The sequence below is a fragment of the Leiobunum rupestre genome, chromosome 4, assembly GCF_980474605.1.
Source record: "Leiobunum rupestre chromosome 4, qqLeiRupe1.1.hap1, whole genome shotgun sequence".
NCBI lineage: Eukaryota > Metazoa > Arthropoda > Arachnida > Opiliones > Sclerosomatidae > Leiobunum > Leiobunum rupestre.
This window is the reverse complement of record NC_143387.1, coordinates 60,841,198-60,912,811: the sequence shown is the minus strand read 5'-3', so window position 1 is coordinate 60,912,811 and position 71,614 is coordinate 60,841,198. Positions and strand designations below refer to the sequence as shown.

Below are 71,614 nucleotides of genomic sequence, written 5' to 3'. Positions count from 1 at the left end.
ACATAAATGGGGTCTGCATTGCTGAAAATTAAGTTAAAAATGCCAGAGAACAATCACTTACCACATTTTACAGCTAAACTGAAAAGTTCACAGTCACTTAAACCTAGATAACTGCATACCTGGTCAAAAATTGAATGGCATCTTCCTTTGACCTGCACCAGAGATTATCATAAGATTTGTTTTCAATACCCAGCTTCAATAAATAACATACTTCAGAAACAAAGTACACAGTTTCTCCACTGAGTAAGACAACCGCAACATATTTTTGATGCGGTAATAACGGAATATTGCAATTAGAAAGAGCAGTTCTGTTAATGGTTCGCATGTTCGTGATGTTGCCATGAAATTGGCCAAGAAATTATCTAAAAAATGTACAATTATTATAATTTAGAAGATAAGAAATTGTTATCTCCTTAATGATAAAATTAAAATACAAAAATTACTAGCTTAGCAACACCTACTTTTAGCTTATGATAACATTTTCAAAGACAGTAAGTGGAAACTGCCTCAGATTATCAGATACTGTGTCTGAAGATATTGAGGGCGGGTAGGGGGGGGCGGAAAGGCTTATAAATAAAAAATTAAAATCCAGTAATAAGCCTTGGTGAAAGTCTTCCCGACCTAATTTTTGCTTTCTTCAAAAAAAACTGTTAAGATAAGTAGCTAATTTTATTTACCTTATACTTCATAAAACCATATTTCACAAAATTTCAACCTAAAAAACTAAAAACTACTTAACTAAAAGTTTTCAGAACTAAAAACACAGCTTCAAATTTACATTCCGATCATTTTTCACATTCCACTTTCACCAAAAGTAACATAGCAGAGAGTTCATAGTGGGTTCCATAAATGGCATAAACACATTTTTGTAAAAAAAAAAAAAAAGTGTGGTGTCAGCTTAGAACCTCCGATACCAATCAATCAAAACTAAAGTAGTTAATGTTGCTTTATTAAAAGTGTTCTTGTTTATGCAATGAACAAATACGAAAAACAGGTTATGGGCCCAGGCCGTTTATCATGTTTGTTTGAAGAAGAAATACAACATTAAAGTTAAGTGTTTAGTGAAGAAAAGCACTCCTGTGAAGACGCAGAGGCTTAAGACTGGCTTTGTTCGAACCTTGGAATAGGTAGGCATTGTTTCATTCTCTGAAAAAGACACGACGTAGTGAACTGGGACCAACGAGAGACAATAAGTCTGAAGAAGTGAATAAACGGAACTATAATTATGGGAGATGAATATAGGATTGAAAAGTTAAATTCTCAAAATTATCGCCACTGGTCAATGAGGGCGCAGGGACTTTTAGAAGCAAAGGGTTGTTGGGATGCCATTGACCCTGGTTTTGGTGTTGATTTGTCAGCAGTTCAGAAGTAATTAGACCACAAGGCCAAAGCTATATTTATTATGATCGTCAACGATGAAAGCTTAGATGACATCGCCGATTGCTCTCGAGCTAAGGACATATGGGCTACTCTTAAATCTATACATACCAGTTTCGACACATGGCACGGCTTACTTTTACTGAAGGATTTCGTTCTAACGCAGAAGATTAGATTATTTAACACGACGTAATGCGTTATATCACAAAGTCAAGAATGCTGGATTAGAGTTAGAAGAAACTACGTTGGCGGGTTTCGCAGTATTAGGACTTCCGAAGGAATATGAATTTGTGTCACGGAGTCTACGCTTAGTTGACAATGACTTAACAATGACGAAACTAAAATCTAAACTAGTTGAAGAAGAACGTAGATTGGAATTTGCGACAGCAAATGAAGACAACAACCAGAGTGAAAGTAATAAAGCGCTTGCTACTCAAAGTCATTACAAAGGAAATGGAAGGAGTCGTGGATTATCTGGCAATGATAGAGGATTTGGTCGCCAATATTCCACAAAACTGGAAGCATCAGGCGGACGTCGAAGAGATATTCGCGCAAAGACACTACCGAAAGAAGACAATCGCGATTACTCCGATAGACGTTGTTACAAATGTCTGGAATTTGGACATATTGCAAGTAGTTGTCCCTATCAAGGTCAAGACCACGATGCCGATATTGAAACGAAAACTACACATAAGTCTAAAAACAGCGCTTCCAAATTTCATAGAAGTGAAGCTAACACCGCTCGACTACATCACAAAGCGTTGAGGGCAACTCGAATGAAGAATCAGAATGATCACAGTACTGGCGTATGGGTGATGGATAGCGGCCCCACAGATCATATGACCTCTTGCCGTGACAAATTCGTTACATTTTACGACGAACTGACAACAGTGGTGGAGTTTTAGAAGCGACTGGACGAGGAGATGTTAGTTTAATTTTAACTAAAGATTGTGGCGGTTGGGAACTAACATTACTCAACACACTTTATGTTCCTGAACTTCGGGGGAATTTTCTGTCAGCGTCACAAATTACTTCCAAAGGAGTTAACGTACTGTTCCACGATGAGGAAGTTTCAATACAGACAGATGACGAAATAATAGCCACTGGGACGAAAGAAGGAAGTTTATATTATTTCTACGAAAACGTTGAAGATATACCGAAAACTATGGCTTCAAAAGCTATACCTTCTGCCAAAGCCTCCATCCATGGTGGAATAACAGAGACTGACGTTCTTTGGCATACTGCTGCTGTTAAGAAGTTAGCTGGTCAGACGACGCTTCGCATTGATCCAAATGACAGTCGTATTACCAGTAACTGCGAAGTTTGTATGACTGGGAAACTAAAAACAAAGCCGTCCCCGAAGAAAAGCCTGTCACGTGAAGCTGAGCCATTACGGTTAATTCACTCGGACGTCAGTAGTATGGTACCGTATTCCTGGATACGCGTGGGGGGCGTGGCTACCGCGACCCCAGCTGCGCGCGGGGTGAATGAAGTGGGGAATCGCGTTCCTGACCCCCTCCCTCGGGCGCGTGTCACGCGTGCACTCGTGCGTAACGAGCACAGGTGTTAATTAATTAGCCTAATTAGTCAATCAACTAGAGTAGGTAAGCAAGTGTTTTAAAAAGGGTGAATATTAATGAGCTTGGTATTGTTTAACTAGGTGGATTACCGTTAGGCGTCATTGACCTGTTATATGGATAGTATAGTAACATGTGTTTGGTAAGCGCGAAAAGGATCAATGAACAAGTGGAGGGGGGTAAAGTTTTTATTTACTAGTTATAAAGTTTGTACCTTTATAATTAACCGTTAGGGTTCATGACCTGGTTGCTATATGTTTAACAACTCATTTTTGGCGGGAATTTAACATGTGTTTAGGGTAAGGATCAACAAGTAGTTACACTTGTTTATTATATGTTTGAATATTAATTTTTGGCGGGAAAGTGTAAGCGTCGATCAACAAGTGGTGAAACTCTTTAGGTTTATTAATGTACACTTATGTTTGACATGAATATTAATATATGGCTAAAGTTTGTACCTTTATAATTAACCGTTAGGGGTAATTGACCTGGTTGCTATATTGTTAACAAATCATTTTTGGCGGGAATTTAACATGTGTTTATGATGATGTAAGCGCGAAAAGGATCAATGAACAAGTGGAGGGGGTAAAGTTTGCATGGTTTAATTACCTGTCAACGGTTAGGAAGCGTCTTTGGGATTATGGACCTGAACAAGTGATCTCTTTTAGTGGATGTTATATGGTTGAGCTTTTAGCATTTTGGCGGGAAAGTTATTTAACATGTTCTGAAGACGGTTAGCGCGGAAGTATTACCTGTCAAGACATCAATGTTAGGAAGCGTCTTAAGTAATCTTAAGAAGTAAATATTAATGAGTTTTATAAGCTGTGTTTTAACGTTAGGAAGCGCGGTAAAAATGATTCATATTTACGCTAACAACACATAACGGGGTAAAGTTTGTAGGCTGGTTTCGAGTGGTCTCTCTTTTAGCGGTTGTTAGTCATTTTTGGCTGGAAAATTCATGTGTTTTGGCCGCCATCTTTAATGATTCATATTCAAACGGGTTCTGTAGGGTGCATTGAAAAGGGTGGCCATCTTTGTTATTTTTAGGAAATTTGCCATATTTACTTTATATCATGTTCAAGCTTGTTTTTAAACAAGTTGTCCCTAAAGGATTTTTATATATATTAACATAAAACGTCGCATTAAAAGTCGGTAGATGGCTAGGGCCTAGCTGATCATTATTATGACATTGTAAATGCATCAAAAACTATATATTACCGTCACTTAACCTTTAATAAGGACGCAGGTGTAAAGTTTGTAGGTAGCCTGGCCATCGTGAATATTAAGCCTTAGGAAACTAAAATTTATGAAATGTAAACTGGGTATTCAAGGTTATTTTTGGGGTTAAAGTTTGTGAAGAAATTAGAGTTTAGTTTTTTATTGGATATTTCAAGTTTTTTAAAATATTCAATACGTTAATGACGGGGTAAAGATAGTATATCCTGTCGTCCGTTAGGAATCGTCTTTATGGTCATCTCACGTAAACATTTGTTCAAGGTCAATTGAAAAGGGTGAATTACATTAGCGTGGCCAAAAGACATTTCAATAACTCGCGTGTCGGCGTGTGTAACAAGTTTTCCCTATATGGTTCGATCAAAAAGCCGCGTCACATGATCATCTGATTTACGGTTATTGAAAGAGGTCTTCCATAAATTAAATTATTATAATCATGCAATGCTGCCATTTTTCGCCACTAGGTTGGTAACTATGGATTTGGGTACATGTTCCTAATACCTAAAACTGTTAGTCTAGGAAGAATGATAGGAAATTAAAAAAACCATTATTTTTAATATTGCCACTTGGGGACGCTAGGGGTCCAGTTGCGTTGGGGACATGTTAGATATTTTTTAAGTGTAGAAAAATTAATTACTTCTGAGGGTGGCGGCGTCGGCGTTTTAATAATTATCAAATACTTGTAAAAGTATATTAACAACGTCTTTGTAGACTTCTTAACAGTACATAACGGGGTAAATTGTCAAGCGTGGCCATCTTTGTTATTTTTAGGAAATGTATACGCCATATTTCCTTTAGATCACGTACAATGTTGTTTTTAAACAAGTTGTTCCCAACGGTTTTTTATATATATTAACCTAAAACGTCGCATTAAAAGTCGCTAGATGATTTGGGTATTAGCTGATTATTATTTTGACATTGTTTCGGCATCGTCATTTTAAGTTCAATGTTAAATTCGTTAACCTCGCAGTTTGAAACAAGTTGTCCTTATATTAAGAATAAGCTTGGTACGTCAGGTATTATTAACAACGTTTGCAGGTCTGGCCTTATAAATGTTTCACAGTATACAATGTCTTTACGCACATCGTATACATTTTCCTCAAAATATCAGTTTTACACATAAAATTTAATATTACCGCTTATAAATCCTAGTAAATAGAATGCATTTATACATTGACACTATACGAAATATTTACATCACAAGGTAGGTTCGCGCTCATGAAATTTAAATAATAGTAAACTTTGTAGGGTAAATCACTTGACTTTGTAATGGATATTTCAATAACCGTTCATAACCGTTCATAACCGACGGTTTGAATTAATACTGTGGTATCTTAGGTATAATTAACAACGTTTGCAGCTCTGAATTTTCGTCGCTAAAGGATATGTCCATAAAGATTGAGTATAAAAAGTTTAACACGCTGGTATCTATGGATTCGGGTTACCTAAAACCGTTACTTAAACAAGTCGCCCCTATATGAACTTTTAAACGTGTACATTGCATAAAACATTTACGACAACATATAACCTTTGCAGTCGAACATGTCTGCGATTCTTTATAATTTTGCGTTAGTTTATCAATAATATCGTGTATATAAATTATAGTATTAAGAACTATACTTGTATTGAGCCGTTATAAATGTCGTAAAAATCTTTAATATTGAAATTTAAATCTATCGTATACTACATGTATATTATTCCGTGTTACCAAGCGGCACGAGGAATGTTTACGTAGCGGTTTAATAGACTTTAACATGTACGGTCCGTTAATTTTAGTAAGTGGTAGCGAAAGTATGGGAGGAGCCACTACGTGAAAGAACGCTCATTCAATTTGTGAACCTTTAAAATGACTAATAATTTTATTAAATGAGTGTAAAGGTAAAATAGTGGTAATTATATCGTAGCAGACATGGGCTTATTGTGATATTAACAGACCCTATTTAGTTTTTAAAGTGGCATTAATTGTCGTTTTTCACCACTAGGGGTAAACTGAACTCTTATAAACGATCGTTGTTCGATTATTATTAAAGAGCATTATAGTTTCACCACCAGGGGTAAATTAAGAACTTAGTGGCAGCACACACTACCCTGATTGTAACGACTGCATTATTAATGTAAGCAATGTTTAAATACTTGACCAACGGATGTTCCTGTATGTTAGTTTAATGTTGATATTTCGGTTAATATTGCAGTAAAAAGCTAAGCCTAACAAATACGTTGTCGTCAAAACTCGGACCAAAAGCTATAACTTGTTACTGAAAACATTTATACTTTCTGTTATAATCTCCCGCGTATTGACTTAGTAATAATGGTTAAACGTATTTTATAGCGTCATATGAAATAATGGGCGGAAATAACTTACTGGCAGGTGTTTTCGGTAACGAGTTTAGGGTGAACCCTACGAAGCAAGAATTACATATTTCATTTTACAGTAAATTTTCTTGACGGCAGTGATAAGGAAAATAAGGAACTGTTGAAACGTATAAATATATTGAAACAACAGAGACGAAAACTTCAAGCGGAATATATCGCACAGATAATAAAAATTGAAAGTGGTTTTCCTACGATACGAAAGAAGCCTTCTTACGAGTCTTTAAAAATGTTTTCGGAACAAGAAAGATTATTAAGTTTTAAAAACTGGGTTAAATATGGAACCAAAGAGTTGGCCGCCTGGGGATTTTATTCGCTCAAGAACGACTCGAGTGTCAAATGTCCTTTTTGCGGACTAGTGGTTGAGGAATGGCAAGAGGGCAACATACCGTTAATAGTTCATGGCGATCAAATTCCATTGTGTCCATTCATTCGAGGATGCCAAGTTGGAAATGTAACAATATTACAAAAGTCGTAAACATAGTTTTAATTTCAAAGTGTAACGAAAAATATTATAATAAAGTATCAATTTTCCAATGTAAAAAAATATGTATCCGAGTTTTTTAATACCGCCTTTACATTATTTTCGCGTTTTACAGTGAACATTTTCTGTAAAAAATCATTGTTAGTTTACTTTAATTAAAAAGTACTTTATACGGCCCCCCTTAATATGTTATTAAAAAATAACAATGAATTCAATAGAAAGAACGTTTATTCACAATTTCTTTACAACGGTTTTAAATTAGGAATTTGATTAGTTTTACAATATTCTTGAAAATAAATCAGAGCATCCATTTGAATTTCAGTCGGCATTTTGAATTCGGCGGGAAAAACCACGTTAGTTTTTGCTACCATTGTTAACTCGTTTGATTCCATTGTTTCATCGCGCTTTTTACATCCAAGTTCGTTAAGATAATCGATAATTTTATCATCTGACATTTCCTCTTGCTCGGTATAGTGGAGAGATTCACTCGCCTCACAATCACACGCCAGATCCGATTCTTCTTTTATTTTATTACAAGATAAATGAGTCATTAAATGTTGTTTGAAACCTCTCACGGACTGGTATCGTTCCTCACATATCCAGCATTTCTTTGGTACCCTAAGCGTAGACATCTTTCTCTTTCCCATAGCGGCTGGCTTATGAAAACAACAACGCATCTATGAAAATTATTTCACGACTTGTGACGTAGTTTATATCACATGATCTGTTGAAAAAAAAGTTGAAAGCTGAAGGAAGCCTACAGAATTGAAAAAACTGAAACTAAATCTCGAAATGGATTTTCCAATGGAGTCACGAAATGCTTTTGGAAATACTGGGTACTTAAAGGTGACGAATTAGGTACTTTCATAGCGACGGCGATAGTAAAATATCCATTTTTATTTCAAAGTGTGATCCCGAGTTTGGTAATTGCTAGGATGCTTGGATAACGCCGCCATCTTTTTCATTTTTAAACAAGTGGTCGAATGTTATATTTACACCTTCAGTTACGTTAGATTAATAAAATACACCACCTGTACATTATTCTTAAAACGTTACGAAAATTAAACCAAAATGGTTTGCAACGAAATAGAAACACCTGCTAGAGTTTCCTACGCGTCCCGCTAGGGGTTATAAAATGTCAGAGTAGTTACATTTACACCTTCAGTTACGTTAGATTAATAAAATTAACCACCTGTACATTATTCTTAAAATCCGTTACGAAAATTAAACCAAAATGGTTTGCAACGAAATAGAAACAGCTGCTAGAGTTTCCAACGCGTCCCGCTAGGGGTTATAAAATGTCAGAGTAGTTACATTTACACCTTCAGTTACGTTAGATTAATAAATTTAGGTAGTATATATATCCTTAAGTCGCCCGAATCTAGCAATCCTGACCCTAGTGAACCTTCCCGGAGTAACAAAAATGTAAGTTTCTATAGGTGTTTTTTTATTGTTACAAATACTTAGTTGTTTTTTTCAGGGAATCGTTTGTAGTCGTACACATTCTTTTTGCCATGATTTGGCCTAAAAATAAATAGAGAGAGAGAGAGAGAGAGAGAGAGAGAGAGAGAGAGAGAGAGAGAGAGAGAGAGAGAGAGAGAGAGAGAGAGAGAGAGAGAGAGAGAGAGAGTGTTTAGTGTTTTAAACAGGGCCTTTATTGGCGTCAAAAGTACAAAAGCAAAGTTACAAGGTCAATAAAAAACACGCGGAACAAAAACACACTACATGTGTAGGAAGTCTCACGTCATGGTCGGGTGGATAAAAATTACAAAAGTACAGTAGAAACGAGTACGGTAAAACAAAAGTACGTGGTACGTGCGAGTCATAACACAAAATTTAAATTAAGAAAAGGGGCGATGTTCCATTTTAGGAACATCGCAACGCGACAAGAAATTCACACCGTCGTTGGCCAGAGCGGCCGACGCTTTAGCCGAACGGTACCTAGCGAGTACCCGGGACTTAATCCTGTTTAAGAACCAGGCACGGAAAAAATTTAAATTTTGAGCGTTGAAATTGATCGATGATAGATTAAAATAGCGATCCTGAAGGGCGCACTTAAAAAGAATAAAGACAAGGTTACAGAAACAGTGGTTGCCAGGGGTACCCGCTAGGTAAAAGCAGTCTAGTGGGCTATGAGAATGGCCAGTATGATAACGGATCCAGACCAAAATGCCCTCGATAAACAGAGACACAACTGGACAGTCGTAATAGATGTGAGAGAAACTGCCGATAGCAGGACAAAAGGGACAGTGGGCTGTAGAGACGTCCGCGACAAAGTGCACCAGGCGCTGAGGACTGGCTAGGGCACCGTGCAGAGCCCGCCACTGAACCCCATTTTCAAGCCGTGTTGTAAACGGGGACAGCCGAGAAATGCGCCAGGAAGCAGTCGCTTCCGCGACAGAGATCGGAGCAACCTTGAAAGGTTGAACGGCGGGTTGTTCTCTGCGTACGAGGGCATGGTAGACTGAACGCGTTGACTGGTCGTCGCTTAAACAGAGACGCGTAATAGCGGTACCGGTGCGGGACTCAATCACGAAAGCGTGAGAGGTCAAAGTTCCAAAATTAAAAGTTCGAGAGATTCCGGTAGAGTTAAACACCCCTGGAAAGGACCGGATGATAGCCGCGCGTAGTTCGCGAAGGGCAATTATTTGAGTACGTGATGGTCGCGAGTCTCCGAACATATCGCGATCGGAAATCCAGGAATGGCTGGGTCCGTGAAGAAAGTCACCGATACAAACGTGGCCCGAAAGTACGAAAGCGCCGTGCGCAGCGTTGGCGAGTGGAGTACCGTCGACCGTCTTTATAAATGGAGAGTCGAAGAGTGGCAAGGTTCGTATTGTCGCGAGCGTAACTTCGGAGGTCGAGTAGATGACTCCCGAGGAAAACCAGCTGGCTAGAAGAGAGGCGTAGTAAGAGTCGGCGATTTGTAGTGGCGGATTATGAAGGAGAGAGTCTTCGAGCGACGTGAAAGTAGGGTTGCACGCACGAAGAACGGCGGAGGCGGTTGAGAGGGATAGCGCTTCGACGACGCGAAAAGCCTTGATCTTCGAAAGTACGTTGACGAGGCCGACGCCACCGGAACGAGAGAGAGAGAGAGATAGAGAGATAGAGAGATAGAGAGAGAGAGAGAGAGAGAGAGAGAGAGAGAGAGAGAGAGAGAGAGAGAGAGAGAGAGAGAGAGAGAGAGAGAGAGAGAGAGAGAGAGAGAGAGAGAGAGAGAGAGAGAGAGAGAGAGAGAGAGAGAGAGAGAGAGAGAGAGAGAGAGAGAGAGAGAGAGAGAGAGAGAGAGAGAGAGAGAGAGAGAGAGAGAGAGAGAGAGAGAGAGAGAGAGAGAGAGAGAGAGAGAGAGAGAGAGAGAGAGAGAGAGAGAGAGAGAGAGAGAGAGAGAGAGAGAGAGAGAGAGAGAGAGAGAGAGAGAGAGAGAGAGAGAGAGAGAGAGAGAGAGAGAGAGAGAGAGAGAGAGAGAGAGAGAGAGAGAGAGAGAGAGAGAGAGAGAGAGAGAGAGAGAGAGAGAGAGAGAGAGAGAGAGAGAGAGAGAGAGAGAGAGAGAGAGAGAGAGAGAGAGAGAGAGAGAGAGAGAGAGAGAGAGAGAGAGAGAGAGAGAGAGAGAGAGAGAGAGAGAGAGAGAGAGAGAGAGAGAGAGAGAGAGAGAGAGAGAGAGAGAGAGAGAGAGAGAGAGAGAGAGAGAGAGAGAGAGAGAGAGAGAGAGAGAGAGAGAGAGAGAGAGAGAGAGAGAGAGAGAGAGAGAGAGAGAGAGAGAGAGAGAGAGAGAGAGAGAGAGAGAGAGAGAGAGAGAGAGAGAGAGAGAGAGAGAGAGAGAGAGAGAGAGAGAGAGAGAGAGAGAGAGAGAGAGAGAGAGAGAGAGAGAGAGAGAGAGAGAGAGAGAGAGAGAGAGAGAGAGAGAGAGAGAGAGAGAGAGAGAGAGAGAGAGAGAGAGAGAGAGAGAGAGAGAGAGAGAGAGAGAGAGAGAGAGAGAGAGAGAGAGAGAGAGAGAGAGAGAGAGAGAGAGAGAGAGAGAGAGAGAGAGAGAGAGAGAGAGAGAGAGAGAGAGAGAGAGAGAGAGAGAGAGAGAGAGAGAGAGAGAGAGAGAGAGAGAGAGAGAGAGAGAGAGAGAGAGAGAGAGAGAGAGAGAGAGAGAGAGAGAGAGAGAGAGAGAGAGAGAGAGAGAGAGAGAGAGAGAGAGAGAGAGAGAGAGAGAGAGAGAGAGAGAGAGAGAGAGAGAGAGAGAGAGAGAGAGAGAGAGAGAGAGAGAGAGAGAGAGAGAGAGAGAGAGAGAGAGAGAGAGAGAGAGAGAGAGAGAGAGAGAGAGAGAGAGAGAGAGAGAGAGAGAGAGAGAGAGAGAGAGAGAGAGAGAGAGAGAGAGAGAGAGAGAGAGAGAGAGAGAGAGAGAGAGAGAGAGAGAGAGAGAGAGAGAGAGAGAGAGAGAGAGAGAGAGAGAGAGAGAGAGAGAGAGAGAGAGAGAGAGAGAGAGAGAGAGAGAGAGAGAGAGAGAGAGAGAGAGAGAGAGAGAGAGAGAGAGAGAGAGAGAGAGAGAGAGAGAGAGAGAGAGAGAGAGAGAGAGACAGAGAGAGAGAGAGAGAGATTGCATAATCTTGGGAGAATGTGAAGAATATAAATACGTTGGAATTATTTTTGGGTTTTTCAATTATTGTGATCGGACGTGGTCAGAAGAAAGAACTATATTTTTTAATAAAACTTTTATTAAAATAAAAAATAGGAACATTTTAATATTGAAAAGGCACATTTTGAAATTCATTTAAAAAGAATTATATTGTTCCGTTTAAATCTGTCAACTGAACAAAAAGGCAGCTTATTTTTAAAACTTAACTACTAAATTTTTTAGTTTTCTTATCTTTTTTCCTGTCTTGGGCCTCAGTAATACTTTTTGAATTTAAATATTTAATTCTAGTTCTCTATTTTAAATAACAAAAAAAACTCTCTTGGATATTTTTAAAATAATGGCATACGTTCATTAGTTTGGTTATTGAAAAAAATTTAAATCTTAATTTCCTTTCCAACTTTACCTTAAAACTATCACTTTTACAATTTCACTATTAATTTATAATAATATTAGGCCTAGGCCCTATGCTATAAGCTTATAAAAGTTCTGGGTTTAATGTCAGCTAATACTGGAAGTTTTAATAATTTAGAGAATATAATACTTACAGAAATTTATATAAAGTGCCAAAAACAAGTGTAAAATTGAAGGGAAAACGACTGCACGTATTTATTTTCTATACCGCATTTTTTCTGGTTTCTTTTATTAGGAATTAGACTGATTTCTCTAGTCTCTCCTCTCTTCGCGCTCTGCTACCCTCCCCGCGGCTTGTTTCTGGTTTCCTGTCAACCAGCGACGTCACTGAAGGTGGGCCGGTAGTTGCCAAGCCCCCCAACGTACCCGCTGAAGCGCTTCTCTACAGACCCCGTCGAAAGAGCTAACCTTATTATACGCAGTATTTTACCAACCTTGGAGCAAAACGGCGTGGCCGAAAGGGTTAATCAGACTTTACTAGACACCGCTAGATGCATGCTTTTAGAATCGGGAATACCAACTTGTTTTTGGGCCGATGCGGTTCATACTGCAGCGTACATTCGTAATCGCTGTCCCACTGTAGCGAACGAAAATAATACTCCGCTAGCTCTCTGGAAAAAGAAACCGATCGACCTTACCCACTTGCGGGCAGCCTTGGAAATAACGGTGGTCAGGTGGTCAAAGACCAGTTAATTAATTGCTCAGAGCAGTTTATTTATTCAAAATTTGGGGGGTCACTGGTCACCGTGTCCAGTTTATTAATTCGAAATAATACCAAAAAAACAGAAGGTGACAAGTTTAATAATTCCAAATAATAGGAGTTGACCTATTATTTCAAGGTTTATATCAAATTTGATTTCCCTATTCACTGGATTTCTATGTACAGCGACTCCGCTTACTACCGCCGCGGCCGCACGTCGATGTTTTATGTAGAGTCGAACTGTCTAACCCCCCTCTGGCCTCAAACCCTCAATCCTCTAGTCTCGCTTTCCCCAAGTACGGTAGGCTACGCGGTAACGGACCGGGGACTCTGGAGTTACGAGGCCTAGAGAAAGAGAGATATTACGGTAAATTACGAGGGTCTTCTAGGCCATGGACTAATTAATTAGTCCATGTCTAGGCTATGGTAGTAGTCTTAGGTGAGATAGTACTATATTGTACTATTCTTGTGGTACTCGTAAAATGAAGTTAACTATTTTGAATATGTGTTAAGTTAATGTTACCAACATAATCTAACTTCTAAACATGTAGTATAGGTTTTTTAGGCTTATAAATGACATTAGAACATTTTATATAAGACCAGTTTAATAATTCATAAGCTAGGGGGTCACTGGTCATAAGGGCCAGTTTAATAATTCAAATGCTAGGGGGTCACTGGTCATAAGGACCAGTTTAAAAAAAAACTTATTTCCAAGGCTGCTTGCGGGTATGGGGCTGTCAAGCTTGGGCGGTCAATAAGCACCGACATGGCAAGTTCGCGCCAAAAGGGATTAAGTGCATTTTCATCGGTTATGACGTTTTCGCTAAAGCTTTTCGCTTATGGAACCCGAAAACTGACGCCGTGTTCATTAGCCGAGATGTAACATTCGAAGAAAATATTTTTCCTATGAAAGTTCAACGTGATGAAGCACTGGCTTCGGTCAACTCTTTAGACGATACTATGTGGTGCACTTGGAACGTTGACCCGCTTCTAAACACCGTACCTGACGAAGCCAACGATGGCGCTTTTGTGAATGCCCTTGAAGACGATATCGTTGCAAACGAGGAGGGGAGTGAAGATGATGTCGCGGGCGTTCAACATCGAACAGTTCAAAGAAACGACCACCATGAAGAAGCGCAAGACGTGAGAAGAACACGGTCTGGAAGAGAAATACGACGACCCGGCTGGATGGAAGATTATATTATGGGCGATGGCGATCCACGCTGTAATCTGGCCACAATGGAAAACTCTAAGAAGTTGGACCCTCGAACAACTAGAGAAGCGATGACTTCACCAAATTCAAAAGAATGGAAAGAGGCGATGATCGAGGAGACCGGTAATTTATTACGAAACGAAACGTTTGAATTCGTCGAAAGACCAAAATATCGTAAAACTATCAGAGGTAAATGGGTTTACCGAACCAAATACGACGAAGATGGAAAGGTCGTGAAATACAGAGCGAGACTAGTTGCACTGGGGAATACTCAGAGACCAGGACTCGATTATGATCAAACGTACGCACCAGTTGTACAAATGAAAACTACTCGCATACTATTTGGTATTGCAACCGAAAGAAACTGGAAAATCCACCATATAGATATAACGGCGGCGTATTTGAAAGCGGATTTAGAGGAAGAAATCTACATGGAAGTTCCAAACAACTTTGTGGAACTAACGGAAGAACTACGTAAAACGTTCTCAAGTGTACCAACTGGTCACGAACTTGAAGAAAAAGAATTCGTTCTAAGACTACGTAAGAGTATTTACGGTTTACACCAATCCAGTAGACAGTGGAACAAACACTTAGATAAAGTTTTACAAGCTGAAGGATTCACGCGTTCTAGCGCGGATCCATGTGTATATTATAAACCAGGAAAAGAGATAATAGTTACCACGTATGTTGACGACGAAGTACTCTATGGAACAGAAGAAGAAATCAAACGGCTGAAAATCGCACTAAGAAGGCACCTAGAAGTGAAAGATCTTGGCGAAATTAAAAACATATTGTCCATGAGAGTGACGAAAAACGAAGACGGATATATGTTGGATCAAAATCTCTATACGACTGAACTTCTGACAGAAATGGGTATGCTTCATTGCAAGACCGCAGCTACACCACTTTGTCTTGGTACAAAGTATAAAAATTGCGAAGGCGCGCAAGCATTAGACTAAGAAAAGGCAACACTCTACAGACACGTCGTTGGAAGTCTATTATATTTAGCAACCCATACAAGACCGGATTTGGCATTTGGCGCGACGTACATGAGTCAATTTAGTCAGAAGCCATCCAACGAACACTGGACTGGACTGAAACACCTATTACGTTATCTGAACGGAACCAAGAATAAAGCTTTACAATTTAGAAGAACTGGAACGAAAGCCGAACTCTTTACCGATGCAGATTGGGGTTCCGACATAACGGATAGGAAATCATTTAGCGGCTACGCAGTTAAACTTGGAGGAGCAGTTGTGAGCTGGACAAGCCGAAAGCAAAGATGTATTGCGTTAAGTACAGTAGAGGCTGAATTCGTGGCTCTTAGTGAAGCATCAAAAGAATGCTGTTGGTTGCAAAATTTATTAGAAGAGATAGGACAATCGGAATTTTTATCTACGCCAACAACTATAAACATCGACAATCAAGGAGCCATTAAGCTGGCCGAGAATCCTACAACGTCCGATAGATCTAAACACATTAATCTTAGATTGTTTCACGTGCGAGACCTAATTGAAGAGGAGAAAATCAAACTGACGTTCGTGAGAAGTGACTTAAATCTCGCTGATCAATTTACAAAGATCATACCGGGAAACAAGATGAATCTACACTTGAAGGAGTTAGGGATCGTTGAGTTAGGGATCGTTGACCTAGGAGGGGTGTCAGTAGTAGATTCTAAATTAGACTGAAATTAAGAACAATTTATTAATTTAGTATAGCGAGTATTTTGGTGTACTCGCGTGCCCTGTTGTACTTCATGTTTGTATTTTTATTTAGTCCGCGTGAAGTTGTAAATGCCGACTCACGTCATTAAAATGTCTTTATTTATTTAAACTCGTTGTATACATTTCTACCTACCTAAGTTCTAGGTTTTAGTAAAATACTAACAGCTAAACCCTCTTTTCTTTGTCCCTACTCCCTAACTCCAGAGCGCCAGTAGCTTATCATGCTTATGGGAAGTTCTTGACCGCTCTCCTGTGCAACGACTTGCCTACCGCCCATAGAAATCAGATAACAAACTAGAACGCTTAATCGAATGCTGGCAGACCACCGATTACATTCTTGGCTAAAACGACAGTAACACCATCTATACCGCGCGCACGAAGCTTATATTAACTAGTGATCAGGTCTACTATGTGAATAACGTAGGCACAGATGCAAATAACCATTTACAGATGTTGTTGATTCATTAGTGGTCTTTCCCACTTTCTTTAACGGTTACCGTTTTAGCTATAAGTACAAAGCAAGATGTGGTTTTCGGATTCATATTTTTCGAAAGGTAAATACAGCATTTCTTTGTTATTTTACGAGATGATAGAGTATCTTTTGAATAATTGTTGTAACTTATCTTTATTATTAAAAAAAATAGTTTACGGTATTTAGGGCTAGTTAGGCTTAGCCTTTGCTATCTAATTCTGTCACTCTTGTAAGCTAATGTTATGCAACTATATGTTACCTAGCTAGCTCATATCCAAAAGTTAAATTTTTCTTCTCTGTTTGTTTGGGAATTTTACCTTGGTCGCATAGGCCTAACTATTTATAATACTTAGTTTATAGTAGGTTTTCAGCTGGATTCTGTTAAAATTAGATGTACTTTTGTTTAGAGAAACTGTCTTTGCTAAAGGATTATATAAGGTATTAACCAAGTATATTCTTGCTGGCACTGAGGTCTATCTCTGGCCCTAAATGGGTTAGAGTGTGCAATAACTGGTGGCTTTAACGGGTTGTCGGGGTCTGGCTCTTGTAACCCATAAGGGCGGTGGCGCACTGGGAGATGTTAGCTCTGATCAAATGGTCCTATCTCCACCTCCGACTTCGGTCAGGTTTGGGCTGGATACTGAGCTTCAGCTCAGGCTAACGGAGAGGGTCCGTGCAAACTGGCCGCCTCGACGAATTGGGTAGCCTGCTGTGGGGTGGTGGTATGAGGGCACGGCGGTCCTGTTTCCCGGCCTTTTGGACTCACACCGGGATCTCCGGTGCCAGCTGTGCCGGGTTACTTGGGCTGCTGTGTGCTCGTCGTTCCCCTTTAGGAGCTCTCTCCAAAGGGTTTGACTCTTTACCTACGTAGGTAGGGTGTCGGCTGGAGTTGCTATAGCATCCACTCTTAATACCACTGCTGTGTGCGAAGTGGCGATTGGTCCACCCATTGCTGCACCTTCTGCTGGGTTGAGTGGCTTGCGTCAAAGGTGCGACCATCAGTAGTAGGGTACTACTACCCATGCTGGATTTGTCACCTGTCCGGGCTAGGTGGACGCTCGCGTAGGGCACTATGATGATAGGCCTCCGGTGGTATGGTCTCTGTTACTAGGTACACCGGGCTATAAATTCTGATACACTGGCTCTGAGGTCTACAATTAGCGTTGAAATAATACACAATGTATATACTAATTCAAAGTATTAAATATAATTTTTTATACGTTTGATTCGCTCGCGTTCTACATGTCGAACAGTCTCATCGGTGTCGTGTTTTCTTGTCAAAGCATTGATACTGATCTTGTGAATTTAATCCTTACGGCAGTAAATATGAACTTAAATTGAAGTGACCCATTATTTCGACTTTCCCATCATTTTATTTCACACAACCTTCACAATAGCTTCATTTTCAAGAAATTTATTGCATAAATAACAATTAAGAGTTAGCTGGATGGTAAATTTTAACGCGGTTACATGAAGAGCGTTTTAAGTCAACGAAGGCGCCAAATTGTAAGACCCGTTTCGGGTACAACTATAAAACCGCGAATACGACACAACGATATGTAAAATGTTCATAGAACATTTTTTGTAGGAAATAGCTGGGCCCTTATGTTCGTAATTGGGTTTGTAGCAGTACATACAATACTAACGTAGATATTCGCGATAAACAATTACTGTGCACCGGTTTCCCTCATAATCATTGCGGGTAAAACAACTATTTCTAACAGTAACCGGTGAAAAGATATGTTTTGTTTGAGTAATTACTCCTTAAATATTTAATTACGGAATTTTGAACCATTCTTCATTTTTTATTTAAAAAACTATCTTTCTATGTTTTGAAAGAAACGCGTTTTCTAGTACGTTCTTAGCGATTGGAAATTATGGTAAAAAGAAAACTATTTCTAACACTAACCTGTGAAAAGATATTTTCTTTTGTGTATTTACTCTTACATGATTTAATTACGCAATTGTGAGCCATTCTTCAATTACTTTAATTAAACTTAAGTCGCTTTAAAGTTGTAAAAAAAACCACGTTAGCGTCGAGCTAAAGTCGGCCATTTAATCTTAGGCGAAATAGAGTGTTAGTTCACCAGTGTGGCGCAGATGGCGTAACTTTCGTTGCCAGCCAAACGAAAAGCATGGGCCAAAGGCAGGGTTTTTTAAAAGTTCTAATCGGACCACGCGAAAAAATTTCAAAAATCGTTCTAGTTTGTTATCCGATTTCTATGCCACCGCCTGGCTGTCGCAGAACTGAGGACGCATCTGAAAGCTGGTGAAAAAGATTTATGTGTTCGTAATTGGAAAGTTATCAGTTGGGCTCTCTTGGAGAAACCTACTACTGCTCCCTCCTCTATTCCAAAAAACTAGATGTGATACAGGATGTGCATCCTGACCCCTTCCCCATTGTCAATAACTTATTCACTGTAAAAAATGTATATACTGGAATCCCTTTTTCATATCGTAACCGGGCTACTACCGTCGTTGGTCCCTCAACCGTTAGTGAGTCTGCCACTCTGCTCTTCCCCAATGGATGTGCCACACCCCTTAATCCATTGGCTGAACCCTTCCTTCCTCTACATGGCGGTCTTCCACCAACTGTCCCAAGGGCTCGTACTTCTACTGTGCCCTCCACAATTGTTGCAGCATTGCCAGTCACCACCTGCTCCTCAGTGCTCCTCTCTAATGCTAATGGACTCACCTCGCCCTACAAATTCAATGAACTCGCCACTTTTGCACAGTTGCACGCTCCAGTATGTATTGCCATCACCGAAACTCACTGGACTGACAACCATTTGTGAGCATGAAATATTCAATTACTCGTTATTCCGGTGTGACAGGGGGTACAGCCCCTATGGTGGTGTTGCTCTTTTGTTGTTAACTCCCTATCATCAAGGCTCATCACTTTTACGGATATTAACTTGCTGCAACTATTAAACTCCAGTTCTGAGGGCCTCGATATTTTAATGGTCTCAATTTCCCACACTGCCTCACCAGCTCTTATAACCCTGTTTGTTGTTGCTTATCCACAATATTTTAACCATGAGCTGCTGACCACTCTTATCTCTCGTGTTGTCCTCTATTGTACAAGACAGGGTTATCGCTTGGTCATTGTCGGCGACTTTAATTACCTCCGTATTGATTGGGTTTCCCAACTGCCGACCCCCTTGGCCTGTCAACCCACCAAAGCCTTTTTAGACTGCATTACCGACAACGGTCTTTACCAGCTTATTGATTTCCCCACTCGTAATGGTGGCCTCTACCAGGCAGATAATGTTCTCAACCTGATCCTGTCTTCCGAACAAAACCTTGTTTCCTCCCCAGAAATGCTTGCAGCCTTGGGGCGTAGTGACCATGCCACACGCTCGTTTATAATTAAACTACATGGCACTCGCCTCCCTTTTATTCCTCAACCTAACTTTTTCAAGGGGCGACTATGAAGCCTTTACCGAATACCTTTCTAGTGTTGACTGGTCACTGGCCCTTTCTGCTCCCAGCATTTCTGAAGCGTGGTCAGCAATGCTCCAGATACTTCACACCGGTATTGACCTCTATGTCCCATTGCGTAACCCGCCATCTCCCCCTAAACCCGCCTCACGTACTATTCGTAGTCGGGCATTCAAAAATGCCGCGTGGACTAAACTCATGTTAGCTAAAAAGCGATCTGTCCCCCTTCCAGCTCTGTCCTCGGTCCACGAACGCTATCGCCAGGCTAGAAACGCCCATACTAATCACTGCCGGAACGTTCGGCGTAAATTTGAGTAGACCTTGACTTCCAATATCAAGAATAACCCGAAGGCTTTTTGGTCGCACCTTAATAGGTTCCGTTCAACTAGAGTGGGTATCATCGAACTTAAGCGGCCTGATGGAGCTTTCACTACCACCACTGGAGAAGCTGCATCCCTCCTGAATGATTTCTTTGCTAATACTGTCAGCACCCCGGGCCCTGGTACCTTACCTGCATGCCGTATGACTACAGCTGAACTTCCACCCCTCCCTGCTTCTCAAGCGAGACTAACTCGATTCTCCTGTGAACTTCAAAAGTTACTAAGTCGCCTGGTCCGGATGGCCTTCGCCCTTTCTTAATAAAATCGCTTGTGGATGTTCTTACATTTCCCTTTTACCTAATAATTTCTCGCTCTTTCTCCCATTGCCAACTACCAACCTCCTGGAAGGAAGCGAACATCACGCCAATTCACAAGTCCGGCTCCCGTATCGACAGTACTAAATACCGTTCGATTAGCAACCTTAATCATACCCCCAAATTGAGTGAACGCCTTGTGTATGATCAGGTTGCTAACCACTTGGCTAAAACCAACTTCTTCTCTCGGCGCCAGCACAGTTTTCTGCCCAAGCGGTCATGTTTTACCAATCTCCTGGAGGCCACTAACTTGTGGTCTATGTGGCTCGATGAGGGTTATAGCGTTATCTTTTTAGACTTTTCAAAAGCCTTCGACTCGATTCCTCATGCGCGTCTCCTTGGATCCCTTCATGCTGCGGGAATTACTGATGATGCCCTGGCTTGGTTAGTGGATTACTTAAGTGGCCGGCGGCAACGGGTCGTCTTTAATGGGGTCTCATCTGCATGGCGTGATGTGGGTAAAGGGGTTCCCCAAGGGTCAGTCCTGGGTCCCCTACTCTTCAATGTCTTCATTAATTCTCTGCATGATGCAATTACCATTGCTCTCATGCTCCTTTTTGCGGACGACTCCAAATTCTACCATAAACTTCGGGACGTGTCCCACTGTCAGGAGCTCCAGGCTGATTTGGACAGGGCTTACCACTGGGCAAAATCACGTGGGTTTTGCCTTCAATGAGACTAAATGCTCTGTCCTCCACCTAGGGCATAAGAACCACCACTTTGTTTACCATATCAATGGCACACCCCTCAATACCACTCTGTCTGAACGGGACCTATTTATTCAAGTTGACCTCTCATTGAAATTTTCCATCCACACTAACAAGGTTGCCAAACGTGTCCGAGCTGTGACAGGGCTGGTCCACCGTAATTTGTGCTTCCGCTCTCCTGTGTTGGTCAAATCCCTTTACAACTCCCTAGCACTTCCCATTTTCGATTATTGTTCTCCAGTATGGTCTCCATACTTGGCGACTGACCAACATTCGCTCCAAAAAGCCCAGAACCAATTTACTAAATTGGCTAACAAAGTCTCGGCCCACTCCGGCCCCGCTCGAGCAAAGGCTCTAAATATTCAACCAGTCATGAGTCGACATAAACTCAACAATTTATGCTTACTTCACAATTCTTTTCATAAGAATCTGGTTCTGGGCTTTTCGGACTATAATTTTCCCTTGACTCCGGATCTCGAACCAGGCGTCACTCCCTCAAACTAGTCAAACCCCGGGCGAGAACCACTCGCCGCTTATATTTTTTCTCCCAGTCACAAGGAGACTACCCGAGGTGCAACTCACCGATTTTGTTCAAACTCGGGGGTTAAGTAGGCCTTAATGAATCATGAAAATTCCCAAAGGGAAAAGTTTCGACGGGCATTAGTTTTGCCATGGCAACCAAAAATGTTTTCGACAACACAATTTCGAAAATTCCTTACCGAAAATAACATGGGATTTTTGAAAAATTTAAAAATCTTGAAAAAATTAAAAATTTTGAAAATTCCAAAAAGAGTAAATATTGATCAAAATTGACGAAAAAAATTAAAATTGGTCAAGTTTTGATCAATTTTGTAAAACTAATGGAAATCACTTGTATGGATAAAAAACTCAAATTTGATGGCAAATCAATTGGTCTATTTATCAAATTACTAGAACAAGATAAATTTGATCAAATTTGATTCTAATGTGAAATATTGCTTAATTTTGATCAAATTTGATTCTAATGTGAAATATTGCTTAATTTTGATCAAATTTGATTCTAATGTGAAATATTGCTTAATTTTGATCAAATTTAATAAAAATTAATAAAATATGAAATATTTATCAAAATAATTTATAAATTTAATGAAATAGATAAATTTTAACAATGTCTGATCAAACAAGATAAATTTGACCAAATTTGACCAACATCATAAATATTAATTAATTTTCATAAAATTTAATAAAAATTTAAAAAAAATTTGAAATAATTAACAAAATTAAGGTATAGGTTTGATGAAATCGATATATTTGAATATTTTTTTAACAATATTGGTCAATTTGATCAACATAGGTAAAAAAACAAAGATGTCATGGAAATCTAATGAAACTCAAATTTTATAGCAATCATTTGGTGTAATTATAAAAGTAATAGATCAACATAAATTTGACCAAATTTGATCAACATTTTAAATATTGCTTAATTTTGATCAAATTCAATTAAAATTAATAAAATAAAACATATTTTAAAAAATAAGGCATACATTAGATGAAATTGATATATTTCAACAATTTCCGATGAAACAAGATCAAGTTGACCAAAGTTATAAATATTAATTTAGATCAAATTTTATAAAAATTAAAATAAGGCATAGGTTTGATGAAATCGATATATTTGAACAACGTCTGAACAATATTGGTCAATTTGATCAAAATGGGTAAAAATGGATTTAAAAAAAGGAATTTGTATTTAATGGGTAATGATTTTTATAATGGCTTAGATGATGTGGTACAGTTGTTACTGTTATGTCCTGGCTTAGTGTACCACAATATAAGAAGGAGAGAGAGTAACAACAAGGTTTAGATGCAACTTGAATGTCTTTTATTAGAACCAAGCGAATGAGTTTATATACAAATAAAATAGATCTCTTTTAGGTTTTGTTAAAACAAAGCATATATAAAAAACTAGATTAGCAAAACAAAACATAACACGCCCTTTTGTGAGTGTGATTTTTTTTATTAAATTTTCGTAAAACGAGGATATGCCGGTAAATACTTAGCGGACATAATCTTTAGCCCAAACCGGTGATTTACGGAGACGTTGAGAGCGCCGTAACTTTACGTCGCTTGATGCAAAGGATGGCTTCTGGCAGCTGCCGTTGGATGAAAAGTCGTCATATCTTACGACATTTGCAACACCATGGGGGAGATATCGCTTTCTGGTCTTACCATTTGGACTAAACAATGCGCCAGAGGAATTCCAAAAGGCCATGGATGACATATTCGAGAAGGAGCCAAGAATCAACCCCTATTTTGATGATATCGCCATTGGTTCCAAAGACGTGGCTGAGCATTGTACATTGCTGCGTAGGACTCTGTCCATTGCGAGAGAGGTCAATCTTAAATTCAACCCACAGAAGGTTCAGTTGGCCAAGACAAAATTGAAATATATTGGTCATGTCGTTTCCAAAGAAGGTCTAGAGCCAGATCCAGGGAAAATTGAAGCGGTCGTAAAGTATACCCAGCCAACGAGTAGAGAAGATCTGCGAAGATTTTTGGGTATGATAACATATCTCACCAAATTCACCCCAAACCTGTCGACGCTGACCCACTCTTTACGTCAACTGTTGAAGCAGTCGTCAGAATGGTGCTGGGACGCAAATGTCCAGAGCGATTTCAACGCAATCAAGGGCGCTTTGTCTGAAGTTCTTCAATCCTGGTCAACCAGTCCTGCTATCAGTGGATGCCAGTCAATATGGGCTAGGAGCCGTTCTGCTTCAAGATGATGGTCCAGTGGGCTATGGTTCAGCATCTTTATCGGAAACTCAGCAGAAATACGCCCAAATTGAAAAGGAGTTGCTGGCAGTAATATTTGGGCTACAACATTTCCATTATTACACGTATGGGGTGCCCGTTGAAGTCCAGACTGATCATAAACCGCTTTTGGGGTTAAGTCTGAAGCCGTATGATACGATTTCTCCGAGACTTCAGAGACTATTGTTGAAGTTAAATCGATATAATGTTCATTTGACGTATGTTCCAGGGAAGCAACTCCTCGTTGCTGACGCATTGTCCCGAGCCCAACTGATCGATAACCATTTTATGGAAGAGTCCATTCCAGTGCCAGTTCAGGTCTGTCTGTTGGTAACAGCGTCTAATACCAGATGGAACGAGTTGAAGACCTTGACAGATCGCAGCTTGGCACTTCAGGACGTAATTTTTCATGTCTCTAATGGATGGCCAGATGCTAAGACAAGTGCTCGGGTCAGAGCGAGGCCGTACTTTCACTGTCGAGATGAACTCTACTTGTCCTCGAATGGACTTCTTTGCAGAGGTCAGCGCTTGGTTGTTCCTGAAGAAGCTCGCCAAAACATTCTGGATGTCATTCATTCCGCTCACAGAGGGATCGTAGCAGGAAAGGCCAAAGCCAGGGAATACTTCTATTGGCCTACCATGAACCAGGACGTTGAGGATTCCGTCAGTCAATGCCAAATCTGTCAAGCGTATCAGAACAGTAATCAGCATGAGCCCCTATTGAGTCGTGAGCTGCCCAGTCGACCTTGGGAGAAAGTTGGTTGCGATTTCTTTGAGATCAGAGGGAGACACTATCTACTCGTCGTTGATTATTTTTCGAAATTTGTTGAGGTCCAGCTTCTGCACAGCACCACCGCTCCAGCAGTAATTATGGCCATGAAGACCATCTACGCACGATTTGGTATACCCGAAGAAGTCGTCAGCGATGGCGGTCCACCTTATGACTCTGTGGCTATGAAGGAATTTCACGCTCAATGGGGTATTCATCACAACATCACGTCTCCGTATTATCCCCGTTCCAATGGGCAAGTAGAGCGGTCCGTTCAAACGCTTAAGAAGAGTCTACTTAAAGCCGTAGAGGATGGTAAAGATTTGCACCTTGTGCTTCTAGATTACAGGATTACACCGACGCATGGCCTGGCCTCACCTGCCGAACTGTTAATGGGACGAAGACTCCGGTCTCTGTTGCCGTCACTTCCCGGAAAGTTGACTCCACATTACGATGTCACAGAAGCAACCAAGGAACTGGAAACCCGTCAGCTTAATCAGAGAACTCAGGGTGATCAGAAGTCCAAGCCGCTGAGTCAGCTCAACGAAGGCGACCGAGTATGGTTTCGAAAACGTCTAAATGAAGGTTGGAAGCAAGGAATCATCATCCGGGTTGGTCCGCAAAAGCGATCGTACGGAATACAGTCTACCGAAGGAACAATTTACACCCGGAATCGCTTTTACGTCCGCCCTGATCGTTCTGCTGTTGAAAACTACCATTCGGTTGATCGTACTACTGGTTCAGTCACCGGTCCAGAATCACCAACCGGTCTTGCGAAAGCTTCAAAGACACCTCCAGCACACGTTTCTGAACCAATCCACCACGCAGCTCCAGTTCCTGAGTTACGGCGCTCTCAACGTCTCCGTAAATCACCGGTTTGGGCTAAAGATTATGTCCGCTAAGTATTTACCGGAATATCCTCGTTTTACGAAAATTTAATAAAAAAAATCACACTCACAAAAGGGCGTGTTATGTTTTGTTTTGCTAATCTAGTTTTTTATATATGCTTTGTTTTAACAAAACCTAAAAGAGGTCTATTTTATTTGTATATAAACTCATTCGTTTGGTTCTAATAAAAGACATTCAAGTTGCATCTAAACCTTGTTGTTACTCTCTCTCCTTCTTATATTGTGGTACACTAAGCCAGGACATAACAGTTACTATATGCGATTGTTAGTATAGTATAAGTTTGTAATAAATAAAAACTTCATTACATTTGCATATATATATAGGTTTAAAATATTTTTATTTTTACAAAATTTACATGAGACGCTGATGTAAATTTTGTAAAAAGAAAAATATCAGACATTGTTAAAATTTATCTATTTCATTAAATTTATAAATTATTTTGATAAATATTTCATATTTTATTAATTTTTATTAAATTTGATCAAAATTAAGCAATATTTCACATTAGAATCAAATTTGGTCAAATTTATCTTGTTCTAGTAATTTGATAAATAGACCAATTGATTTGCCATCAAATTTGAGTTTTTTATCCATACAAGTGATTTCCATTAGTTTTACATGACAAGAGATAAGTGAGTGCGTCTACCGATAAGGGGCACCTGCGGGCGGGGGAAACGGGCCCCTATAGGGGCCCCCTTTTGCGGCAATATTCGGCGGGGTCAAAAGGTTAGCTGATTTACGAGGTCAATAGGTTATCTGCCCCTATGGACACGATGCAAACAATAAATAGGTGTGAAACGGACCCCCCTATAGGGCCCCCATTTTGCGTACATTTTCGGCGGGGTCAAAAGGTTAGGTCAATAGGTTAGATGATTTACGATAGGTTATCTGCCCCTATTCCGCAGGTGGTGTGGACTGACACGATGTTATGCAAACAGCCGGCCCGTCATAGTTAATAGCTGGAGGCACCCCATTTTAGGTCAAAAGGTTAGCTGATTTACGATGTTATAACCCATAAAACCCAAGGTGTTAACCCATTTTAGGTCAATAGGTTATCTGCCCCTATGGCGGTGACACGATGTTATGCAAACAGCCTACCCGTCATAGTGAATGTCGAGTTGGTTGGTTTTCGCCGACAAACACTTTCGGGCCCCCTAAGGGTAGCGTAAAATAGCGGGCGGTCATCGGTAAAAGTGTTTTGGGAAAAAAAGAGAAGAGTGTATACAAATTATAAGGTTTTATTAAGATATTTTTCGAGTACAGGCTGTATAATACGATTTACATTGAAAATACGTCTTTGGAAATGTATTTTATTTATATCATGGTAATTACGTCGATCTTCGTAGGGTATATACCAAAGTTCACTCAAAGGGTTGAAACGAACCATCTGAAATTAGCGTTTTTACGAGCATTTTCATTAAATGTTCTACCTCGAGGCGTTTGATGGTAAGAGTTACGTTGTCGCCGGGTCCCTCGGGGGTGGTTGTAGGTCCGCCGGAGATGTATTTTTCGGATGGCGGGATATCTTGGCCCTCCAAAGCGGCGGGTGACGGACAGTTGGGATAAAATTTGTCGTGTTCCGTTTGGGGTACGTCGCCGGTTTCCCAACTGCCTAACTGTCCGTGGCAGAGGTAGCATTCGACTATGCCGTCCGAGTCTACGGCGAAAAGTCCTGCGTGGGCCAAGTCTTCCTTGTTCACGTGTACGTTGTCCCATTGCTTGAACGTTTCTAGCCGACCGGTTACGGTGGTGAGATCCTCGTGACTAGCCATCCCGATTCTCTATGAGCTACGGAATAATATTTCTGGGTCTAAACCCCAAAATGACGTAATCTATAAAAATGACATAATTTAAAAATGACTCACTAAAGATGACGTAATCTACACCATGAAACGTAAAGATTACGTAGATGCGTTGTGGTTTTCATAAGCCAGCCGCTATGGGAAAGAGGAAGATGTCTCCGCTTAGGCTACCAAAGAAATGCGGGATATGCTCGGAAATATACCGGTCCGTGAGAGGTTTCAAACAACATTTAATGACACATTTATCGTGTAATACAATGAAAGAAGATTCGGATCTGGCGTGTGATTGTGATGCGAGTGAATCGCTCCATTACACGGAGGCCGAGGAAATGTCAGATGATAAAATTATCGATTATCTTAACGAACTTATTGTGGCATGTAAAAAGCGCGGTGCCACAATGGAATCAACCGAACCAACTACATCTAACCTGCCAGCCGAATTAAAAATGCCGACTGAAAAGGAAATGGCTGCTCTGATTTATTTTCAAGAATATTGTAAAACTAATCAAATTCATAATATTAAAACCGCTGTAAAGAAAATGTGAATAAACGTTTTTATATTGAATACATTGTTATTTTTAAAGGTGACCGTATAAAGTAAATTTTACATTGATAAATTGACACTTAATATTTTTAAAATACGTTTATAATATTTTTCTACCGTGGGCGAATGAATGGACACAATGAACTATTAATTACGTAATCTAAAAAAAAATGACGCGAGCAATGAGAAATAACGAGTCGGATTTATAAGATAATAAAAAATATTTATTTTATAAGATGATATATTACAAAAATTATTTTTCTTTTACGAGTCAAAAAAATATTATAGTGTGATACAAAAAAAAAATTAAAATGGACATCGTAATTGACTGTCTATTTCAGCGCGGTTCTGGGTAATCCAGTCGGCGAAAAGTAGACTTCGTTCCAAAGAACACGGTTGTCGGGTGTTTAGAGTTTGATGTCGGAATAGACATTTTACTGGCGGGGGCGTATCAAAAGTCGCAGCTCGGGGACAGTCAAAAGTTTCCAAATCGTATATGGCGGTCTCAGTATAATCGGCTAAAAATTTACACTTTACGTCTCCTTTTGTAAAAATCATATCCGCACTCGATACCGCTGATATAAGGCAGGCGGGTAGTTTATAATAGGGGAGATACCCCGCGGTCCAGCAAATACCGTGAAGGTTCCTAGACACCCAGCCGTTTTGTCTTTTAATGGCGTTCGGAAGTTGTTGTACTGGATAGGGTTGTTCGAAAGTCCAAGCTTGAACGGCGGGAGGGGTCGATACTGTTGATATAGCTAGTTCCTTCACGACAATGTCGGGGGGCTCTCCGCCGGAGCGCGAGGCGGATTTTCCTAGTAGAAAGTCAAATTCGACAACGGCCATTCTCGCCATGCCACCGACACGATACTGAGGGTTTAGTTATGAATAAAACGGGGTATAGTCGCGCGACGGGAATTTATACTCCGTTTATGATGACGTAACAGGTTGTTAAATTTTCTAGTGGCCATTATATCATTGTTGACGTCTCTTCGTGAAAAACTCTTAAAGAAGCTTTGGTGACTTCTACGTTTTGATCGGTGACGTATATAAATCACGCAATAATGTCCGCAAATGACGCTCGTTGTCGATTGAAGTCGCCGCTTGGTGGGCGTGATTTTTCTCGAATTTTGTTTTAAAAAAAGTTTAATGGCTGGCAAAATGGGCCGTAGCGCCAAAGAGTCAAAATACCAAGCCCGTTTTAATTTATCAAGGTAAATCGCGACCCAATGGCTGCCAGGTTCATCGTGGGGGTCCAGATTTACAACCAGTGACGCTGGAAAACTATTAATCTTATCGGGTAGACAATCGGAAGCGAATACGCCCATAAAATTGCGCGTACGTCTCAAAATGTTTAAAATCTCGGATCCGCGCATAATTACACGTTTTCAATAGAAACGTTACGATCTTTGTCTACGCTAAAGCTGGCTTGAAATTCGGCGAAAACTACGCAGCTTAACGTTTGCGGGACTGGTTTAGCGAACGAAAGCTCCAAACGCATCTGTCCCTGTCTGGAGGGGTTCCAATAATGACTCTCACCCGCGCTATGGTCGTTTGAAATGTCGAAGACGTAAAAAGCGTAGCCCCCGGCATAATCTCCCCGGGAAATATCGATCCCGGTGTTTCTATAATGAATTCCGCTACCCGTGAATAAAGTATGATAGGCTTGAATATATTGTCCCGCGTCGTAGTTTGGCGTAATAGGTTTCGAATCCACACCGTCAGAATCCACGTAAAGAGCTAAACTCGATAAATCTTGATGTTCGAAAGCGTACGGGTTTTTTGCCAGGGTTCCATTGTAGGCTTCGTGATCCACCAGCGCGACAATCAAGCGAACCGGGAGGGTACCCAAATATACGTTGGGAATAACGGTGTTTCGGATATTCGAGTTGATGGTGAATATTTTAGTTTCGGTGCGAGTAAAAGCGTACTTTGCTGCTGCTCGTGACAAGACGTTTTCGTGAGCGATAAGTATTTTGGGTGCAATTTGTACACGACGTACCAACAAGCTCGCGTCCGTAATGATAATTTTATAGTCAACCCCGGGCTTCGGCGTACCCATTAACGCAAAACTCGCTTTACTTCGCGATAGTTTAATACGTAAATCTACGCCATTAATTAAATATTTTTCGACATTGAGCGCGTCAAGAAACAGCGGACCAATTAAATCTATTTCTTTCGACTGATCCGTGAATCCTTTCCGCTGTTTAAAACCCTCGTTGGCAGTGACCGAATTCATTTCGCCGGGGGTATCCTTGTACCACAGCGCGCCTGTTAAATGGGACGCTTTGGCACCCTTGTCAAAATTTAACAAAGTTTCAATGTACGCCCGATAAGCGTACGAACAAGCTGACGGAGACAGTAAGGTTCCGTTAAGGTAAACTTCCGCGTGATTAAATAGCGTGTGCAAAAAATTGTTACACCCCCCTACAACATCCGACGGTAATAAACATTTGCCCGCGTCATCGGCGACGATTTTAGCTTTAACAAGTAGGTACGTAAGCGGTAAATCAATGTACTCGTGCCCGCTTCCAGGAATATTAAACTCGACGGTATCGCCTCGCAGCGACGAGATGGGTTTGAAGGTTGTCCATTTTCCTCCCTCAATTGACGTTTGGATAGGCGCGGTTTGAAAAATATCAAGTTCACTTTTTAACGCTTCGCAATGACCCATAATTTTAGGAGAAAATATCAACGACCTTTCTAGCTCGTTTCCTGCCTACTAATGATTTTTTTCCACCGCGTTTTGGTCTTTTCTTAATTGTTTTAGTTTTGCGTTTACGTTTCCCAGTCCCGTATTGTTGTTTGAGATCATCGTACTTTTCTGTAAGCCTCCGTTTGGTAGCTTCACGTATGGATGACCCCGTCGAGACATCAGCCAAAACTTGTTTTCCCGTGGAGAGGGCTTGGCCCCCCAAAAATTTCGCCCCCCGTAAAAGAAACGGTTTCGCTAGCTTGTACAAGCCGGAGAAGAAACTCCCAAACCCGCTTCCGAATTGCCCGTGCCCCCGCTGATAAGGCGATCCCACGTATACGTCGGGAATAGCGCCACCCGCCTGAGTGGCATAATATTGAGCGTACGGGCACGCTACGCAGCGTCTTTTTTCAAGAACGTGTCTTAAGGGCATCTTGGACGCAAATGAAGTTTTACTGTTAGATTGCCAAACTCAAAAGGAGCTGGTTTCCCATAAACATCGCGTAGATCTATTTGGATAGTATCAAAGTATTTCTTCTCAATGGGCACGTAATGCGGCGAAATGTATGTTTTCTCGATATGAGTACCAAATCGGGCTGATTCGTCAACCGCTATTATTCTTAACAATTTGACGAGCGACGAGCCCACCACTTGATCAGCGACGATATCGGAATAAACGAAGATTTGGGGCGGAATGTGGAAATTTAAGCGAGCCGGGTTCTCGCTTCTGCCCGCGATAGTTTTAGTTCTTTCAAATCCTAGCGTGTTGCTCAGTCCGTCACTCATAAATACGCCATAGGGGGTAATATTTTTTCCAACCAGCGCCACGTGTCCGTTCAGCGGATCGTGGGTAAGACACACATTAGCGGCGGTGCATAGCGCGGTGTCGTTTACTACTTTAAGTAAATGGTCTATACTCAAGTAATGCCCCGGAGGGATTTCTCGCATCGTCCCGACCATTTTAGGGTCAGCCTGTCCCCCATGTTGGGCGGGATTAACGCGGAAATAGACGTAATTGTCATAGGGCAACACGTTGTAAAACGAAAAGGGATACAATATTTCCACCAACGCAACTTCCCACCCCCCCTTTAATTCTATAGGTTCGGGTAATTTTATCGTGAAACAGGCTACCGTATTATTCGGAAATATCTCGAGATTTGAATTACTGGGTATCGTTAGGTAAAAGGCTTCGGACATCTTTAGCAGAAACCCAAGAATTGAATGTAGCCGGATACCCTAACCAAGAAACGAAATATTCGACTTTACCCTTTGAGCGTCGCTTCTTTAATACTTTGTCAATTGTATATTCTTCCGGTTTTATAACTCGTTGAATTTCTTTGAAATAAAAATATCCCGTGATGGGTTCGTCAGCCAAATCAACGAGCTTAAATTGAAGAGGTCTTTTAGTATTCTTGAAAACAACTTTAAATATTTCGGCGCTCCAATTTTGATCGCTGTATCCTTTTAAAAACGGTCTGGCAGTTCGGGTAATCCTTACGTAATCGCCGACTTTGATACGGCATTTTCGGGGCTTGAGGGCGGCTGGCTGGGACTGCCCTGGTTTGTAAATATTTCGATAAACTTGAAGAATATTTTTGTCGTTTACATCGAAGGGAGCCATTTTAATTGTCGTATGATAACTGGCGTTATACGAATGAATTAAATTGGGCAGCTCGTCGAGATAGCGTCGCGTGTTTTTATGAGTAAAAAAACGATACATGCGCTGTTTCAGGGTCCTATTAAAACGCTCTACCATCGCGGCTTTAACGTCGCTATTTTCGGAATGGTAATGTCTAATGCCCTCCTCTTTTAGGAGTTTTAAAACAGTCGAATTAACGTACTCCAACCCACGGTCGAACTGTATAGCGCGGGGCTTGCCCCGCTCTTTAAAAATTATTTTCAGGGCGCGGGCAACCTCAGCGCCGGTCTTACGTTTTAGGGGGACGGCAAATGCCACTCTCGAAAAGCAATCTATACAAGTAAGAATAAATGTGTATCCGGAATTGTCGCTCGCTAAAGACCGCATATCTGCCAAATCAGTCTGATAGAGGTCTAGTCTGTTTCCTACACGAATCTTTCGTCTTTGGAATTTTCGAATAACTGGTCTATGTAACGTATAGGCGTCGTGAGTTTGCAAAAACGTTTCAACATTCTCCCGAGATATTCCGAGCTCTTTGACAGAATCGTATAATTTTTCAACACCCCCGTAGCTAGCTGGATTACGAGAATCGAAATATATTTTTTCGAGTCTAGTCGTTACGTTTATCGGTAACTCTCCCATTTCAAAATTTTGGCACTCGGCGTTTTTTTTTTACGTAAACGGTTCTTAATAGTAGGCGACCAAAGTTTCGGTGACTGTCGAGGTGTCGCGAAAGAATTAGGCCCGACAGCTGACGGCAAAGTTTTCTTTCGTTTGGAGGAGGCGAGCGAAAGATGGGGGCCCGGGGGGGCGGAAGCTGTTAGGAACGAAGTAGACGGTAATGGGGTGGTGGTGGGGAAGGCTTGAGGGGTGATTTTCCGTAGTTTACCCACCAGGTTATTAAATTTTGACCAACTCTGGGGTCTCGGCGCGTGGGGACTTATTAGATAATATACTAAATCAACAATATCAGAATCCGTTTGTATTTCACCGTCTAATAAAATCTGCCCCTGGCTGTCCCACCGCAGTCGACCGCTGTCCGAAATCAAATGATTAAATATCTCTCGGGCGCTCGCTCTGTATCCTAGCGGGAACAGATTGACTAATGTTTCGTAACTGGGCGTATCGTTATTTTCAATCGGTTTATTTCGAGCGTGCTTTTTTAGTAGCATCTCTTCGTATATCTTCCACTTGGTCCTGTCATCGAGCGCTTCGCTTTTTAAAATATCCGCCATTTCCGTGTCAATATCCGGTTTGAGTTGTTGATGGGGTGGCGTAATCGGCGCTAAAGTCATTTTTTTCGAGTACCTTAACATTTTTTATGTTCAACCTGTTAGGGCTCCCACGAGCGACGACACAATAGGCAGAAGAAACGAGAAAAATCCGGCACCTTTTTGATTTAATAATATTCGTTTTTTAGTTTGCCAGCCCAATTTTTTCTGCGCAATTTTGCGTAACGTTTTACGGTGTATTTTTAATCGTAGTTTTTGCCGCGTGGTTAGACGTATATTCCCGATAAGAGTATTATACACGCAATCAGATATTGCTTCGATCAACTCTTTATTGGCGTTAATTAAAATATTACGTCTCTTAACGCCCTTTAATTTGCCGATCGATTCGAGCAGATGTTTTTGCGACCTGACTCGTCGAGACATTGTACATCGAATGAATTCGACTCGCTGGGGGGGTGTGTGGTAACTAACCACCCCTCGGAAAAGTATTATTTCGGAATGTATACCGAGACTTGCTCGCCGGGGAAAATATTAGTTCTGATCCGATGTGAATCGGGGCAATCTTTCTGAAGGTCGATCAATACGTAAGAGTTTGGTTCCTTAGTCGCGTCAGAAATCGCTTCGATAACAAAGTTGGAATTATCAGGGGCCATTTGGCGCGCCAAGCAATTAATCTGTGTTTTGTCCCGTACATTTTTCGTTAAAAGTATGTAGTGCGCATTGAGGGAAATTTCGCGACACCCGCGACCCTGATGAAATAAATTTTGACTTATGTAGATAAAGCTAACATTACGATGATGCGAGACTTTGGTGAACAATTGGGCAACTTCTCCCTTTTGGCCCGCCCCCATTAAATCGTCTAAAACCGCCAGTATCCGTTTCGAGCCGTCAAATAAGTCAGGATCGGGTAAACCCTTATGAAATATAACGTTATATTTTTTAAGTTTATCGTATCCTGGCTGATCCTCGCCGTAAAACCAGTGGATTTCTTCAATTTGAGGTTCAAACATTTGTTTTAAATGTTTAATCAGTTTTTCTACGAAATATGTCTTACCACTTTGGCTAGGCCCGCAAAGTATGATGTTACAACTGTGATAAAAAGGGTACATTATCACCGCGTAGCTGAAACCAGAATGAAATAAAATGGACATTTTGTTTTTATATATAATATTTTTTATTTTTGACAATAGCACAACACGTTTTCCCGTGACACACCCCCTTGCCACGTGGAAAGCAGCCGGCGCGCTAGAGACACACCCCCCTCGTGACCCCGACGCGCGCGGATAGCGGATCGAGAGAGAGAGAACGCGCGCGCCTCTCTCTCTCTCTCTCTCGAACGCCGAGACGGCGACTCGCGGAGACCGGCGCCTCTCGACCCGCGGCTCGCCCGCATAAGAGCGAAGGTTTTTTTAAGCGCGTATTTTATATCCGAATGGAACTGTTCGGTAATTCGATAAAACCCGAACTTTATCCATTACGGGCCGATACGCTTTTTCCAAGTCGACGCTAACGAGCGTATGATCCGGAAGTCGACGTATTTGTTTGGGCAGAGGCACGGCAAACGCCGCCGGTATTTCAGTTTCTTCGTCAGTCACTCCTAGCATAGTTTTTAAATTTTCGCCGTTAATGATATGCTGATTACCGACATTAATTCGAAATCCTTTCACTTTCGTAACGTTAAATTTTTCGCCCGTATCCGGATTTTTCACCCAAAACGAGTAATTTTTTGGCCCGCCATACGCGGCTTCGTAAATAAACGAATTCTTTCCATAACCGGATAACTCGCTGACCATATCGCCCAAATAATGGCCCGTAGTTATAAGGGGTTGTTTCGAGACGTACTGGAGGGCGTCAGTGTCCAAATATAACGCGTTCTCTCCGACTATTTCAAGATATTTTAATAAAACTAATCTCGCTTGACAGGTTGTATAAGCGGCTATTACGCAATTTGTATGTTTTAGAGGGATTTCCGCTTCCTTGATGGGGGCTGATTTCACTAGAAGAGTCGTATCGTTGACTGTCAAAACCGATTTTACGTTGATTTCCGGATTTGATAGCAGTTCAAAGAACACTTTGGGTTCGCGAACGATTTCAGTTTTGGTCACAATGGATCGCTGACCGAGTTTTCTGGAAAAAAAAAGTTTTAATATCTATCACGCTACCTAATATGATTTATAACCCCAATGGGGGGGTAATAAAATCCATACAGACCCCCACATGGAATTCAGCATTAATTTCGAGATGGCTCGAAGACCTTCGTTTTTGGAGACTTTGGTAGGGTCCAATTTGACCCCTTCATGACGTTCGAAAGCCGCAATGTATTCAGCCTGGGCTTCGGGGGTCTGACAATCTGACGGCCAGCCGCTCGCCTCCACCTTGGTTTTTAGGAAACAGTCAACGTAATCTCGAAAAATCCCACCGCTGTCCGTTGTAGGATCGTATTGCGTCACCGTGTATGACCAGGCCTCAATTTTTTTTGTAATTTTGTATCCGCGATTTACCGCCCATCTTAATTCGTCGATTACCCAAACGCCTTTAAGCATTCTTTCGTCGTCAGAATGCTCGCAGTCACCCTGATACCGTAAATCAGCACACGTCCGGCATAGGGTAAACGTTAACTTTTTGTTAACGGTCCGATACGGAAGAATAGGATGGAATAAATTGGTTGGCGGGAGCACGTTACATAACAATAATCCCTCAAAATCGTCAATGGCTGGAATATCGCTACCGAGCAGAATTGTCGGATGACCAACGGGGACTTTGCCACTATAAAAAGGAAAACACACTTAAATATTTGTTTTCGTTATATATATATATTTTTCGATATAATACCGTTTGTTTATAAAAGGGTACAGGCTGCAAATGTCCACGTAGAATATTTTATCGTCGGTCCCTTCAACGTTACAGTACGTTCGTAAGGCTGATACTCTGCCCCCGAAAAAAGCGGCTCGCGGGTCTAAACGTTCAGTTAAAGTTTCCGAAAAATTAGAATTTTTTAAAAATTCATTTATGGCTGGATTTTGTTGTTTTTCCAAAATCCAATCGCACCCCCATTGTTGAATGACGGTATAACCCATTTCTTTAAGTTTATTGGTTGTCCGCATCGTGTTGGAAAATCGTGTATTAAGGGTATCGCTCGCGTTAGCGTATAATGGCTGGTTCCTATTTACAGAGTCCCCGAAGCAAGTCCTACAACCGTGATACCTTTAATGAAAAAAAACCTGTTTATATTTTGTCTCTTCGAACTTTTTAAAATAATACTTACCAACAGCCCTGATATTGTAGAGCGTTTTTCTCACCGATTAGACCATCAATTTTAATTTTTCCAGCACGCGGTTCTCGACCATTCAGCGTTGATACGATGGTAACATTCCGGACATGCGCTTCCCAAGCCAGCCATTCTAAAGCCTCGGTGGATTGAGGCTCGGATAACCGATACAAATTAGCCGGTATTATGCCAATCGTTTCTGGCTCCAAAAATTTTTTCCTTAGCACGTAACTACACACTGACGCGATAGTCACACCCACGCTAAACGGATTAACTTCGCACAAGTCTTGAAATAGTTTCATAAACTTTAAACAACCCTTAGCTAATATGTGGGTATCTCTAGAACAATAGAGTTTTAACGTTTCGAGGTAATTAAATCCCGAACTCTTTTCGGATTCGAGAGCGTACCATTTGTTAAAACTTTCGCGGTCTTTCGCCGTGAAATATTGGGCCCCGTAAGCTTCCAAGGGGGGCAGCGAGTTCTCCGAGACGTAGTTTGTTTGTTCGGGTTTGTAAATGTCAAAATTATTATCAACTACGTTGAATAGAAAATGAGGGAAAAAATCTTTCGTATATTCGCGACCCAGCTCGAACGTATCCGCGAATTTCGACAGAGGAATGGGTATATAATTATACGAATCCGATAGAGTTAAATTGTGTAGTTTCAGTTGCAAGATGCGAGTTCCATTTATTATCGGATCGGGCTCAAACGAGTCGGCACTCTCCATTATAACTTGTAATAGGAGTTGCGTATCATAATTACTCGCATTATGTCCCAGCGCGGTCACTCTTCTTATCCGAGCCAGTGTTCTTAAATATTCGAAAAAGTTTCGCGCGGAATCTGAACCCAGAAATTGTCGTTGGCGAACGCCGCAAAATCTGCATGCTACGTCGGGGGTATCAACACACGCGACACAATAAGTTTCCGACACGCATAAAATGGGTTGATGAATATAACAGTTTTTCTTATCGGGGTGCCGTTTGGTTTGGACCGTTTCAAAATCGTAAAATATCCACATTTGCGTAGGCTGACCGTTGGAATCGAAACGGGGTAACGGGTGTCGCGGGTCTTTTATTACTTGGATGTAACATTGATGTCCAGAGGGGGAAAACTTACGACAAACGGTACAATACTGTTCGGTACAAGAATGCAGCTGGCCGTCGCGTTTAGTCAAATCGATTAGAATCGAACATTCCGTGCAATGAAATAAATTTTGACATAATGATAATTTATCGCCTGTTAATTTTATTTTATGATGAGCGTAGCAATCGACACCCGTAAACTTACGTAAACAGTCGGGACATTTTATTATATCTCCGGTACATTTTATGGCCCTGCAGCACGCGAAACAATAGTCTGAACACGCGTGGGTGCTATCTTGTCTGTACCCCTCGAGACACTTTGAACAAAACTTTTCTTTCCCGAATAAGGGAGCCAGCTTTTTAACTAGATTGAAATGCGCCCCCTCGTTTAAAAGTACAATACGTTTTCTGTCCATACCTCCCCTTACTCTAGAATCGTACACCAAGGTCGGCCAGCTGTTTTTAATTTGATAGATTAAAATATCGTATTCTTTGAGATACGTTCTAAATTTTCTAATCGATTCGGGCGACGCGCATTCTTTATTAGGTCGGACACCCGATTTGGAGCATAGGAGGAGCGCCTCGGCTCGCTGAGCCACATTGTTTTCTTTGGAATGCGACAAAGTTTCATAGACCGTTTTTAGTCTTTTGTTTTCGGGCTCGTTCTGATATTTACACAGCGCCACACCGACGCAAAGAGCTCTAGCGAGACAGATTGAGTCGCTGTTCGCAATACGGACAATTGATTGTCTATTTCTAGAAAACATGGCAAAGGTCTCTAGTCGTTTCCGTTTTGTACGGCCACCGCCTTGGGGGAGACGGACAATGGAAAAAGTTAAATTAACGGGTGCCAGGAAAAACGCTTCTTCCTCATCTGAATATATAGATTCTGAAATCTCGTCGAGAAGGGCCTCGATATCAATTTGGTCACGTCTCCTAAATGAAATGGTTATATCGGGATGCGCCGCACCCAGCGCCGAACTACGGATTACTAGTTGTACCATGTCAGCGGGACTTACATCGCGTAATACCCGTTCAGTGACCCTGGCAAGCCCTTCCGCTATATTATTAGATATTTCAGCTTCCAATTCAATTCCCGTCATATTGAAGTTCGGGAACTGTTTTTCATTCTGACCCAAAATTACGCAATTAGGGTCCTCAAAATCAATATACCCCACAATTGGGAAATCTCCCTCCGCCTCCCCGTAACCGCTTTGGTTAAGTAGGTCGTTGAAATAGTCGTCCACCATTTCGGCGGATTCACGGGGTTCAGCATCATCCACCCGGACAATTTCAGGGGCGTCTATAAAAAATAAATATATATTTTAATTTCTTAGATATTTTTCGGTACGAGAGAAAAAAAACTTACTCTTCAGGTAGTCCAACACAGGTTCGTCATATTCGGCACCCAACATGGCATCCCACTCGAGTTCGAGTAATTCTTTTTCCCGCTTATTATATCTCGCTTCAATAATTTCGCCTAACCGAGGCGGTAATGCTTGATTAAATAATCGGAGTTCGGCTACCGTTTGGCACGCTTCTGGAACGTGGGTGATAGCTTGAACAGTTTCAAAAATTTCAATAACCGTCAAAATTAATTTAAAACTCAGACGGCTAAAGATTGCGGGTAACTTATTTGGTGCAAACCCCGGCTCTAAATTTAAAAATAAACATATTCCGTAATAAAATTGCAGTAGTTGCGGTACGGACCAGGGTCTATTTACCTCCAAATCGTCTAGAAACCAACATAAGCTTTCGCTATCCATTTTTTCTAGGTGCTAAGAAAACGACTTCCAACTAGAGAATTCCGCTGATTAGTGAAGTTTCTTGGGCCGATAGGGCTCTATTTATACGTATCTTTTGAGGCTGTATAAAAATAATATCACGTCGTTAATTCGAAACTCTATTATATAAAACTCGATTGTTTTCTAAAAGATGAGCCCCAATGTTTTTTAAGCCCATAAATTTAAGGATGGATCAAGGGCTACTTTAATGATAGACCCATAAATTTGGTGGCTGTTCATCCTTTTATCGCTGACAATAGTTGTTTTTCAAAAGAGCCGCCCGAAAACTCTTTTGACTATTTTGACAAAGCTGGGTGAATATACGAAAAAAAACTTTTTGACTGTGTCCTTCTTGTTCTCCGAGCGGCCCCAATTTTTTTACGAGCCGCTATTTTATTAGACACCAAACCCTTAGGGTGGAATCCTTTGGGGGCCACGCCGCTCGAGTCTTAATTGAACAATGTAGGCCCCTACGGTCTTTTTCTTTGAAGGGAAAATTGTTTAGGGGCTCTTTTTTTTTGTGTCAACCCTAACCTTTTTTACGATGCAAATTAAGACCCACGCGCGACTCCTGAATTTAACTTGACGCGTCAAATCGGGTATTGTTAAAATAGTGTGCACCGAAATGTTTATAAAAAGCGATTGTTTTCACAGCTGTTTTTAAGCGTCGAAGGATGGTCATGGTGAAAGAGTTATATGCTCAAAAACTTTTTAAAAAAAGACGTTTCAAACTGTTAGATATTTTTTGGGGACAAACGTTTTGTCGAAAAATGGTTATAAATGAATGTTGTTGCGCGTAGAATTTTATGTAGCCCCATAAACTATGTGGAATAGATCCTCTTAATTATTGCATATATTTTTTTCATTTCTCGTTTGTATTTTTCATTTGTAAATAATTCCTTTCTATATATTAGTTATTTGTCAATATTTATTTTTGTATATTTTAGTCATTTGTTTATTTTAGTCATTTGTTTATTTTAATACTTTGTATGTCATTTGGTTTTTTATAAAATATATAACGTTTAAATCCCTTTTTTGGTTTATTGATAAATTTAGTTTAACGATAACTTCCGGTATGGAAGGTTCTATCCCCGCCTCTCCCGTTAGTCGGCTTATCGCGAACAATCCTAAAAACGCATTACTAATCGCGTTGATTTTACTTTTAATGGGACTTGTAGAATTTCTATCTCTTTGGTTTACCAATATGGCAAAATTTGACTAATCGCGTGAGTCATTGAGTCAACCCATTACATCATCCTGATTACGTCACCAAATTATTATCGCTATATAAGGGATTCATCCCCGTCATCCATCGGCAGTACACTACAAACCGTTTCTCGAGCATCATGTCTAAACGAAGCTGTGTAGATAACGTTCCTGGGCCCACTAAAATGTCTAAATTTGATCCGACTCAGCGGAAAGTTAACCCTCGGTATTCACTTTCATCCGAGCTTTTCGTTACTACGGGTTTTACGTCTGAGCTCGATATATCTGTAGCTCTATGCAATAAAATCACACACCAGGCCTTTGAAATGTCTTCGCGCGCCTGGGATGATTTATACGGCCACTGGGAACAAATAAATGATCCACAAAGGCTGCCCTTTCGATCACCGTTCCCGTTATCAGACGCGCTAGTGACCGCCGCCATGTCTGACCAAAAAGAATTAACCTTGCAAAGCACGATATCCGAAGCGTCGGTCGTAATCAAAGCGCCGGAAACTCGAGAATTGGACCGACTCAAATATTTCATTAATTCGCACATTCAACTCCTTAAAGTGAACCAAAAACTCTTTGAATTAATGGGTTACGTTATAACCGATAATTATCGTAAAATTTACGAAATATTGTATAAAGAACCATGTGCACCCAACAATTTATTTCTATCGGATGAACATGAAAGGTATGATACCGTTGTCCGCTACGCGTCCAATTACGTAACAGCATTTAAAATTATTGACGATTTTAAAGAAACAGTGGCCAACCAAAATATGTTTTGTGTATTTAACTTTTACAATTTGTTTAATATGGTATCTACACACCATAAATATATTAAAAATAAATTGTTTTATCTTTAAACGTTTTCATCCGCTTAATGTACTGTAACTTTGAATATCTAAATAAAACCTTATAATTTGTATACACTCTGCTCTTTTTTTCCCAAAACACTTTTACCGATGACCGCCCGCTATTTTACGCTACCCTTAGGGGCCCGAAAGTGTTTGTCGGCGAAAACCAACCAACTCGACATTCACTATGACGGGTAGGCTGTTTGCATAACATCGTTTCACCGCCATAGGGGCAGATAACCTATTGACCTAAAATGGGTTAACACCTGGGTTTTATGGGTTATAACATCGTAAATCAGCTAACCTTTTGACCTAAAATGGGGTGCCTCCAGCTATTAACTATGATGGGTAGGCTGTTTGCATAACATCGTGTCACCACCATAGATAACCTATTGACCTATAATGGGTTAGCACCTGGGTTTTATGGGCTATAACATCGTAAATCAGCTAACCTTTTGACCTAAAATGGGGTGCCTCCAGCTATTAACTATGACTGGCCGGCTGTTTGCATAACATCGTGTCAGTCCACACCACCTGCGGAATAGGGGCAGATAACCTATCGTAAATCATCTAACCTATTGACCTAACATCATAAATCAGCTAACCTATTGACCTGCCGAAAATGTACGCAAAATGGGGCCCCTATAGGGGGTCCGTTTCACACCTATTTAACGGCTGTTTGCATCGTGTCCATAGGGGCAGATAACCTATTGACCTCGTAAATCAGCTAACCTTTTGACCCCGCCGAATATTGCCGCAAAAGGGGGCCCCTATAGGGGCCCGTTTCCCCCGCCCGCAGGTGCCCCTTATCGGTAGACGCACTCACTTATCTCTATGACATCTTTCCACTTTTACCCATTTTGATCAAAATTGATCAAAACTTGACCAATTTTAATTTTTTTCGTTAATTTTGATCAATATTTACTCTTTTTGGCATTTTAAAATTTTTTAATTTTTTCAAGATTTTTAGAATTTTTCAAAATCCCATGTTATTTTCGGTAAGGAATTTTCGAAATTGTGTTGTCGAAAACATTTTTGGTTGCCATGGCAAAACTAATGCCCATCGAAACGTTTCCCTTTTGGAATTTTCATGATTCATTAAGGCCTACTTAACCCCCGAGTTTGAACAAAATCGGTGAGTTGCACCTCGGGTAGTCTCCTTGTCAGTTGTTAGTGACTGGAATTCTCTCCCACAATCTATTGTTTCGATTACCGACTATTCGCAATTTCGTTTCTCTTTAGCCGTGTTCACACTAGACACGTTGGAACTGTTTTTAAACGGTTTCGTAAGATAATATTGAACATTTTTGGTGTTAACTGTATTAATATATAAATATATTAGAAAGCAAAATTTTACAAATTAATCGTTCGAAACCGTTTTAAAACGTTTCCAAAGTGCCTAGTGTGAACGTGGCTTTTGAGTGACCATTTACAAACCTCTTCGTAACTCCCCCCCCCCCCACACTGTTTGACAGTATTCGGTCATTATTGTGTATTTTTTCGCTTGCTTTTCTTTTTTCTTAATTCACTTGTTTTGTATCCTTGTTTTGTAATTCACTGTACTCAGTTAACATCCTTGTACCTACGTGTCTGTACATAAGTCGTCACGGCTTGGCAGACCATTGTCATTTTATAAATAAATAAATAAATAAAATAAATGTTTTCCTCTTTTGCTTTAATGATTACAAAAGGCGCTTAGATAAAACATCTTCAAGGATATCACCAAGAAGTAATATATCCGAGAGCCAGGACTGGCAGTTACTGTTTATATAGTACTTGTTGAAATTATTTAAATTTTTTCACCTGTAAACAGAAGGTCGTATTTTGCTAGACCTTAATATGTCAAAAAAAGCTACCCGGTTAAAAGGAAACACTTGTTGCATACTGTACAGGTGAAAAGTTTCCATTATTTCAACAAGCACTATATAAACAGTAACTTTCAGGTCCTTGATCTCGGAAACCTTACTTCTTGGCGATTTCCTTGAAGTTGTTTTATTGAAGCGCCTATTAACCGGAAATAATTTGAAATGGTGATAGATAGAAATATTAGCCATCAAAACAATTTTTAGCGGCGGCGCATGATCAACGTCCTAGTAATGAAGCCCCACCCATCCTAGCGACTAAGGACAAACTATGTAATGCAGTTCGATATTCATGTTTGAAATTAATACATTCATGGTTTTTTTTTTACTATACAGGGTCTTTTTTTTTGCTCGGAAAAGTGTTTTTTTTCAAAAACTATTTATAGTACCGATTTCAAATTTGGAAGGTCAATTCTCTATACCGGGGGACATCAGTTTGAGAAATTTGAGCGTTTTCGGTAATGTTTTTCACCAATTTTGAAAAATTATTTTTCGACCACTAGGTGCGAGATAAAAAATTTCTATTATAAAGTTGTAGGCCGTCATCGAAAACCCTTAAAAATTGTTCACTCGACGAAAAACAACTTATTTATCAGTGAAAATTCGAGCTTGAAAAATTTACAAGTTGGTGAAGCCAAATTACGATTGTTTGAAACGATAATTGAAAAGGGAACAAGTCTAATACAAACGTAGTAGAGTTTTCACACTTGAAAAAATGTACACGTTTGGTTTTTAAATGCAGATATTTTATTCACATAAATTTTTACAAAACATTTTCAATAATATCACCATTGGCTGCAACACAGGTTTGTGCGCGGACAATTAAGTTCTCAAACGCTTTCTCTACCATTTCTGGTGTGACGTCTCGGTAAGCACTGATTATTCGTCTAATGAGTTCCTCCCTAGTTTCAATGGGCGTGGCGTATACCTTTGCTTTAACGAATCCCCAGAGAAAATAATCCAGCGGTGTTAGGTCAGGTGACCTTGCTGGCCAATGCACTGGACCATTTCTCCCTATCCACCTTTCAGGAAACTCGTTGTTGAGGTGCTCAGTTACTTGCCGGGAAAAATGCGGAGGGGCGCCATCTTGCTGAAACCACAAATGACGTCTTTCAGCCAATGGAAGGTCGTCGATTGCATCACTCAGTTCGTTCTGTAGAAAATGTAAATACCTTTGGCCGTTGAGGTTCGTCGGCAGGAAAAAGGGACCAACCAAACGGTTTCCAACAAGTCCAACCCAAACATTGACCCGTTCAAATTGAACCTGGTGATGATATTCAAAACCCCAATGTGGGTTGATGTCAGACCAAAGATGGCTGTTTTGATGATTAAAGGGCCCATCTCTAGAAAATGACGCTTCGTCGGAGAACAAAACATGGCGCATAAATTGTCTATCTTCTTGGACAGCATTTAGTAACCAGTTGCTAAATTCATAACGTCTTTGATGGTCTCCGTCAATTAGTCCTTGGTGGAGCGTAGCTCTGTATGGGTGATAGCGATTCTTACGAAGAATTTTCCACACACGATTTGCAGAACAACCTAAAATCAGCAGCGGCGTTAGCGCAACTGTGACGAGGATATGCCACAAAGTACGCGAGTACATTGTTCTCGAAGTCTAAATCCGGTTGACCCAATCCGCGAAACCTAGGTTGCAAGTTACCAAATTGATTGAAATCGTGAATTGCTCGTCTTACTGTATTTACAGATGGTGCTCCATTTGGATGTCTTTCTGCGAAGATTTCAGTCACTCTTCTAAGGTTTTGCGCTGCTTCTCCATAGTAAATGGCAACTATCTCGGTACGCTCAGCTACTGAATAACGAGGCATTGTTCGAAATATTATCAAACACTGATAATAATCTCCCAAAGTTTTCCTTTAAATACCCAATGCATGTTTAGGATTGACCTATAGCCTCGTGTTTTTTAAATCCGGTCGTTTTTTTAACCAAAGTTTCAACTGGATTAGGTAATTCGGTTTCAATTATCGTTTCAAACAATCGTAATTTGGCTTCACCAACTTGTAAATTTTTCAAGCTCGAATTTTCACTGATAAATAAATTGTTTTTCGTCGAGTGAACAATTTTTAAGGGTTTTCGATGACGGCCTACAACTTTATAATAGAAATTTTTTATCTCGCACCTAGTGGTCGAAAAATAATTTTTCAAAATTGGTGAAAAACATTACCGAAAACGCTCAAATTTCTCAAACTGATGTCCCCCGGTATAGAGAATTGACCTTCCAAATTTGAAATCGGTACTATAAATAGTTTTTGAAAAAAAAAACACTTTTCCGAGCAAAAAAAAAGACCCTGTATAACCGTGGTCGATTCCTAATTGGAAAGCTAAACAAAGCGCTCACCACACACCCACACACCGATGCATAAACACAGGGACACGTTAATAACTGGACTATAATGTGTTGCTTCGCTATCGCTACACTATTCATAAAGACTAGGAATATTGCACTGTCATAGATTGTTATAAATTTTTAGGTCTTTTATTTAATGCACAAAGGATGAAGTTAATTATTTCCGTCGTCGTCAAATTATCCCTCTTTATTGAATTACGAAGGTAACCAACATTGAGTTGGAAATAATATAGAGGCACAATTCAAATCTGATAGTCGCGGGACAAAAATTTTGCTTTGAATCTGAAACGTTATCACTCGACGAGGATGCCATCTATCTCAAGCGGTGGGAATCTTTAAAGCTGTATCAGGGTGTGTATGATGCGAAGGCCTAGTTGTCATGTGCACCAAAATAAAGTTTATTATTTTTGAAAAAAAAAAGCCTGAAAGCAAAACCCATAGACATAATAAGGAAATAGACACCTTACGTGGAGTTTGATTTGCCAAAAATAAACGGGAGCGATAACTAGCAGACAACCGGCAGTTGTTCCGTATTCCTGGGGTACTACGTGTAAAGCGCCACTTAAGTTAGGTGGCGTTTTAGGCTAGGCGCCCACTGGCTCTCCGTTTCGTAACCGTCCTGCCTTCCACAAGGCATTGTCTCCGTTACGAAGCAAAGACTTGTGGAAGCTAGGACGGAGACGTTACGAAGAGAAGTTCACGAGCGCTTGGCCTAGGTCACGTAGTACCTAACGCTTAAGAATATTTATCGGGTTTAAAATCAGACGCAAAAACTTTAGCGGTAAATTTGAAAAACGGGTAATTACGTTTATGTTAGTTAACATGTTTTATAATTAAATACCCAAGTTTTTGTTATTTTTTTATAAAAACAAGTTGGCAAGCCAAAATATACCTCTCCCCGGAAGAATTGTCCCTAGTTGCATTAATTTATCGAGATGACCCTTAAAGATATATCTCCGCAATTCAGAGTTATTTACTGAAAACGTAATCCTGGTTCGATCCCACCCGGTATAAAATTTTAATTATAATAACAAGTTGGCAAGCCAAAATATACCTCTCCTCGGAAGAATAGTCCCTAGTGGTATTAATTTCTCGAGATAACTCTTTAAGATATATCTCCGCAATTTAGAGTTATTTGTTAAAAATGTTATCCCAGTTCTATCCCGCCCGGTATAAAATTTTAATTATAATTAAAATAATTGAGACGAAACGACCAATTTTAATTTATTCAGAATATCATAAGTTAGTTGTTACAACAGTGAATTGAATTTAACCCTTTTTTACAGTACAAGTTTATAAGTTGAATACATGTATAATACGAAGCAAATTTTAATGAAAGAAATATCTACAGAGGGTATTATAACGACCGTTCGCTTTTTGGTTTATAATTTTAACGGAATCGGGCTGATTTTAATTAAACGATAGTTTATCAAAATTTTGTTAAAATAATATTCCCTACGGCCGCGCGATAAATTTACGATAATAATTTCCCGTCGCCGTTATATCGAAAATTTATTTGATTCGGGATTGCCAGAACTGTAATGTTGTGGGCGAGTGATTAGAAAATAAAATGGCAACCAGAATTTTACAAAATTATAAATGTTTATTTTTATTCAGAACAGTCTATGGAACGTTCTTGATTCAACTTTCATCAATAGCCCAACAATATACAGGGTCTTTTTTTTTGCTCGGAAAAGTGTTTTTTTTCAAAAACTATTTATAGTACCGATTTCAAATTTGGAAGGTCAATTCTCTATACCGGGGGACATCAGTTTGAGAAATTTGAGCGTTTTCGGTAATGTTTTTCACCAATTTTGAAAAATTATTTTTCGACCACTAGGTGCGAGATAAAAAATTTCTATTATAAAGTTGTAGGCCGTCATCGAAAACCCTTAAAAATTGTTCACTCGACGAAAAACAATTTATTTATCAGTGAAAATTCGAGCTTGAAAAATTTACAAGTTGGTGAAGCCAAATTACGATTGTTTGAAACGATAATTGAAACCGAATTACCTAATCCAGTTGAAACTTTGGTTAAAAAAACGACCGGATTTAAAAAACACGAGGCTATAGGTCAATCCTAAACATGCATTGGGTATTTAAAGGAAAACTTTGGGAGATTATTATCAGTGTTTGATAATATTTCGAACAATGCCTCGTTATTCAGTAGCTGAGCGCACCGAGATAGTTGCCATTTACTATGGAGAAGCAGCGCAAAACCTTAGAAGAGTGACTGAAATCTTCGCAGAAAGACATCCAAATGGAGCACCATCTGTAAATACAGTAAGACGAGCAATTCACGATTTCAATCAATTTGGTAACTTGCAACCTAGGTTTCGCGGATTGGGTCAACCGGATTTAGACTTCGAGAACAATGTACTCGCGTACTTTGTGGCATATCCTCGTCACAGTTGCGCTAACGCCGCTGCCGATTTTAGGTTGTTCTGCAAATCGTGTGTGGAAAATTCTTCGTAAGAATCGCTATCACCCATACAGAGCTACGCTCCACCAAGGACTAATTGACGGAGACCATCAAAGACGTTATGAATTTAGCAACTGGTTACTAAATGCTGTCCAAGAAGATAGACAATTTTTGCGCCATGTTTTGTTTTCCGACGAAGCGTCATTTTCTAGAGATGGGCCTTTAATCATCAAAGCAGCCATCTTTGGTCTGACATCAACCCACATTGGGGTTTTGAATATCATCACCTGGTTCAATTTGAACGGGTCAATGTTTGGATGGACTTGTTGGAAACCGTTTGATTGGTCCCTTTTTCCTGCCGACGAACCTCAACGGCCAAAGGTATTTACATTTTCTACAGAACGAACTGAGTGACGCAATCGACGACCTTCCATTGGCTGAAAGACGTCAGTTGTGGTTTCAGCAAGATGGCGCCCCTCCGCATTTTTCCCGGCAAGTAACTGAGCACCTCAACAACGAGTTTCCTGAAAGGTGGATAGGGAGAAATGGTCCAGTGCATTGGCCAGCAAGGTCACCTGACCTAACACCGCTGGATTATTTTCTCTGGGGATTCGTTAAAGCAAAGGTATACGCCACGCCCTTTGAAACTAGGGAGGAACTCATTAGACGAATAATCAGTGCTTGCCGAGACGTCACACCAGAAATGGTAGAGAAAGCGTTTGAGAACTTAATTGTCCGCGCACAAACCTGTGTTGCAGCCAATGGTGATATTATTGAAAATGTTTTGTAAAAATTTATGTGAATAAAATATCTGCATTTAAAAACCAAACGTGTACATTTTTTCAAGTGTGAAAACTCTACTACGTTTGTATTAGACTTGTTCCCTTTTCAATTATCGTTTCAAACAATCGTAATTTGGCTTCACCAACTTGTAAATTTTTCAAGCTCGAATTTTCACTGATAAATAAGTTGTTTTTCGTCGAGTGAACAATTTTTAAGGGTTTTCGATGACGGCCTACAACTTTATAATAGAAATTTTTTATCTCGCACCTAGTGGTCGAAAAATAATTTTTCAAAATTGGTGAAAAACATTACCGAAAACGCTCAAATTTCTCAAACTGATGTCCCCCGGTATAGAGAATTGACCTTCCAAATTTGAAATCGGTACTATAAATAGTTTTTGAAAAAAAAAACACTTTTCCGAGCAAAAAAAAAGACCTTGTATATTCCTTCTACGTAATTGTACAGAACTGGTACTTAAGTGTCTAAGACAAGATTTATCTTAGATCATCGTGATTGAAACATAAACCAAAACACACTTACACTTAAGTAAATATTATAAATTATACTGAGTAATTTTAACTAAATTCAAACTACTTAACTATAAACTCCGTCTTAATTAGCAGCTGAGAGCTGAGAGCTACTAATTACTTCCAAGCTACTTAATTATAAATATTTCATTAAATATAAGATTAATATTATTTACAAATATTTCATTAAATATAAGATTTATATAATTTATAAATATTTAAAATGATGTAAAATAAATTATAACTTTGTAAATGACATTCGCCAAAGCTGTTTTTTAGAAAAACACAGTGGTTAGAGTAAATCTCTTGCACGAGGCAGACCCGGGTTCGATTCCCGGCCGGCGCCAATAAATCGCAAATTGATACTAAGACGAATACCGTGAACAATTGGTGGAAACCCTGCCATTGGACGTTGAGAGGCTGCATTACACTCAGCATTCGGTCCGTCCCAAAGTCATTAAGTAGAAGCTGGAGAGAAAACGACCGTACAAACACAACATACTCAACATCTACAACCATCATAACACAGACACCACAATCTCTACACCCATAACCAACATAACACGAACTCAACATTCTCAACCTACATTACAACCTAAACATTACAATAACGAAGTATCCAATCAAACTGAATTAAAACTGTCGCGACGGTGAGCGTTGACGAAAACAAGTTGGCAAGCCAAAATATACCTATCCTCGGAAGCATTGTCCCTAGTGGTATTAATTTCTCGAGATGACCCTCTAAGTTATATCTCCCCAATTCAGAGTTATTTACTAATAACGTAATCCCGGTTCAATCCTGCCCGGTATAAAATTTTTATTTGAATTAAAATAATTGAGACGAAACAACCGAGATTAATTTATTCAGAATATTATAAATTAAGTAGTTACAACAGTGAGTTAGACGTACTAAAACAATGCACAATTGACTTTAACCCTATTTACGGTACAAGTTTAGCAGTTAAATATAATACGAAGCCAATTTTAATGAAAGAAATATCTACAGAGGGTATTTGTATTTTTGTCGCTTACGAAATACTTGCCGCATAGTTAACGCTCATTTTATTTCAACGTTCGCCCGATCAAGATACCGTAGATATCTGGTAGTGGACGACTCGTAGACTGTCGGAACCTGTTGACGTTGTGACACATACCGCATGAAAAAGACCAAAACCGTCCAATTTCCAATATCATATAATGACTCGAACACCCAGGATATCAATGACTGCATTAGGAATCGTAGATATCCAAATATCCACACCAACAAAAAACTTATTAACAAGAAGCGAAAAACTTACCATTCACAAAGCACAGAAAGCCACTTGACTAAACGTATATCAATAAATGACCGTAGAGGGAATAGTTAGGGTTCTTTATAAATAAACACAAACGAACCCAATTGATGAACTGCATTAAACATCTTAATCAGCCGAGAAAACGTTTAAAATAAATTACGACCGAGTTGAAAACCAGACCAACTTGATGTTAATAAATAAATTATTAAGCTTGAAAACCAATACGCTAAACCTAATAGATAAGAATATACGACTGAAAAAACTAAATAAATTACAAAAAACTAACGGGTTCTACCCTTTATCTTATCTGCTGACTGCGCTAAAACAAGATTTGACCATTAAATTTTTTGAAAATGCGACGTATACACTTTGAAGGTTCCGTCAAAAATTATCCTTTCCCAAACGTAAAGGTTCTCAAAACATTAATACACAAAAAATAAGTAAAAAGGTTCCTCCAAAAAAATGAACCATTTTGCGGAAGAAGTAAATAATTTTAAAAGAATAAAAGATAAAACAAATATACAACCGCAAAAATAAAACGTCAAATAATAGAAGAAACAATCTTAAACTCCATTCATTAAAATAAAACGTCAAATAATAGAAGAAAAAAATCTTTAACTCCATTCATTAAAAAAACACTAAACAAAAGTACCAAATTGAAATAAAGCAACTTATTATATTAAACAAGATTAAGTCTTTATAATTTTTTCGTAAAAAAACCACATTAGGCCTTCACAATTTCATTCGTAAAAAAATTCAAGACTTTGTTAACTATTATGCTTACAATGAGTGTCTTATTTGCAGTATAGCTTGAAGTTATCGTTGGTTCTGTGGTAGAGCGCTCGACTGCCTAACTGAACGGCCCGGGTTCGAAACCTGGGTGACGCATCTGTTTTTAATCCAATGAGAAATCGCTAAATTAGAATTTCTTCGATGCAATAATTTAAATCTTTCACGAAATCTTGCTCTATTTCAATTAAACCAAAATTTCATGCTCTATTAAATACGCTTTCGATAAAGCTGAAGGTCTAATTTTCAATGAAACGTAATAAGTGTCGGTGGTTCTGTGGTAGAACGTCCGCCTGTCAAACAGGCGGTCTCGGCTTCGAAACCCGCCCGATGCGATCGCAAATTGATACTAAGACGAATACCGTGAACAATTGGTGGAAACCCTGCCATTGGATGTTGAGAGGTAGCATTACACTCAGCACTCGGTCCGTCCCAAAAGTCAATAAGAAAGAGTTGGAGAGTTACCACCCGTACATACACACCACAAACTCAACACCCACAAACGTCATAACAATAACACAACATTACCACCCTACACATAAACATTACAATAGCGAAATATCCAAACTACTGAATTAAACCTGTCGTGACGGCGAGCGTTGACGAAAAAAAAACCACCAAACCAACCCCGACTGCAAATTAATCCGTTAACGCTCACCGTCCCACGGTGGTTTTGCAAACACGGTTTTTCGACTTTGTTCCCTAATTACTAGCAACTGCGAACGCAGAGATCTCGAGAAACTGCGTACGCAGTGATTACACTTTGCACCGAAAATGCGAACGCGTTCGCAGGCCTGACAGACCCACAGACCCACAGACCCACCCACAGACAGACACGGTCGTTGTATAACCCCTCCTAGGGTAAAAAGACTAACCCAAATCAATCCGTTAACGCTCACCGTCACACGGTGGTTTTGCCAACCCTTCGAGAAACTGCGTACGCAATGATTAACCTTTGCAGACACAAACAGACAGACACGGTGATTGTATAATCCCTCCGAGGGGATTTTGTTATAATTAAAATTAACCTTATTTTAAATTCTCACAGCGGAAATATTCGCGAATCACGTCAGAGTACCTAAACGATTACAAACACGAACACGTGATGATTTTTTTATTTTCTCACCTAATCGACAGGCGTCGCTTAAACGTAGTACCTCAGGAATACCGAACAACTGCCGGTTGTCTGCTTGGCGTCGCTTCCGTATTAACCACCCGTAGAATCTTGGGTCTATTTCTTTATTATGTCTATGGCAAAATCCGCGTATATCTTTCAGATTTTCGTATTTAGCAGAGATTCTATACAGCGTAAGTAAATGACAATTCGACGGATTATATAAAAACACTTAAGTCTACAAAATATACGCGGCTCCGAAAGTATTAGTAACCGAGAGGGACACTATGCGTTTGGGCAGGGTTATAACCCTGTTTAGGGTTAGCTTTTGCTAGAATAGTTCTTATTCCGGGGCTTGGCTTTTGCAGCGATTGTCCGCCAGAAATAAGAGAAAGTCAGACAAGTCTGACGGAAGTGATGACCTTTGCCCTGGCGGTAGCATGGCCCGGGTATGTACACCGCTACGAGGGAGGTTTACGCGACCCCTTGTCTTGTCTGGAAAGGGTAACGCGACAGTTCCCCGGGAATGGAAGAGCCAACCCGGCGATAAAAATGAACTAGACAGAAAATAGCACAAAAAATAATAGAAAATTGGATATAGTGACCAAATAATAAAAATAAATTGGTATATAGATCTGAGGGTTAGGTACTATAAAAACAATTAAAGAGTTGAGTCTAGGAAAAACTGGGTCACTTGTTGTCGGATGTTGAATGGTGCGAAGTCGAGGGAATGGTCGTTGAGGAGGCGTCTTGCGTATTCCAAGGTAGAGTAGACTCATAGAAATCTCATAGGTAACTAGAATGCTGCCGTGTAACTGGCAAATGGGCCAAACGCCGTGGCAGACGATAGCCAGATCTCCGCCAATCAGAGCTCAAAGAGTGGTTCTGCCAAGAATTTAATGTCACCAGAGAGAATGAAGTCTCCTATCTCCCGCTATAGTAGCGGATCCAAGGAGGATTATTATCCTCCTTGGCGGAACCACTCTACGGCCTCTCATTGGCTGAAGGTTCAAGGCGAACTGGCGTCAAGCTCGGCCGTAGGCGGCAGCATTCTAGTTACCTATGAGATTTCTATGAGTAGACTCTATACCTTGGAATACGCGAGATAAGTTCTTGTAAAATGTGGCACGTCAGCAGGAAAGGCGTCGACTGCAAGAGGAGCCGGGTTCGATCCCAACTTGTGGCACTGGGTGAAAACTCGGAACAACTCCTTCTGCGTTGAGTTTGCAAGTTCTTTCCCCACTGATTTAAGGGGTTTTCCCCTTCCATAAAAACTTGTTGAGGTTAACGGTAATAGTTAGTGTAGGGAGCTGTTGGCTCCCGTGGCATGCAGGGCTTGCCACCACCCTCCTACGCATTGTAACCCGCCCACCTGAATTAAAGGCTTCAAAAGTCACTTGATGACTTAGGCCTAAGGTGGTGCCTTGGTTATTAGCGTAGCTGATTATTATTATTATTATTATGAATTATTATTATTATTATTCCATGAATACAAGCCTCATGATTAAGATAGGCTCTGAGATTATCGATTACGGTGTGATCGGCGGGCTGAACCGGATCCAGACAGTACAATTATGTAGGTGGGGTGGTGGAGTGGTTAGCACTTTCACCTCGCAGCAAGAGGAGCCGGGTTCGATCCCAGCTTATGGCACTTGGGACAATTCCTTCTGCGTTGAGTTTACTGGTTTAATGGGTTTTCTCCCTAGCTCTTTGGTTTCCCCTTCCATAAAAACTTGTAGAGGTTAACGATAATAGCTAGTGTAGGGAGCTGTTGCCATGAATTGCATTGTAACCCGGCCACCTGAATTAATGGCTTTAAAAGTCGCATGATACATAAATACGACCGCCTTGCAGGAGGATTCAAGAAACTGGATGTACTAATTGATGATGGCCAGTGAAAACGCGAGCGGGTAGAGGCAAGCGAATGAAAATCATCCGAAGTAATGCTACAGTCGAAATTATCGGAATACTTCAGTTTTGGCGGTGGAGACGACGAAGTTCTTTCATTCTTCCCTCCAAAACGACGTAATATTTTTCCGCTAGAGTCCGTAACCTGGAAATTGTTCGGGAAAAACTGACGTAGAAGCATGTATGGGCCACTGTATTGGTGAAGCAATTCTCGCTGCGTCCAAATGCAAAATAAATCCCCTTCCTTAAAAGAGACTTCAGGTTGCGTAGAGTTGAACCAGGGTTTCCTTTTATCCTGTGATATGGAGTGTCGTTCTGCAACTAGAGTGCGTGCACGGTGAGAGTAGGTGAAATTATCCTGTCCAAACTGGCTTTGAATGGTGCTGCCAGGGAGATCTAAAGCGGCATCCAACATCAAATCAGCTTCATATCCATGAAGAAGAAAGAATGCCAGTTGTTTCATGCATGGACGTGTTGTGGACAAACACTAAATACATATTGCGAAAGCATGTTGGTCAGCGTTTTGTTGAAATGTTCGACTAGGCCATTAGTACGAGTTTGCTAGGTAGTCGTCCGATGATGATGGACACCGATATAGTTGACGGTCTTCTTCATGAATTGGGTCCCACGGCCAGAGATGAGGTCCCGGGGAGTACCATAGCGTAGGATAACTTGAGTGACCTAGAAAACGGGCCGTTTCTTCAGCAGACTCCTTCCCATGTAGGTGTCACTCTTAATGAGCCTGTGGATGCTTAGGCTCCAATGGACTGTGCCCTCTCCTGTGGCTAGGTGGACTTCCTCGGTCTCAGAAGCACCTTCTTTCCCTGGCTCGGGTTGATCATTTTAATGTCCCAGCAGTATTTCATCACTTTGGTTCCTCTCCTCTCTGCCCTTTGTGCGGGCTGGAGGGCGATCTAGCCCATTAGTTTTTGTTTTGTCCAGGGACTTGCCAGTCGCATATTGCTTTCCACCTGGTTCTCCGAAACAATGGTTTCCCATTGAATAATGATCGCTCTCTCTCTCTCTCTCTCTCTCTCTCTCTCTCTCTCTCTCTCTCTCTCTCTCTCTCTCTCTCTCTCTCTCTCTCTTCATTTATTGGCCTTTTCTGCACTCCCAGCTACACGACCGTTTACAGAGTATTTTCACCTTCTTTCTAGTTTATGGTTTTTAATTTCGTTTGTTTGCTGTCGTTGGTTTTAGTTTATCTGGTGTCTAAGGCGTAAGCTGACACCATAAGTTTTCTCCAAAAAAAAACTCAATGGTAACGAATGTTTGAAGAAAAGTCAAAACGTAAACTTGATAAATTTTTACCGGATTTTACAAAAACCTTTAGGGTAAATCATGGACTAATTAGTTAGTCCATGGGTACATATTGTATGAGTTACAAGCTGCTGTTATATATTTACTACGGCTGTTACGTAAATATCATATTATAAAACAAATAGTCAAGAAAGATTTATGATTATCTCAAGAAGCCAAGGCCGTAAACCAATTTAAAGGAAAAAATAATGGAGGAATTTAGAGAAACACATTGAATCATTTCAGATGCTATTCTATTAATCTAAATATTAAATAATTTATTGACATAAAAATATGGCAAGGGAACCCGTTGTTTTGAATATATATGATATGGTAATATATTCTTCTATGTTTGTATATCGCCCCACCAAAGTTAACACATTTTGTATCAATAGTATTGGATTAACGAATATACATCTACTTTGGGTCTTGGTGTGTTTCATTCTGGAGTTGAAGTTTATGGAGCAGAGTATGGATATGGAGGCCACCCCTATCCTTCATCTGGTGTATTTGAAATTACTCCAAAAGATGCTGAAGATTTAGGGGATCACTTTAAGTTTAAGTAAGAATTTTAACAAAACTAAATTTAATGGCAAATATCACTAACTACTTTTTTCTCTTTATAATAGGCAAAGTATATTAGTTGGGTACACTGATTTTGTAGAAAGTGATGTTAGGAGAATAGTTGAAGAGTTAGGGAAAGAATTTAGAGGCGACCATTACCATTTAATGAACAAAAACTGTAATCACTTTTCTGGTGCCATGACCTTGGTTTGATTCTTATTATTTTTATGCGTTATTTGAAAAAAAGCCATTTCTCTAATTTGTACTTCAATTTTCAGTTTCTTTCTGGTAAAGAAATCCCATCGTGGGTAAATCGGTTGGCTTATTTTAGTTCATGCGTTCCGTTTCTTCAGCGTTGCCTTCCGAAAGAGTGGCTAACGCCAGTTGCCCTTCAAGCGTCCTTACAAGAAAGTATGGAGTCTCCAAATAGATCCCCACCTCCGGATCATAGATTGTGATGCCTTAAACTCGTTTTAAATGCAACAATTTTGCGCCAATGTGTTAAAAGACATTTTTTTTACTAACAATCGTAATACTGCGCGTAATTGTTCAGCCTGGCCAATGTCATAAACTTAAGTGTCACGAATTAGATTGAAACTAAAGTTCAAATGAAACTTTTTAACTTCCAAACAAAAAATATCCTAATTTAAGACTAACATACGTTTTTTTGTTTATTTTATACATTTCTCTTTAAAAAAAAATCCATATTGAATGAAATTGCTGTTTAAAAAAAAATCTTGCAATTTTAAATTAACTTATTTCTATGACTCAAAATTTAAAGAAATACTTATATTTTTACTTTGGACATCAGGGTGCTAAGAACTCAAATGTCTCAAAATGAAAATGAATGTTTAAAATTTTTTAAAAAACAAAATCTTAAAAATTACATCTCTTCTACTTAGAAGGAATCGCAAAGTTCAAAATCAATGTGTCAAAAAGTTACTTTAGTTACGCTAATTCAGGTTTTTAATAGCAATTTTTGAGAAAATGAGCGTTAAAAATTCAAAATTGCCTTTTTAAAAAGACACTGCATTATGAAATCCTACAGGATGCAAAATACAAAAATTTTATCGTATTTACAGATGAAACCAAGTTTTTGGGTTGTTAAATTTTCTTGTAAATGGTTTTATAAGAGTGTGCGTACGTGTGTTAGGAAGAGAGAAATATGAAACTAAAACTTGTGAATTATTTGAATAGTGCATTTGAAGCAGCTACACCCAACACTGGGTTAGATTTAACAGTAGCTACGAAAGAGTCGAGGATGATGTGGAACGTCGAAGATCACCCAAAAATTATGACTTGGTAAAAAATAAAAGGCCTCAAAGTAAAATACCAAAGATGCCTCGTGGTAAAACAGTGTTTTAGATTTGTATGTGTATTTGTTAATATTATATACCCCTAGTTTTCATCCGAGTGAGAAACTTAGTATATAGGTTTTTAAATGATACGTTACCATTTGATTTAACATGTTTCTCTAAGTATAGTTCATTAAGCCCAATAAAACCCACCTCATGAATAATGCAAAACCTGTTTGAATGTAACAAGCCTTTTAAACTATTTATAGGTTTTGACCCCTTTGTGTAATTTGTTCTTCCAATATTGAATAATCCCTTTGGTTTTAGACCTACTTGTTATAAAATGTCTAGAAATCTCCCATCTCTGATTTTTACAGTATTAAAATACGAGAGAAACTGTTGAAATTATCACCTTTATAAACTTTCACTTTTTCAATAAATATTTTTAAAATATTAATACAAAGCACGTCTTTGTGTCAATAGCGATCTGTCCCTTTATTATTTAAGCTTTAAAATATATTTAAAAAAAGTGGAACATTTCTGTGGTTATATATGTAAATTATCAAAGGCCAGAAGTTAAAGATTATTTTTTTAAAGCTAAATAGTTGAGCGTTACTTCCAGTCCACAATAATTGTATCACCGTCTTTTAACTCAAAGAAAGACAGAGTTTGCAAATCATTATCCAGATTATAAAAACCACCATCCTCCTTGCACCCAATAAGAAAAAAGAAAATTAGTATTTATGAAAAAATATTATTAAAAATATTTTTACTTTAGATGTAGAGTATGATAGGTTCAAATCACCGACATCAACGCGAAATAAACGATGAACCATAGCCTTTAATTTTCCGACTGTCATAGTTGCTACAATAAAAATTAGTTGTGTTTTTAAGGCTAAACAAAAGCTAATTCTGAAGTCGATAAATACCTGGAATTTTTCTGGTAATAGCAGCCTTTTCTGGCATTTTTGGGCATGATATCACAAGATCTTCAAATTTATATTAAAGAATTATACTTTCTTGAAATACAATTATTATAAATCCATTAAAAAGGATACTCAGCAAAGAGAATTTAGTAACATTTTCTTTTTTCACTTCATTTTCGTCAGCAGCTCCATGTACTGTTGAATAATAGGATTAGTTAGTTATAATTCTCTTGGTTTTTTTAACCAATTTCAAAATGTACTTTTAACGAGTTTTCCATAAGTTGGGTGAAGACGCGAGAATTCCAGCTTCTCATTCAGTTTGTTTTGAGAATCACCCATTCCAGCCATGTTCAAATACTCTTTATGGTACATTTTCAAATAATCAAGTTCAGCACCTCTTCTTTCTTGTTTAGTAATCTATATTAATTACAAAATTTAATAGATGCAGCAAAGCTTTGAAATTTTTAATTAAAAATACCGCGACTCCATCAAGGTCTTCGAGAGCCTCAAGCTTAGCAATAATCAACTGACGACTAGTTTCCCATCTTTCCAAATTCATAACAGGATTACCAAACATTTTAAGTTTTCGGAGATTTGGCAATTTTGCAAGTTCAGAAACATCCAACCACTAATGTTCATAACCAATTAAAAAACAGTAAAAGAACATTTTGATAGAATTCACTAGCTCACCGATTCTATTTGGTTCTGAGATATATTGAGGCTTTCTAATGTTTCAAAGTTTCGACGTTTGGAAGAAGAAGAGCAATTATTGAAATTGATGCTTGAAATAGCACAACTGCCCAAATTAAGTTCATTCAGCCTGTAAAATAAGCAGTTGGTATTAAAACGTTTTAAGTAGTGGTTTTAGGCAATCCTTAGTCGAGTAGTTAAGAAAAACGTTCAATCGAGTTTTTTCTCCAGGCAATCGAGAAGTAAAGAAAAATGGCATGCTCCGAGTATTTAATTACCACGACAAATTCAGCAAGGTGGCTTATTAGAGTACGCGAGTATGTAAATTTTTGATACTTGATAATCAACGAGTATTGCATTTTTCTTAATCGAGTTAAGAGTTTGGGTACCCGTCATAAAAAGGCCCTAGTTTTAAGTTTATCACTTAACATACTTTTGCAATTGACCCAGTTTCGAAACACTTTCCCAGCTTTCAATAGGATTATGGGATAGATCGATTGATTGAAGGTTATGGAAATTATTCAAAGTTCCTTGTTCAAGTTCGATGATGTTATTGCTGCTAAGAACAAGACTTTCCAAGTTTGGCCACATTGTTGAACACATTATAACCTATAAAAACACATTGCGCATTAAGTACTATACAATGAAAATCATTTCAAACCGCTTACGTCATTCCAAGTGTAATTGAGTTTATTTAAAACCAAAGTAGTTAGATTTTTAAAAGCATCAATAAATTCTTCCGGATTGTTTGGAATAGTTAGCAAATTGTCACTGAAAAACTTATGATATTAAAACAACAAGAATACCACTATGAGTACACTAATTATACACAAATTACTTTAGTATTAAAGATCGAAGGGATGGCAATTGTCGAACAATAGAAGCTATAGTCTCCCAGCTACTTATTAAATTTGAAGAGAGGTCCAGCTCTACCAAATTTGGCACTAACTCAGCTAAATTTTCATTTTTCAACGTACCATAAATGCGCATATTTTGTAAAGATGCTATGTGTAAATTAGTCAACTGACTGAAATACGTAAAATTAATAAAAATGCTAAAATAATTCCAACAAACAAAGTAAATACCCAATCTTCTTCGTCATTTTCTCTGCACCAACAAATTCTATCACTTTATCAATAGATTTGGATATTCTTCTATCTTCTTCTGGAACAATCACCACCTCTTGATCTCCATAACGTTCTAATATCGCATCACTTATGGATATGCCAGAATTAACCCTCTGTGGCCTTATAAATGAACCTGCAGTCGCGTGCCTAAAAATTAAATTGAAAATATAGCATTTAAGTAAAACAACACTAATAAAGAACATACATACCATGTGGAAAAATAATGCATTCCGCCGTGAGTACCATTATGTTTTCCTCTATCTGGGTTCAACCATTCTACGCCAACCCAGTATCCCTTTGTTCCTTTAACTTCACCAAAGTAGCGGACAGTGCCACGCTCCCCATCAACATCTACAATTGATCCAATTTTTGGAATATTTTGACACAACCCTTCATCGGAAACCACTTCTCTCATAATCATGATGGACCAAATTTAAAAGGCCAAGGCCCAAAAAAATTGACAAGAGTTATGCACTACGCGATAACGAATAAAATAAACGAATTATTCTTTAGATAAATTTTCAAATCACAACTAGAATAGTAATTTATACGAAAAGCTGAGTTCCAACAATTAAAAACTTACATTTTAGAAATCTTTCCAACACCTTTAAAGCCAAAACATTAGACAGCTGCGCCCAAAAATTAGGCTAATTGATTTTTTATTATAGCAGACATCTTCGTACCAGCGTTGCCAGATTGCCAAAATCAAATAAAAATTATCGTTCCGAAGACTAAAAATTATAGATTTTCAATACGCATAACTTTCAGCGGGAAATTCAAATTTGAATAGCTTAACCAAATAATAAAATAGACGGTTCTGTCACTTCAGGCCCCAGGACCTCAGAAAAATTGGGCTCCTAGGGTTTGCTGTAGTGCGCTACCTATAGTTGGCTACCAAGGTAACTATAATAATAATAATTTTATTCATCAGATTTAAAAAGCTATATACTTCTTGGGCCCTGAAAACGCGAATACAAGCGATAAATTCACATCATAAGTCTATAATATTGTTCCATAAGTTTGTCACTTTGGGGAATATTTTACTGAGTGCTAGTAACGAAGTGACGTCATCACAAGAAGAAAATCTGTCTCTAGCGAGGCGCTGTCAAAGGCTACGTGTGACACGTTAGCAAGCGGACGCAAGACTGCGACGAAGCCCGTAATGCAGTCTGTCTTGTGAATAGCTCTCAGTAAAACTTTTGCATGTGAAGAATAGGAAGTGTCACACTTATGTAACAATATTATACAGTTATGTACACATAGATGGGGAATATTTATTCAGAAGAGTAACTGAGACAATAAAGACTAAAACAAGATTAACATTAACGCTTCATCCAAATCCGCGACGGTGAAGAAAACGCTCTGTCAAAAATATCAATTTCCGAAAACCAACTATTTACGTGAGACTGTTGATTATTTTTTTATGTATTTAAACGTTTTGTACCTAAATTGGTAGCGAACTTTCAACGGTCTATTCCTGTTTTAAAGTTTCCTTAACTGATTATTATTCCGGTACGTACTAGCCAAGGCTTAGCAGAGTCGTTAGTCTTACTTAAGGACGCGGCTCTCATATAGTGCGTTCCTGCCGTACTATCGTTCTTCTAAATTTCACACCATGTCGCAAACTCGGGGCTCCTGCTCGAAATGCAACTTGCGTGATCCTCCTAAAAGCATTGCAACCGGTGTTAATACTCACTGGATCTCTTGTACCCTATGAAAACCCCTATGCTGGTATCACATTGACTGTGTGGGCATTACGCTTAGTGATCTCCACAAAGCCAAATCACATTGGAAATGCCATTCTTGCGCTACTCTTCCTACTGGTGCTAAAACTCCAGCCCGTATTACTTCGACAGGAACTTCGCCTAAACTGACCAAAGCTGGCACACCCGCTAGTACATCCTCAACACTTCTGAACTCTACTTCGGGTGGCGTGTCATCCCCTACTAGTGGCACTGACAAACTTGCAACTGTCCTTAGCGCACTCCAATCACAATTCACAACCATTGAGGAAAATCAGATTGCACTGAACACTCGATTGGATCAATATGAATCCTCAGTGACATCCCATAGCACTACCATGACCGTGAAAACTCTCTGCGAGTCGCTTACTAACCATCATAATGATTTCGTTAGATACCAGCAGGCGGTCGAAGAACAAGGTCAAACACTCGCTAGATACCCATCAATTATTACTGGACGTTCTTAATGAAAATGTGGAAGGACAAGGAAATGAGCTCCTGGACCTCAAGGGTACAGTAGCGGCAAACCACGCTGTAGTTGTCTCTCTGATCTGGACAAGGGCTGCGGTCGTCTCTCTTCTACTATGACGTCATACCACGCTAACATGAGCAAGCACCTCAGCAGCCTGGAGGCCACACTTGCTAGTTTGCAAAAACAGTTACATACCATCATGGGTCCTGCGGACCTGGACCAACACCTTCGTGACATGGAAGATGTCATAGCCAAAAAGGTAAAAGACTCCATAAATGTGAGTTCCGAAAACCGCCGTGTCTCCAGACAGTTTAATGCCATGGTATACAATCTGGCTGAGGTCGACGACTCTGCGACTGATGGGATCGCTGTGACAAAACTCCTCAGAGACGCTGGATTAGATCCTGCCACAACTGAAAAAGTTAAACACTTTCGCCTGGGATCCTCACGTACGCAAACCACACCCCAATCAAGCTGGAATTTCTTTCGCTGGAGTTTAAACACCTCTTTCTCGCTGGCGTAAAATCCTTGAAATCTTCTGATAACTCAATTAAGATCGCTCCCCAGCCCAAAGGGAGGCCCACAAACTTTCGGTTGCAGAACTAAAGACGCGTGTTGTGGGAGGGGAAGCCAACCTATGCATTCGAAATGGTAAAGTGCTTTCGCGGGATGTGATTATTAATCAACCCCTTCCTCCAGCTCCAAAAAACTAATTCGATTGCGGGAGAACACGACTTCTCCTAACGTAACTGTAAATATTTCGAGCAAGACTCTGAACACTTTTACATTGTATAAACCTTATCTCTATGCAAATACTGTAAATATTTCAAACGAGTCTCCAAACGCTTCCATATTGAACCCTTTGGCAAACCCATTTTTACCATGTACCTTGGATATTCCTGCACCACACCCCTCTTCAACGCCTCCACTTAACCCCCGGGAAGGTCCTTATGTCCCAACTCTCTCGGTCCGGCATCCTAGCCGCTCAAAGACGCTCGGGCAACCCGACCACACTTCCTTTGCGCTTCTCACAAATGCCCAAGGCCTTACTTCCATGTACAAACGCAAAGAACTATCGACCCTTGCCCTATTGTACAAATCACTCTTTATAGCTATAACTGAGACGCACTGGTCAGAAAAACTTTCGGACAGCGAGCTAACAATTAAAGGGTACTCTCTATTTCGTCAGGACAGGGGGACTAGTTCCTATGGTGGCGTGGCCCTATATGTAGACAATTCCATGTCCGTCAGACTTTTTTAATTATTGATTTGTATACCCCCGTCCCGCTAGGCACTACGGGGGGTACCACTTGATTTACAAATTACATTTGTAAAGAATGGTTAAATGAGTGCATAAGTCCCACTATTTTTCTTTTTTAATAAAGATAAAACCTAAACAGGGCAAGCCTGGACAACACTTATAAAAGCCCAATACAAGGGCAGGAAAATAAAAGAAAATAAAGCGGAAGTGTAGAATTAAAAGACAATAAGAAATCAGTCATCAACCTGGACATAAGTCCCCGAAGTGACTGATTATAAAGCGCATGATTTTCTCGAATACAATCATCTTGTCTGTGAGTTTCATATCTCCGAAGTTGGCTCTAGGGACCAGATGGAGTGTAAGAGGACAATTAGCTAAGTAGTGCTCAGAATCGCCTGTCTCTGACCCACAGACACAGGCAGGACTGGGCACATGACCTAAACCATGCAAGTAACTAGGGAATTTACCGTGACCACTAAGAATCTGCGTTGAGAAGTGGTTAGGGTTGACACCATTGTCGCCCACTCTAGGAATAAAATTCCTAGTAACAATGCCCTTAGTGCTGTCGCTCCAACTTCTCTGCCAATACCTCTTGGTAATGCCCCTCAAAATACTTTTAATACTACCCTTTTCGGGTTTAATAGAGTGGACCACCTGATTTAATAATGCGCCCTTGGCCAACGCATCCGCTCTCTCGTTACCCAAAATACCACTGTGTGCTTTAATCCAATTAAGGGTGACTTTGGCGCCATGATTAAGAATCAAATCCCTAATGTTTGCACACATACCATTAGGGTTGGAAGAGTTTCCAATGGCCCGTAGAGAAGATAGAATATCAGAAAAGATAGCTACCTCTTCAACGTGGGGTCGCTCCCTAGTGAACCACTTAATGCTCTCCAAAATGGAGTAAAGCTCGATATAAAAAATACTAGGTTTATAACAGGTGTCCAGACGAAAAGTCTTAGCCACCAGTTCCAAACCTTGGTAATAGACCACAAATGCCGCAGCTGCGGCATTTTCCGATAGAGAACCATCGGAAAAGATCTCAAGTCCTGCATTAGTGGGAAGAGCGTCTCCACGAGAAATCTCTACACGAGAGGCTGGATGCCGGATACAAGGGTCACTTGGATAAAGAAAATTTCCACCTACAACATTGTAATCACAGTGTTTAGCTCCCATCTGTTGGTAGAAAGACCTAAAGATGGTTGCTTCCTCACTTACAATGTATTCTATCGGGGTTAAATTGGTAATTACCAATAACGCATCGGTAGAGATCGTACGATAAGCACAGCAGACTCTAAGAGCTGCTATTCGTTGGATTGACCTGAGCTTTCGAATCATTAAAGAATTCTCTGTCTCGCGCCACCATGCGCCAGCACCGTAGGTGACAATACGCTCAATACAACCTTTATATACCACTCTCAAGGCTCTATAATCCAGACCCCACTCGACCTTCGCAAAGCAGGCAATGGACTGAACAAGACGAGTTACCTTGTTCTTAACCTCCTCTAAGTGAGGCAAGAAACAAAGAGTTTGGTCCAAGGTAACGCCCAAGACCTTGACAGTCTTGACATTAAGGATTCTCTCGTTGTTGAGAGAAAAAATTGGAAGCCGCTCCATCACCTTTGTCTTAGCAAAGGTGATAGCAACGGTCTTCTTTGCACAAAATTTCAACTTATAAATTGTGCTCCAACTATTGAGAGTATCCAGAACTTCGTTACCGAGGACCTCAAGACCACGTCTTGAAGAACTCCAGACCATCGCCTGTGGATCATCTGCAAAGGCCTGAATAGCACTCGCAGCCGGGTAAACCCGACTCAGAGCGCCATCCATCACTAAATTAAAGAGTAGGGGTCCGCTACAAGAACCCTGTGGACACCCCTTGGTGAGCGACTTACTAAGAACACTACTGCCTATATCAATTGAAGCGACTCTGTTGCTCAGAAAGCTCTTGTACAAATAGTACAGATTTTTCGGACAAGCAACCTGTTGAAGTCTCGACAGAACACCCGGAACCCAGACATTGTCAAAGGCCCCCTCAATGTCCAGAGAGATTAGACTGGAGTGCAGACCATTCTCTTTATTATGCTTAACGTTCTCGACGATGTTATATAGAGCATGCGTCGTAGACCGGCCATGTTTGAACCCATATTGGGCCAAGACTCCAACTTAGAGGAACTGATAAGGCACTTGTACTCTCGCTGGAGAGCTAAGTAGTCTTGTTTGTAGCGTTCCCTCAACAAAGGATCCATAGCCACCTGCATACGTTTCCGCGCTGTACGTACTAATTTTCGCTTCATACTAAGACCCTCGTTCCACCAGGGAGCCGAGTTATATGTCTTAGTAGTTGGCTTACGTTTAATGCTAAACTTACTAGCGTCATGGAAAATGTCCTCAATAGAGGAAGCAACACTATCGATCTGATCCCTAGTTTCAAGTGCTACTTGACCCAGAGTCCCAAGAGGAATACTGATCCGGTCGCGAAAGCGATCCAGGTCCAGATCCTTCAAGTTAATAATACTATTGCTCTGAATGGCAATAGTCGTTGAAATATCAAAGACGATGTAATTATGATCGCTGTTGGTTACGTCATCAGAGACTTTCCAAGCAGTGATCATATTGAAAATATTTAAAGTAGATAGAGTTAAATCTATCCAACTACTGCCATTCGTACTTGAAAAGGTTGGATCCGAACCAGGGTCATTAAGCACGACCAGATCCATGGACTCCACAAAATCAACACAAGCAGCACCTCTAGGACAATTGTCTCTCGAGCCCCAGAGAGTATGATGAGAATTGAAATCACCACCAATTATAATATTCCGCCCCGCGTACTTACGAATATGCTCCGATATATTATTCAGGTGTTCTTCCAAGACCTCCGACGGGGGAGGAGGTATATAAATGGAGAACACCAAGAATGAGAGCACCCCCGCCTTTAACCCTACAATGGTCATATAATCTTCATTAAGAAGATTAATGACCTGAAATTGCGTATTGAAGATGGCAACAGCGGTCTTTGGGTTCGCGTCGGAACACACCACCCTGGCCGAAAGCGGGAGACCCACGACCCTCTTATCCACCACATGAAGTTCCTGAATAATTGCGATATCAACACCGCCCTCTTGGCAAGTTTGCCGAAGAGTAGAAGTGGCAATCTTCCCCTTGCCAAGGTTTGTCGCTCATGTAGAGTGGACAGAGGTTGTCCAGGGAGGAGTGCTCCGAGTTGAAATTAGTCTTTTTATCCCGGTTACTTTGGGCACAATTCACGCAGCCCCTAATGGCATTGGTACAGTCTACGTACCCATGTTCCTCGGAACCACAAAGAGAACATATTTGATTTTTCTGCTTATCGCAGTTTGCCACTACGTGACCGATACCCATACAGTTAAAGCACCTAGGAATAAAAAGATATTCCCTCCAACCATGAATTTGCCAACCAATACGCAATCTCTTTTTCCCTTTTTTAAGGGTATTAAGTACGGCATTAGGGACTTCGAGCACCCAATTCTTGCCGTCGCCCCTTTCTTTCATTTTTTTAGTGTGGGTGGAATATTTGACAGCGATTTCATCCTCCCCACATTCAAGACGATTGCAATCTATAATCTGGGTAACAAGCTCTTCTTTGCTGATCTCGGGATCAACCTTAAAAACAAGAATTCGAGGTTTCCCCAGAGAGGGACGTCTAAGCACCACATTGTCCTTTAAACTCTCTGAGGCCTCGATAGAACATTTGAGTTTGTCGACCTCCTCTATGGACTCCAACTGAACGACCATGCCCTGCCCCTTACAGGGTCTTATGTTTTTAATTTTATGACTCGAGGGATTAAGATTTTTTTCGAGTCTACGCCTAAAATGCTCGGAAGTTTCCTGCTTATCCTTAGGATACAGCAATACTACATTCTCCTGTCTTGGAGGAATTTTAATTTTAGGAGTCTTCGGTTTACTAGTTACCGAAGGCTTTTTAGTAGTCGATTTCAGGCGCTGCCGTCCAGTTTGGCCCATAGATTCGGCCGGGGTCGGATCGGCTGCTAAGGCTATCTTGGAGAAGGTCGGTAACTGACGATCTAGCTTAGAGAGTAAAGCAATAGTGTTGTCCTTCTGCTCGTTGGAGCCAGACAACCGAGCGATTTGAAGGTGGCTTTTAATAACTAGAGTTTCTAAGTTTTTATATATTGCACGTATTTTAGCTCCTACGGCAATATTAATTTTACTACTAGCATTCGTCAGTATAGCTTCCATCTCCGAGGAGAGACTCAACAGCCGATCTTCTATATTATCTTCTACTATTTCAACTACGTCTCCCTCTGTGCGAGGGCGTTTACGTTCATTCGAACTTTGAGAACTTGATTCTCCCGAAGGAGATAGGGGTGTCAGTAAGACCTCTGACTGGTTAATTTGAGTATCCATAAATGAAAACTTAGTAATTCACACAATTCCCTCCCCACCCACCACGGAGCCCGACCAGGGGACTTCGAAAGCCAGAGATAAGAAAAGTGCATACTCAGTGCCATCAACCCTTCATGGACACCGATTGCCCTACTCCCCTGCAACTAAGCTACAAAGAGAGAGCCGCTTGATGCAGTACCGGCCAGTACGCACCGTCTGTCTGACCACAGTCCAGAACCAAAGAAGCGTGTTGCAGAAGGTTGTTCCGCAGAACAACTTCCACTCAACTCCCAGGGACTTCATTCCGTGGCTTACAGAATACCTTTCACGGCAAACGAAAGGGCAAAAACAGCATGTCCAACCAATTGCCTGTAAGAAACAGGACGTCGAAAAAACAACCAAAAATACGATTCCGTGGAGGGAACTCTGTCACGCCAGAAAGGCAAAGCGAAAAACGTGTTCATAATTATTTGAACTCCCCATGAAATACTCAATTAAGGGAGCCACCAACAACAGAATTTATGAATCCCCCTGCGTGGACTTTAAGGGGATAAAACGCTTTCATAATTGTTTGTACTCCCCATGAAACACTAAGGAAGGGAGCTGCCACTAACAGTACTTCATGTATCCCCCTGCGTGGACTTTAAAGGGATTAACTTAGGGCCAGACCAACCACAAACGACGGCACTTCGGCGGTACCAAAATCCTAACACTAAGGCTCATAGGCACCAAACACCAAAACAGCTTACATCACCATCTCCGGGAGGGTTGCCAGCCCTTTATATCCCGGAGGGTAGCCTCGTTGCAACTTAAACGAAGATCTCTCAACTTAAAGAATAAGCCCCCAAAAACAAGCATAACCGCTGGGATGTCCGTAGACAGAGAGCTAACTAAAGCGGAATGCAGACGACCTGGTTCCCCCCTAACGGGAACTACTAACTCCAAGGAGTTAAGGAACCAGCCACCGAAGTAATGAAGATAGGTTCCCCCTTGGCAGGAACTACTAGCTCCGAAGAGCTAAGGAACCTATGCGCCGAAGCGACTAACCTAACAGACCGAACATGCAGTTAGTTCCATAAACACATTATGCGGAGGGCACGACAGTTTAATGAGATGCTTAGCTCAAGAATTTATCGAGTAAATAACTCTACTCTAGATCAACCAGTTTAGCTAGAGAAATTGTTTTCTCTACCCGGAGTCACCTCGGGAGGAAGCAGCATCAATTGATGACTACCCTGGACGGTCTTGGTCGAGGAGAGGCTTAAAAAGTATATTCGCTTCACTCAGACCCTGCGATAGAGGGTATTACCCGTCAAAAGATGATCAGAATAATCCCATCGCTTGACTCACAGTCGCCCTGTGTTTATGGTAAAAATCTTGACATGGTTTCACCTACACCATATCGGCGAGAGGGCATAGACACCCCAAACTCGCAGGCCGAAAGCTAAGTCAGTTTCTCGAGATGACAAGCTCTAGATCCGCCGGCATCTGTAAGAGTATACCTCTTTCCAGGGTCACCTCGAGGAGGTTAACCGGACGGTCTGGGCTGTGATGGAAGCTATCCGTTGCGCTTTCACACCATGGCCAACCTTTGTTCCTAGGAAGTAGGAACGCTAGTATAAAGCCTTGACCCCCATATCCGTCAGACTGTATCAGTTTGCTGACCTTAACTTGTTTCAATTTAGTCCTAGTTCTGAGGGTCTTGATATTCTGATGGTCACACTGTCTCACAGGGCCACGCCGTCGGTGGTAACCTTCCTCACTGTTATTTACAGATCTCAAAACCCGCAATACAATAACCATGTACGACTCACCACTTTCCTCAATTGTGTTACTGCATTCAGTATAAGACAGGGTTACAGACTGCTCATTGTTGGTGACTTTAACTACCCCCGTATTGACTGGACCACTCTAATGACCACTCCCTTGGCCTGTCACTCTACTAAAGCATTTCTAGAATGTGTGAAGAACAATGCACTATTTCAAATTATTGACAGCCCCACCTGAAATGGTGGCCTCCACCAACGTGATAATGTGCTGGACTTAGTCCTCTCTTCCGACCAATATCTCGTGTCTGACCCGGAGATGCAGGCAGCCCTGGGGCGTAGCGACCATTCCACCATTGTGTTCAAAGTCCAAATTCAAGGGGCCAGTCCTCACTTACTCCTATGCCAAATTTTTTCAAGGGCGATTATAACTTCTTTAATGACTACCTATCCGGCATTGACTGGTCTCCGCTCCTCGGGACTCCCAGCATCTCCGATGCCTGGTCATTTGTCCTGCGTACCATTCAAACGGGTATTGATCTATTTGTTCCCATGCGAAAACCCCCAAAACCACCGAAATTAAATTTACGAACGATTCGCAGTCGGTCTTTTAAAAACAATGCATGGTCTCACTTCCTGATAACCGAAAAGCGATCTGCTTCCCAGACAACTCTGGCATCGGCATACGAACGGTATCGAAAAGCGCGCAATGCCCACACTTCCCACTGTCGTAACCAGAGGTGGCAATTTGAAAATACCTTGGCCAAAAATTTCGCTGACAACCCTAAAGCCTTTTGGTCTCATCTTAATAGATTTCGCTACACTAGAGTAGGTATTACCGAGTTAATGAAACATGACGGAACATACACTGTCACTACTGCAGAAGCCGCTTCCCTATTGAATGATTACTTTACTAGTACATGAAGTTATGTATTTGTACCCCGCCGTTCCGCTAGGCACTACGGCGGCCCACAACACTCAACCAGGTCCGGACAAAAATGCGCTTTGCGAAACAAACGTTCGGCCAGTGAGACAGCTATAAAAACCGGCTCACATATGGCAAACAAACGCCCTCATCACGGCCCAACAAAAGGCGACACCATGGGCCTGCCCGAGAACCCATCCTCGCACAGCTGAGGGCTAGAGAGACTTTCTCATTCACTGCAATTACCATCCCCGATAAGGTTATCAAATGACAGGTATGGAGCGAACCATCGCGCGAACCCAAAGTCCGAGCCCAGCAACCACGAACACACCCGTCCCCCCTCCGGCTGGCGGCGAAGGGGGCGATGCGAACTGGCGCGCAAGCCCAGAAATCAGGCCCGGCAGCCGCGAACGACACCAGTGACCCCATTAAGGACAATCCGGATAGGGACAGTGACACCTGTGCAAATCAGCCGCAGGTTATTA

General features: G+C 40.5%; 5 protein-coding genes across 5 annotated transcripts in view; 1 reads left to right on the top strand and 4 right to left on the bottom strand.

Moving 5' to 3' along the window:
- Nucleotides 1-774, bottom strand: part of ex (FERM domain containing expanded) — a 6,051-nt gene extending 5,277 nt beyond the window's left edge. The window contains exons 1-3 of the mRNA XM_090173653.1: nt 462-774; nt 212-362; nt 62-152 (exon numbers count right to left, since the gene is read on the bottom strand). Of these exons, the coding sequence (XP_090029779.1) occupies nt 62-152; nt 212-325 (205 nt within the window). The 5' untranslated portion in view covers nt 326-362; nt 462-774. The remainder of the gene's footprint in view (nt 1-61; nt 153-211; nt 363-461) is intronic.
- Nucleotides 775-34,816: 34,042 nt separating this feature from the next.
- Nucleotides 34,817-55,136, bottom strand: LOC149948603 (uncharacterized). The gene is made up of 5 exons (XM_090171117.1): nt 54,845-55,136; nt 36,673-39,061; nt 36,240-36,611; nt 35,619-36,173; nt 34,817-35,534 (listed from the first exon to the last, which is right to left on the bottom strand). The coding sequence occupies exons 1-5, from the start codon at nt 55,134-55,136 to the stop codon at nt 34,817-34,819; spliced, it is 4,326 nt and encodes a 1,441-aa protein (XP_090027243.1).
- An 891-nt stretch (nt 55,137-56,027) lies between these two features.
- On the top strand, nt 56,028-58,433 carry LOC149948602 (deubiquitinase DESI2). The gene is made up of 4 exons (XM_090173652.1): nt 56,028-56,305; nt 56,368-56,534; nt 56,602-56,743; nt 56,815-58,433. Exons 1-4 carry the CDS (start codon nt 56,267-56,269, stop codon nt 56,992-56,994), a joined length of 528 nt encoding a protein of 175 aa, XP_090029778.1. The 5' UTR covers nt 56,028-56,266; the 3' UTR covers nt 56,995-58,433.
- Tbce (Tubulin-binding cofactor E) lies at nt 58,401-61,240 on the bottom strand. Its single transcript, XM_090173651.1, has 13 exons — nt 61,158-61,240; nt 60,784-61,048; nt 60,533-60,721; nt 60,286-60,474; nt 60,116-60,218; nt 59,881-60,056; nt 59,448-59,577; nt 59,236-59,385; nt 59,018-59,174; nt 58,890-58,952; nt 58,761-58,820; nt 58,605-58,696; nt 58,401-58,539 (listed from the first exon to the last, which is right to left on the bottom strand). Exons 2-13 carry the CDS (start codon nt 60,993-60,995, stop codon nt 58,444-58,446), a joined length of 1,617 nt encoding a protein of 538 aa, XP_090029777.1. The 5' UTR covers nt 60,996-61,048; nt 61,158-61,240; the 3' UTR covers nt 58,401-58,443.
- A 3,049-nt stretch (nt 61,241-64,289) lies between these two features.
- LOC149948600 (uncharacterized) lies at nt 64,290-65,882 on the bottom strand. The gene has a single exon (XM_090171116.1). The coding sequence runs from the start codon at nt 65,880-65,882 to the stop codon at nt 64,290-64,292; it is 1,593 nt and encodes a 530-aa protein (XP_090027242.1).
- Nucleotides 65,883-71,614: the final 5,732 nt, after the last annotated feature.

Excerpts from the sequence above, each read along its gene's own strand:
- LOC149948603 (XM_090171117.1), bottom strand. The coding sequence starts at position 55,136 with ATGAAACAACTGGCATTCTTTCTTCTTCATGGATATGAAGCTGATTTG. Across the intron at positions 36,174-36,239 it reads TACCCTTTTATAAACAAACG|TGGCAAAGTCCCCGTTGGTC; the intron begins GTATTATATCGA and ends TCCTTTTTATAG. Across the intron at positions 35,535-35,618 it reads ATGCTGAATTCCATGTGGGG|AAAACTCGGTCAGCGATCCA; the intron begins GTCTGTATGGAT and ends TTTTTTTTCCAG.
- LOC149948602 (XM_090173652.1), top strand. The coding sequence starts at position 56,267 with ATGGCAAGGGAACCCGTTGTTTTGAATATATATGATATG. Across the intron at positions 56,535-56,601 it reads GGGGATCACTTTAAGTTTAA|GCAAAGTATATTAGTTGGGT; the intron begins GTAAGAATTTTA and ends TCTTTATAATAG. Across the intron at positions 56,744-56,814 it reads TTTCTGGTGCCATGACCTTG|TTTCTTTCTGGTAAAGAAAT; the intron begins GTTTGATTCTTA and ends TTCAATTTTCAG.
- Tbce (XM_090173651.1), bottom strand. The coding sequence starts at position 60,995 with ATGATTATGAGAGAAGTGGTTTCCGATGAAGGGTTGTGTCAAAATATT. Across the intron at positions 60,219-60,285 it reads CTTCGATCTTTAATACTAAA|TGACAATTTGCTAACTATTC; the intron begins GTAATTTGTGTA and ends TAAGTTTTTCAG. Across the intron at positions 58,953-59,017 it reads TTATGGAAAACTCGTTAAAA|TACATGGAGCTGCTGACGAA; the intron begins GTACATTTTGAA and ends ATTATTCAACAG.
- LOC149948600 (XM_090171116.1), bottom strand. The coding sequence starts at position 65,882 with ATGGATGGCGCTCTGAGTCGGGTTTACCCGGCTGCGAGTGCTATTCAG.